At 36.3% G+C, this 57154-nt stretch overlaps 4 protein-coding genes across 5 annotated transcripts; 1 reads left to right on the forward strand and 3 right to left on the reverse strand.

Moving 5' to 3' along the window:
- Positions 1-1200: 1200 nt before the first annotated feature.
- Positions 1201-18923, reverse strand: rac2 (Rac family small GTPase 2). The gene is made up of 7 exons (XM_081377309.1): positions 18530-18923; positions 11810-11881; positions 11583-11700; positions 10898-10960; positions 5032-5191; positions 1883-2022; positions 1201-1611 (listed from the first exon to the last, which is right to left on the reverse strand). Exons 1-6 carry the CDS (start codon positions 18562-18564, stop codon positions 1892-1894), a joined length of 579 nt encoding a protein of 192 aa, XP_081233435.1. The 5' UTR covers positions 18565-18923; the 3' UTR covers positions 1201-1611; positions 1883-1891.
- A 401-nt stretch (positions 18924-19324) lies between these two features.
- cyth4a (cytohesin 4a) lies at positions 19325-28101 on the forward strand. Its single transcript, XM_081348963.1, has 14 exons — positions 19325-19545; positions 19993-20053; positions 20659-20732; positions 20914-20978; positions 21765-21831; positions 22568-22686; positions 22771-22851; positions 22956-23068; positions 23402-23550; positions 24745-24856; positions 25106-25182; positions 25311-25382; positions 25696-25850; positions 26608-28101. Exons 1-14 carry the CDS (start codon positions 19540-19542, stop codon positions 26690-26692), a joined length of 1236 nt encoding a protein of 411 aa, XP_081205089.1. The 5' UTR covers positions 19325-19539; the 3' UTR covers positions 26693-28101.
- Positions 27676-38795, reverse strand: fam83fa (family with sequence similarity 83 member Fa). Its single transcript, XM_081348838.1, has 5 exons — positions 38088-38795; positions 34482-34649; positions 30969-31090; positions 30016-30878; positions 27676-29394 (listed from the first exon to the last, which is right to left on the reverse strand). Exons 1-5 carry the CDS (start codon positions 38547-38549, stop codon positions 29345-29347), a joined length of 1665 nt encoding a protein of 554 aa, XP_081204964.1. The 5' UTR covers positions 38550-38795; the 3' UTR covers positions 27676-29344.
- grap2a (GRB2 related adaptor protein 2a) lies at positions 38789-48788 on the reverse strand. Of its 2 annotated transcripts, none has more exons than XM_081349087.1 (9): positions 48617-48788; positions 44220-44298; positions 43734-43850; positions 41959-42050; positions 41728-41847; positions 40847-41030; positions 40390-40494; positions 40045-40143; positions 38789-39796 (listed from the first exon to the last, which is right to left on the reverse strand). In XM_081349087.1, the coding sequence occupies exons 2-9, from the start codon at positions 44274-44276 to the stop codon at positions 39620-39622; spliced, it is 951 nt and encodes a 316-aa protein (XP_081205213.1). In that variant the 5' UTR covers positions 44277-44298; positions 48617-48788; the 3' UTR covers positions 38789-39619. The 2 variants fall into 2 exon arrangements, with proteins under 2 accessions (XP_081205213.1, XP_081205214.1); XM_081349088.1 differs by having other exon boundaries at positions 38975-39796; positions 43734-43820; positions 48617-48752.
- Between the last annotated feature and the right edge of the window lie 8366 nt (positions 48789-57154).

The raw sequence follows: 57154 nt of genomic DNA on the forward strand, positions 1-57154 counted from the left end.
GTGACTCTGTACAGAAGAGAAAGTTATTTCTGGATTGCTACATTGAGTATTTCTTTTTATAACTAGCCAAACATTATAAAATGGCTATAAGGAGTAGGCCTTTGGTAACTATTACAAACCTCAGCATGGTTAAATCTAATTTACATGAGAAAGGGGACCACAGTTACATTTAAATGGCAATTAATCCACATGAAACTCCAAAATGTAGCTATAAATGACTTTATCATCTGGTCATGTTTAACTTCCAGTTATTTTAGCTGTACAAAAACATTATCTGTTATGCTCAAACTTATTTGTTATCATATAACTTTAATTTATTATCATAATCATAAACACTGATTGTAGCGCAACTAGTTTTACAGATTACTGCACTTTGTTATTCCTCTAGTCTATTACCTATGGCAGATAATGAATCCAAAGTCTCGTAGATTCACAGGAAATAGCTTACTTACGTTTTGAAAGGTGGCTAGAGTCACAATTTGAGATATAAAGTTTCAATTTGCTTTTTATTTATTTATTTTCACTCTGAGGAGACAACAGGCTTTCATCGGGACTTGAATCAAGAAAGGTGTTTCTTTTTTCAAACAGTAGGTATATATTTCACTCAATTTTTTATTCTTTTTTGCTTCATAAAAGCCTAAATTTCAAAATATTGTTAAATAATGTTGTTAAAGAGGTTTACTGTGCAATTCCTCCCAATTTTGTGCTGAATTTAACATGCTGCACATGGAAAAAATAGGCTCAACACCAAAACCTGTTTTACATTTTACTGCTAAAGCTACGAGATGAAGAATGTACCACATCTAGACTTGCTGTAAATGGCAACACTTTGATGTGAGCTCATGACAGTCGCATTGAAGTCAATGTTGGCGTGTTGTCATGTCACAAAGTCCACATGGCTAATAGAAGAGGAAGGGCTGATAAAGTGAGAGAGTGCCATCATATCATATAGATACTGCAAGTTCACATTTCTGCTGTTACAATTTCAGCAATGAAAGAAGCAATGAGAAGCTCAAGTTCTGCTCTCAATGGGGAAATCATGCTGATCTGTATCACATTCTCGGCATTAGGCACTATAATTGGCACCTAAGAGCACTTCAATCAAAGAATTCCAAATTCACTGAAAACGATGTGTACTAATTATATACCTGTTATGAGTGAGCTCTTTAGAAGAGGTAGAATGGAGAAAAAAGACAGCTGTTTGGAAACTGAGTTGTACAGTTTATTTTTGCCCAAAATAACTATACAAGTATTATGTGGAAGTGATTCATGTCTAAAAAGTCCCTCTGAGTTCAGCTTTGTGTAACAAGTACTTGTGCTTTTTTTGGTAAAGAAATGAAGATCACCTGTTTTATATTGCCTTGAGAAAACAATACACAACTGTGTACCGAACAAAAACCATTCATACACAATATAGCATAATACATCAGTTACAATATGATTAAATATTTTGTCAACAACAATATTATTTCATTGGCATCAATGTGGTATATTCAGGAGTTGTATTCAGCTAAAAAGAGAAGAAAGGCTTTCATAATGCAATTGCATCCCTTGTTGGTTTGTGGGAGAAAACCAGTGGATTTCTCTGGTACCTGTTTTACAGTGACGAATCTGGAGGCAGAAGGAAGAAAAGGTCAGTGGATGTTCTACTTTTTGCATCTCTTCACATCCTCTTTTTTAAAGAATAGCCTTTGAAATAAAGCAGAATTACTGTCTTTAACTTACACCAGGAAGCGCGTTTGTAAGTCAGGACAACTGTAAAGCAGTAATAGAACAAAAGCTGTTCGCTATAATTGAGGTCACATCTGAAATTTTATGCATGCCCTTCTCCCTCTCTGACTTCTTCTGTCTCAACAGAACAATAACACACATGAAAACATACCGTGTATCCTTAGAGCAGCACACAGCCCTTCTTCTTGACCTTGGTGGGCTGTGGGCAGAGCACAGCACGGATGGCCTCATCAAACACCGTTTTTAGACCTCTCTGAGTGAGAGCAGAACACTCCAGGTATTTTACTGCATCTGTTCGTTCGCACACAAACACATGCACACATATCAGGTTTGTTACTAGCACCGCCTTTCTAACAATCTAGATCATTTCCGTCCCATCTCAAATCTTCCATTTACTTCAAAAATTCTTGAAAAAGCAGTGGCAGCACAGGTTCATGCTCACCTTAGTAATAGTGTTTTCAGTCAGGGTTTCGTTCTAAGCATAACATTGTGAGAATAACTAATGATGTGTTAATGGCTACTGATGCCGGGTTCTTTTCTATTCTTGTTTTACTTGACTTGAGTGCAGCTTTTGAAACAATTTCACACAATAGTCTCTTAAACCGTTTATCCGATATTGGTATCACTGGTATTCCTTATGCCTGGTTCACTTCATACCTTTCAAACCGTACAGTTTGTACAACTAAAAAAATTTAATTCCCGACCTTTCTTCTTTATCCAACCTTAAATTCCTGAACCACAGCTAACCACAGCTGAACCCCAAGGTTCTGTCCTAGGTCCCCTATTGTTCCTAATCTACCTTCTCCCACTCGGTAATATCTTTTCCAAATTCGGTATTAAATTCCACTGTTACGCTGATGATACACAGCTTTATGTATCTACAAACCCTGATTCCATTCTGAACTGCCTTCACAAAATAAATGTCTGGTTTTCTGCCAACTTCCTCAAACTTAATGGCAGTAAGACTAAGTACTCTTTATTGGCACTAATTCTACTCTCTCTAGGTCCTGCAGTTTTACTTTATCCATTGACGGTTCTCCGTTTCTCCTTCCCGCCAGGTTAGGAACTTGGGGGTCATCTTCTACAGCACCCTTTCATTTGAAGCTCACATTAATAACATAGCCAGGTCTTGTTATTTTCATCTCTGCAATATTGCTTGCCTCCATCCATTTCTCTTTCCGCGTAGTTCCGCTATTCTTGTTCATTAGCTTGTGCATCCTCCCGCATTGATTACTGTAATTCTCTTTTATCTGGTTTACCACACAAATCTCTCTTCATAAACTCCAGCTGATTCAGAATTCTGCAGCCCGTATCATAGCCCGGACTCCATCTATTCAACATATCACCCCATCACTCCAAAAGCTACATTGGCTTCCTATCAAATTCTGGATTGAATTTAAAATTCTCCTCCTCACTTACACATCTCTTCATAACCTCGCTCCACCTTACCTTTCAGATCTCTTACAGCCCTACACCCCTTCTCAAACTCTCCGTTCCTCTTCATTGGGTCTCCTCCATACACATTCTGCTCGCCTAACCACCATTGGCCATAGGGCCTTTAGCCGTGCTTCTCCTCGTCTTTGGAATTCTCTCCCAGTCAACATCCGTAATTCAGACTCGTTAGCTCAATTTAAAGTCAAACTTAAAACCCATCTATTCAGAATTGCTTATCTTCCATGATTACTTTGTGCACTCAAGTCTAGTACTTTTTTATTGCTATTTTTGATTGCCATTGTTATTTTCTGTTATTTTCTGTTTTAATATTGGTATTGCTGCTACTTGTTGTATGGTGACCTTGAGTGGTTTGAAAGGCGCCTTAAATAAAATGCATTATTATTATTATTATTATTATTATTATTATTCTCACTCTATATATTTTAAGCATAGTACTGAATCATCTCTGATTCGTTCTGAGTGGGAAACTTAGCAGCAGATGTCTGGGTGTATTAGGTGTGCACAAATCTGTCATATCTTGAACGTGTAGGAGGACTAGCCCATGTGTTCTCCCAAATGCTAGTTTAAATTACACTGAGAACAAATTGCATTTAGCATCTAAATCTGTAGTGCTTTGTAAAAAAAATTTGCATTGCAAATTTGAGACTATGTGGTAATTATATGTTACAAAGAAACCAGACAATAAACAGTGTTTGCATTTGTCTTGTATCTTAAGCCTTATTTTTATTAAATTTTTTCTATGAACAGATTTTCAGTACAATTGTTTCAACTATAAACTATTTAAGTCTGGAGCTCAAATAGTGGAGGAGAAAAAAAGGTTGTGTATGCCTTATTGTCAGAAGTATATAACTCAAATAATCTCCCGTTAAAAAGTTTGGGGTCAGCAAGATTTTTTGGTGACACTTTTATTGGTAACAGTTTATTTTACAGTGTCCTTGTTACATATGTTACATGTACTTACCATAGTGATAACAGTAAATTATGCATAATTACATGCAACTAACCCTCAACAAAATCTTGATCCTACCCTAACCCTATAGTAAGTACATGTAGTTGCTTAATATTACTGAGTACTTAAATATGTAATTACACTGTAATAATGACACCTTAAAATAAAGTGTAACCCTTATATTTTACAGTGTCGTTGTTACATGTTACATGTACCTACTGTTTTAATAACTGTAAATTATGTATAATTACATGCAATAACCCTGAACCAAACCCCATTCCTAATCCTGGCCCTATAGAAAGTACATGTTGTTACTTGATATTACTCAGTACTTAAATGTATATTGTAAGTTAACTGTACATGTAACCCATTTCTTAATGTTTTTGAAAAAAAGTATCTTCTGCTCACCAAGGCTACATTTATTTGATCAAAAACTACAGTGGAAGCAGTAATATTGTGAAATATTATTACATTTTAAAATAAATGGTTTCTATTTTAATATATAATTTAAAATGCAATTTATTCCTGTGATGTCAAAGCTGAATTTTCAGCATCATTATTCCAGTATTCAGTGTCATGTGATCCTTCAGAAATAATTCAAATATGCTGATTTGCTGCTCAATCTAATTTGCTGATTTCTTATCATCATCTGTGTTGAAAACAGTTGTGCTGCTTAATATTTTTGAGGAAACTGTGATGCATTTTTTTTAGGATTCTTTAGGAAAAAAAGCAGCTTTTATTTGAAATGGAATTTTTTGTAACATTATAAATGTACTTCTGTCACTTAAATGCGTCCTTGCTGAACAAAAGTATACATTTTTTTTATATATATTTTTTTTATCTTACTGACCCCAACTTTTGAACAGTGGTGTAATGCCATCCAGTGAATGCCTCACCTATTTCTTTGGCCAATGCAAGACCCTGTGGGTAAGTAATTGGTGCAAGTTTTTTCTCTTTCAGCTTCTCGATGGTCTCCTTCTCGTCTCTCAAATCGAGCTTGGTGCCAACCAGAATAATTGGAGTGGAAGGGCAGTGGTGCCTCACCTCTGGATACCACTAGAGGGAGCAGAGGAGCAGATCAGAACAATTAATTCACTCCTGATTATCAGTCCATCTCTACGCTCTATGGTATTTCTCTTTGCCTGTCTGTTGTCAAATACATGGACTATGAAGCTATTCATTTGCAAAGAGTTGAGATTTTTTCTACTTTTTGATGCTTCCACTGCTTGCTCCTATCTGCTACCAACGCCACAATCCCTGTGCAAGTCGTTCAGTTCCAATTCAGAATGAAGTGAAAATACAGGCTAACATGCAGTTTATTCCACTTGATGTCTGTCAAGTTGAGATGTGCTGAGGCCTTTTCACTGAAAAGATTTTCCTCAGAAAAGCACCAACTGAATACTTTGTTAAAGCTCAGAAAGCTCAAACAATGTCAGTAGTATCTCAGAAAGTGTGAAGAGTATGTGAAAAATGCTTCTAAATTGGTCACTGCAGAGCGGAGGAAAAAGATTTTTGAAAACCTATAGCACACAAGGACTGCTGCACTTTTCAAGGCCTGGCCTCTGAATGTTGTCTTTAATCTGACACTCATAAACACCATTGTTTCCATTCACAAAGCAACCCATGCAGTCACGTTGAGCAGACCTTGAACAATCAATGGGCACAAGAGCATTGCTACAGTAAGCCCACGGTGTCCTTGCCACCCCAGACTCAAGTTTTATATGGCAAAACACCATTTACAATGGCAAAGCAGTCCATTTATAAGCTAATACTGTAGAAGACGTTATTGCTGTTTCGAACTCTGAAGTAAACAATCTGAAGCGATTTCGTACTTTTATAAATGCAGAACTGACACTGTACTGCAAACTAAAGCAAAGACTTTATATATAGAAAGATGGTGCACTCATATTACTATGAATGGGAAGGCGAAATAAGTCCTGCCTTCTAAATAAAACAGTTGATCGCTGATTGGTAAAGTCACCACGTCACTGCAGAAGCTCCGGATGCTTTAGGAACAGTCAATGTTCTGACATGCAGGCTTACAGCTGCACATGCGCATTGGCTGGTCCAGCGTGAAAATTACAAACAATATTTTAACACAAGAAACCAGATTTATGAGACAATTGTTGTTAGATTTCATTGGTCATGTAATCGTAAGCTTGGTGAATAGCTATGATAATTTGATGTTTCCCCATTCAAAGAGATGGGAAATGCACTTGCATGCCTGAGAAGCATTTCTAAGATGGTCGCCGAGTGAAATGACTCTGAACTTAAATGCACATAAAGATGACTTTGAAAAGAGCAATAAACAAACATATTAATAAAAGACTTCAAAAGGGTTTAGAGACACAAAATGGTGGGCCTCGTTAGGGATCAGCATGTCTCCAGTGGTATCTGTGAGCATATATGATTGGCGGGTGGGTGGTGTGCTCTCTGAGCATCGCTTTCTGACTAAGTCAAAGCAAACCCTTATTGCAGCGCCACGTTTTCACATACTATCAGCCCCCGTCAGTAATGAGAAATGATCTCTTCGCACTTAACTTGTCCATGATTGCTGCCGAATGGGTGCGTAAGCACGGGTCACGTGACGTCTTGCAATGTGCATCTATGTGCTTTCCTCTCCCCTTTAAATAGATTTTAATTTGTCTCCTCAACCTTGCACAATCTATCAAGACTACATTTGCATTTGGTTAGTGTTACCATGGTTACTACTCAGGAATATACTGTTGAAATAATAAAGGGAAAGACTGGGAGGGTAGAAAAAGCAAAGAGTGAAAGAAGCTTCTGAAGGTATTTGACTGGGAGTGAAAGCATAAAGCATTAAGGAACCGGCGATATGAGATTGCTATTGTTTGAACTTAATAACAATTCAAAGGACTGTTTGCGGACTTGTTTATGCAAGCGCTGATTTTAAGCAATGTAAATTGGACCGGATTAAGCCTCTAGTGGTTCTAGAATTATTGATATCACAAACAATTTGCTTTCTGTTCCATCTCAGGCATCTTAAATGTGCTGCGGGGGTCGTGATAAGGTCTGACATAATAACAACAACAACAACTCAGCAGAAAGGAACTAGCTTCCTCTTTGCTTTCTCATTTTTGTCTGTATTATTGAAAGAAACCTAGGACGGTAGAATATTATAAAGCTATCTTTCTGTTTGAGTTTTATTATCACGATTCCTTTTGTTAATGTTAATCTCTTTTTTTCTCTTTGCATGTCTACTCAGTTGCTGTCTCACAAATGCAGCTTTATATTACCATGCTCATTTTGGCTAATATGTGAGACTGGACGACAAAACCAGTCACATGGGTAATTTTTTTGAAATTGAGATTTATACATCATCTGAAAGCTGAATAAATAATTATGATAGGACAATATTTGGCTGAGATACAACTATTTGAAAATCTGGAATCTGAGGATGCAAAAAAATCGAAATATTGGAAAAAAAAAACGCCTTTAAAGTTTTCCATTTATGTTTGTGATTGTGCTGCATTCACTCACAAAAATAAATATTTTATATATTTACAGTAGGAAATTAAAAAAATATCTTCATGGAACATGATCTTTACTTAATATCCTACTGATTTTTGGCATAAAAGAAAAATCGATAATTTTGACCCATACAATGTATTGTTGGCTATTGCCACAAATATTCCTGTGTGACTTGTGACTGGTTTTGTGATCCAGGGTCATATATTTGCAATGCAAAGTTTTGCTATCATAAGTCACAGTTAATCTGATAGCTGATGGCAAAGTTAACACTTAGCACTGCATAGTTAACACTTTACAATAGAGCTGTTAAAATTAGTTGATGAAATAGCAACAATGCCAATTAACTTTTACAGCATTTAAAAGTATGTGACGAGGCTTCCAAACCGGATGCAGGAAAGGGTCCAAAGATTTCAGCATTTTGCTGTGTGACGGAGGAGTTGTGTGTGTCTGGACACACAAATATTATTTGATCACTTGCAATTAATAGTGCAGACAGTCTGCCTGAAAAGATCTGATTTGAGAAAAAATCTAATTTGCCTGCAGTCCGAACATAGCCATAATCTATTGTTTGTTATAAAGAAACATGATTTAAACTGGACATGAACCAAACATGAATCAAACTTTAAAAATACATTAAAAACGGTTTGTTAGTTCATGATAATGCGTTAACAAATGTTTAGTTCACCCAAAAATGACATTTCTGTCATTAATTACTCACCCTCATGTCATTCCAAACCTGTAAGACCTTTGTTCATCTTCCGAACACAAACTAAGGCATTTTTAAAGAAATCTGAGAGCTCTCTAACCCCTCCATAAACAGCAACGTTATTACCACTTTCAAGGAGTCAGAAAGCTTTCAGATTTCATCAAAAATTAATCTTAATTTGTGTTCTGAAGATGAACGAAGGTCTTACAGTTTGGAACGACATGAGGGTAAGAAATTAATGACATACATTTCCTTTTTGGGTGAACTAACCCTTTAAGAAATTGAGCATTATTGTATTGTTTCACGGCTGCAAATCTGTACGACTTTCTTTTTCCTGTGGAACACAAAGATATTTTGAAGAACACTGGTTCTAAACAACATTCTAAACATTTTTGGGTGAACTATCCCTTTAAAGCATCAGATTTTCTCCAATCAAACTGCACTTTGTTGTGAAAACAGATCCTGCGATCAATAATCTTTTCAAACAATGATTCATTGAGCGGAAAGAACATGATGTAAAAAACACCAAACTTAGTTTTCTAAACAGAACATATCCCTGACAAAATAAAAAACGCATGTTCTGTTTATGCTTAAGTATATGCTGGTTGCCCATTGCTGACCAGGTAAGATCCGTGTAGAATCACAAACCAGAGTCAAAGGTAACCTATCAAGCCTACCTGAACCGTTCTACATCGCCTGAACGCTAGCAGGCAGTACGACACCATCTCTTTTTTGCCCCTAGGACTCTAGATTATTTTCTGATTGCACTAGACACTCAGCAGAGAACCGCCATTTTGACTTATAAAACAGCATTCTCTTTTAGGATCACTCTGTCAGGGTGAAACAGAAGCAATTTAAACATGGTACCTTTAGCAGGACACTAAGCGGTGTGTATCTGTCAGGCATCTACAGTTGCATTAATGGAGAAATCGTCAAGGTCAGCTGCGCTGCTGGCACTGTTTTTATACTCCCTTAGGGGGTTTTGTGAGTGTGAGGTAGATAAATAAGTTATTAAGTAGAGTCAGTATTGAATGAACCTTTTGACTGGCTGGAAAACATACAGGTAAAGATGATGTGTGTGGCCACAGCTCCTTAAAAACTCTTAAAATGTCTTAAAGTTTTCATAATAAAAGGCCTTGTCTTAAATTCAGATTTGATGAGTCTTAAATATTTTGATTACATTACCACAAAAATGTCTCCAGTCTATCATTGGACAGACGGAAGAAGTTTATTTTCCCGCGGTAGTTACTGCGTCATAAGAGAGAACTGAGGTACAGACTGAACGTATCTCACCACTGTGATGCGCAATACGTTTCTCGCCAGGATAAAGCAAACCTGCGTCTCGCTAGTAAAGTTCTGATGGATGAGGATTGCAATCAAGGTAAAGACGATTGCGGTGACCTACAGGAATTGTAAAGTAAGCACGCATGAGTCTGTTTTATTGATGCACAAACAAACCCTGTATGTGCGCTTTCGACGCACTGATCGCACATTGTACTTATGCACATTTACACATTTCAGTACATTCACATTTTTTCAACACACATACAGGGTAGGGTATTTATCTGTCGTGTATGTTGCTGTGTTTAGTAATTCTGAATGGATCCATTTACTGTAGTAGGTATATGCAGTCAGGTCAAGGCGGCTGGTTTAGGGGCATCTCCATGTGGTCCTGTTCAGTATCACAACTTGACTTGTCTAAAATGTAAACAAGCTCTTTACTGGTGCACTTTACACACATTATACACTGAATTCTGAAAAGTTTTTTTATTTTTTTTTATCATTTGGTTATTTGGCGTCCTTTTGGAGCCTCCACGTGTACTTTTTTTGGAAAGACAACTAAATGTACCTTGAAAAAAGCTTACAGAACATACAGTTTTGTGATAATCACCCTTCAATATGAAGGTTTATATAGGAAATGATAACAAAATGACAATGCTAAACAAGACAAATGGTGTAAGATTAATTTCACAATAAGTGTGAGTGTGAATAATTGCAGTTACATTTTTTTTTCTATTGACAGCCCTAATACACGCACAGATGTGTGTTTTCCCCCTTTTATTAAATATATATATATATATATATATATATATATATATATATTGTATATGGAATGTGTATTTCCATTGGTATTAAAAAAGTCTTAAATTTAACTTGTTTATATCTGTAGACACCCTGTGCTTCCTGAGAACAAAACTTGAACAAAACACTTTCTCTTTCAAAACAGCTGAATGCCATTGATGGAACTCAGCCTTTAATTTGTGAATGTCTGAATACTCACAAGGCCACTCACATTTTTACAGCAGCTGATGTTGACATCATGTCCACTTTATAAGTTTGTGATTAAGGTCAGTAAATGCATATTGGATTAATGTGGCATCTAGTGTCCAGTGCAGTATCGAGCAAGTGTATAAGGGCAAGCATGAGGGTCCAGTATGTATATGTGGGAATGTGGCAAGAATGCACAGAATGGCAGTGGGGTATTGTGGGTTACAGCGGGATTGTGTCTATAGGCTCATGCTGGTGTGACAAATATCCAGACTAAACCACTTGTAAGGACTTACCTTGGCTCTGACGTTTTCAAATGATGCTGGGCTCACCAGAGAGAAACAGATGAGAAACACATCCTGCAAAAATATCATCAGAGGACATTTTTTGATGAATAAACTGAACAAATGCTACCGGTCACAAGTTTGGGGTCAGTTGGATTGTTTTTTTTCCTTTTTTTTTTTTTTTTTTTACACTAGTAGAACACTTTTTAGACTACTAGAAAGTGATCATTTAATTCAGCAAAGACACATTTAATTGATTAATTGATCAGATTTCTAATTATTTTCTATTCAATATTCTATTATAATGCTATAATGCTGTTCTTTTCAATTATTTTCATCAAAGAATTATGACTATTTCTATTTAATTAAAGACTAAACAAAAAAATCTATATTAAGCAAAAACTATTAAGTGTTTTCAACAATGATAATAATAAGAAATATTCCTTGATCAGCAAATCATCATATTTGAATGATTTCTGAAGGATCATGTGACATTGAAGACTGGAGTAATGATGCTGAAAATTCAGCTTTGCATCACAGGAATAAATTACATTTTAAAATTTATTCTAATAGACAACAGTTATTTTAAATTGTAAAAAAATATTAGTTAAAATCTATCACGAAAAAAACATTGATTGATCACAATTATGGGTATTAAAGGGAACGTGTTCCACTAAATGTTTATGGTGATGCGTACCGTCTGAGGGTAGGACAGTGGCCGCAGTCTGTCGTAGTCTTCCTGTCCGGCTGTATCCCAGAGGCCCAGGTTGACTGGTTTGCTATCCACCATTACATTTGCTGAGTAGTTATCAAACCTGAGTGAAAATAGCCAACCCACAGAATCTCTCAACATTTCACCATGACTGTCAAGTTCAACATAAAAATATAAACAATTCAATCCTCCACTATTGTTGTGGTACTCACACTGTGGGAATGTACTCCCCAGGGAAAGCATTGGTAGTGTAGCTGATGAGAAGACAGGTCTTTCCCACAGCTCTGAAGAACACAAACAACAACACAAAAAAGAAATCTGTCAGATTGCTGGAAAACAAACAATATAATGCACTTTTAGTACTTTCAGTAAAACACATGCTGCTAAAATTACTTCAAAGTACACTAGATATCTGATGTAACCATCATTTAATAAGAGGAACAGGTGTACTGTATTTCCATAGTGAATTCACACATTTGTTTTCAAATACAAAGAACATTGTATGCGGTCCTTTTTCAAGAACTAGGCATTGAATGTTTAAATCCCAACCGCATACAGCAATGCCATACATGAAAGGAGAGATTCTGTATCCACTTTGTCTGTACTATTGCTTTTCATTGCTCAAAGCTAAACTATCACACAGAACAAGTTTTTATTGCATGCACTGCTTTTTAATTGGTTTTCTATGTAAACAGACGAATTTTACCACTATGCAGTGGCCGCTTGTTCAGCGTCTCCCTCATGAAGCAAGTGTTATTAAAGAACTTCAGCTTTTAAAGTCACCATGAAATCAAAGTTGACAAATCTTGTTTTTTATGGAATATTGCAGTATTATTATAAATAATTTATCCATGCACAAAATTCATGTGCCCTTGATCTTTTAATCAAAATAATGGTGAACGTGATTTAACCAAGTACATGTTCCTGGATCAACATGTTTGACCTGGAACAACATTCGATTCAACCAGTCAGATTTGAGGGACAAGTTTACAGTTTATGTCTAATTTAGCAGTGTATATTTTGTCAGCAACATCATTGAAGCCTCTTATGTCACCCACACTATATATGATTTTAGCCCTAATTCATGCTCACTGACAGTATGTGGGAATGTGGAGATAAAAGCTCAAAATCGGAGGCAAATTGGTGTTCGTTCACATGAGTGATGATTGCTATATTTCAATTATCAAAGATGCATTCTGAGAGAAGCGCTGATTAAAGGGGTGGTTGATTATGATTTCAGAATCATAATATGCTAATCATTGACTAGAAGATAATGACTTATAAGCTACATAAATTCATCAACAAACCATTCAGAAATGTTGTCTACATGTTGTCACTTCTTCTTGAGTCTCTCCATCTATGTCTGACTCCGGTTTGAACATAAAAGGCTAAAAGTTTTTAAAATGTTTAGTGTGTGTGTGTGTGTGTGTGTGTGTGTGTGTGTGTGTGTGTGTGTGTGTGAGAGAGATAATCGGAGCTGCCAACACACAAGCTCTTGAAGCCCTCTGTGCCGGGAGCAGCAGCTCATTTGAATTTAAAGGGACAGACACAAAAAAACTGTGCGTTTGCTCAACCTTTAAAAAGTGACAACTTTAACATGCTATATAAAAATATCTGTGGGGAATTAATTTTTCATACACACTCTGGCGACATCATAGATTTATTTTACATCTTGTGAAAAGGGCATTACACCACCCCTTTAATGATATTTCACACTACTTGAACCGAAAACAGGTCTAGATACCTGCTAAATAACTCTCGGTCATCAGCGACACATCGGCTCTCTCCTCATTGATAATTAAAACATGAGCGATAGTCACTGATGTGACGTAAATATCCAGACCTATCTGCAATCCAAGTCGTGTAGTGTGAAATGTTTTGACTGGAACTGACATCGGCAACGACAGACAGTTGTGTAGTGTGAAAAGAACTGCAATGCGACGACTTTCAAAGTGGTGTAGTCTGTAGTGTAGGCCTATGGCATACGTTAGCTATGCCTATTTAATAAAAGCCTTTTACCTTCCCTCATTTTTTAAACAGCCCTTTACCAATGTATTTCACTCCTGTGAAGTGCAAAAAAGTTTTTTTTTTTTTTGTGTGTGTATGTGTTATTATATTACCAACAACAGAAGATTACCTTGAAAATAATTTGTATACTCAGAAATCCTTTCATACACCTAGAAAAGAAACTGCTTTCACAGTCAGATCAGGGGATAGTTATGCCACATGCAGAGCTGTGACAGCAGACCGCAGAGCAAATCAAAATACCTCCAAACAATTGTGCATGCTTGCATAAAAAAGTTAGATGATGACATTCTGTATGAAACCTGGTCACCTGAAGCTGCAAAATACATACAGGGGCTGAAATAAGAGTGTACGAGACACAAATTCCAGTGGAGCGCATGTTGCTGCATGCAGGCAGTGAAAGTGAGGAATGCTGGGATTCAGGAGCTTGTGGCTACATCTAGAATCACTGGAGCTACTCAAGGGCAAGGCCAAAATCACACGCCTCAGGCTAAACATGTTCAGTCACATCACAACTATTTGCTATCTTTATTACACACACTTGCTTGATTTCTATCTCTTGCTCTCTCTAATAGAGTATACAGTGCTGGTCAGAATTATTTGCCCCCTTGGTAAATATGATCAAAGATGGCTGTAAAAAATAAATCTGCATTGTTAATCCTATTGATATATATATATATATATATATATATATATATATATATATATATATATATATATATATATATTTTTTTTTTTTTTTTTAAATTAGCAAAAATCCAACCTTTCATTGAATTAAAAGAATTGAAAGTGGGGGGAAAATCACATTATGAAATAAATGTTTCTGTTTCTGTTGGTTAATTATACCGCTGCATCGTTAATGTTGTGGGCCTATTTCTTCCTGGAGGTCCTGGACATCTTGTTCAGATACATGGCATCACGGATTCAATCAAATACCAACAGATAAAAAATCTAAACCTGACAACCTTTGCTAGAAATCTTATAACGGGCCATGTTTGGATCTTCCAACAGGACAGTGATCCAAAAACAAACATCAAAATCAAAACAAAAATGGGTGACTGAGCACAAAACCAAGTAACTGCAATGGCCATCCCAGTCACCAGGCCTGAACCCTATAGAAAATGAGTGGGCTGAACTGAAGAGAAGAAGTGCCAACATGGATCTGGGAATCTGAAGGATCTGGAGAGATTCTGTATGGAGGATTGGTCTCTGATCTCTTGTCAGGTGTTCTCCAAACTCATCAGGCATTATAGGAGAAGACTCAGAGCTGTTATCTTGGAAAATGGAGGTTGCAAAAAGTATTTAATAAAAGGGGGAAAATAATTGTTCCCAACGTGTTTTGAAGAAAAACATTTATTTCATAATGTGATTTTCCCCCCACTTCCAATTCTTTTCCTTCAATGAAAGGTTAGATTTTTGCAAATTTTTTAACAATTATCAATGCAGATTATTTTTTTTACAGCCATCTTTACTAATACAAGGGGCACATAATTCTAACCAGCACTGTAGATATTTAAAAAAAGCACATGGAAAAACACATACGTACATGTGGCAACAACCATACACCATTTGAGTTATCCAGACTTGTGTGCACTTGACTGAAGGGCTAGGCTCTGGTGTATTGTGTATGCACTGTAAGGCATGATTCAACATCACAAACGGAAAAAATCATGACGAAATAATGTAATATTAACAGAACTGAGTCTGTGAGTGCAGGCACTGGGGAAATCAAACATGCCTCACATCACTGAGCATACTCGAATAAATTTTAATCTACACAAATTCCAGTGAACACTGGAGACAGTGCGCTGAAAACAGAAAACATTCTGAGGCTCTTTGAAGTTGTGAATCTAGATAGATACAGAGAGAAAGAGAGCGAGAGCAAACTCATGGGGCCTGGCATTGTCGTGACAGGATGACAGGAAGTTGGGCGGTGTCATCCAGGAAGAGAGACAGCGAGCCTCTTTTTGAAGTGTGTCTTCACAAATGTGCCCCTAGTCGCTTTAACTTGTTTATTCTGTTTTTCTCTCCTTGATTGTAAAACACAAGCATTTTCTGCATTTCCTACAACTGTAGAACAACGTGATCACTATTAGTGTGTACATGTAGGCCTGCTTGTGTGCTACAGATTTTGAGTGCAGGGCCTCGTGCTTTAGCAGAGCCGGTGTACTGACGAAACATGCTACCTATCAGATTGTGCTACAATATATTTGCATTGTTTTAAGGGAAGGTGTAGGTATGGACGGGTAGGTTTAGGGTAACGGTAGGTAGGTTGTCAGAAAAAGTAGAAAATGTCCACCCGGATGTCATGACAGTTTAAAGCACGGAGCAGACAGCATGTGATAGCATCAGAGTTATCACAAAAAAAGGGGGGGAAAAATCATGTGCTACAGGATTTGTGTTCACACATGCTCGAGTTCATCCACAATATGAACAACAAAAAATGGGGGTCACATTCTGTTTAATTTAATTCGAAAATAAATTGTTGAATTATTTCCCTGACATACCGTGATCGGTCTCTGTATATCTGAATTTTTTTTAGTTGTAAAGTTCGAGTCTTGTGAAGGTTTTTTTTACATAATCAGACTGACTGCACTTTAAGCATGCAAAACTTTTATGGACACTTCAAATGCAGTAATATAGCGTCACACTCAGCTTTTTTTTAAAACATACATTCCACATATACCAAATCATTGTAAATGCATGACAAAATATTAAATCTACTCACCATTACGGCAATGCTACAATTTGCAGCTTTAACGTTTGTGTTCTTTTAATTCAGCTAAGAGATCACAATGTGACATGGTCACGTCTTATTATGAATAAATAAATAAATCCTTTGATTGAAGTAATCTCTGATAATATTCACCTCTGCTGCAGCTCTCAAATCAAATATAACATTGTGTGTCATTGGTTCTGCAGTCTCACAAACAAATGTAATGTGGGCAAATGTAGCACAGTCCAAAGTAAAAAAAAAAGAAAAAAAAAAGAAAAAAAAAAGCACCATTTAACACAACAAATTATTACTTTGGACTTATCAGTGGTTCTAAATGGTGCTTTTTTCGTCCATGTTGCAGCTGAACAGCCTGTGGTAACTTCAAGCTGTCACTGTATGAAAAAGATCTACTGTAAATGAAGATTCTTCAAAATATGTATTGAGTAAAAAGTGACAATTCTCCTTTTTAGACAAAGTGTCCCCCCTTAAGCTGTAAAATGAGGAATGCTCAGCCAGTTCATCTTCAAGCAATACGAGGAACTTAAGCAGCTGGGTCACAGCATCAAATGCAAGAGGAAGTTAACAGCTTCAAAATGGAGAACCGTGCATAGAGTTTAAACAGGATATCCTCAAAGCGAAAGCACCTCTCCCCGCTGCCATTTGCCATGTTAGATGTTCCACTGAACCTGGCCAGAAAGCAATGCACTAACAGTTCCTTTTGATACTGTCCTTCATGAATTACAACATTTCAACACTTCAAACCTCCATCATACATCCCTAATAACTGTTGCATCAGCAGCTTTCTGCTCTGCTTCCAGATCTGTACATCAGCATTGATCTGTCTCACTGCATTATATACAGCAGATGAGATAAAGTGATGTGGCAGATCAAAACCTCATATATATGTTCCTATGCAAATTTCTCCTCCTCCTTTTGAAAAGCAGCTTCAGTCTCACATGGTTCGAAATCAGAGCCATCTCATCCTCCATCTTGAATCATGGCTGTCTGTAGGTCAGCATATGTTCTAGAAATACCTAACATGTTAGTCGGTGTTTAACAGAAAGCAAACAACAAGCTTGACATGTTTAGGTCAAAAGGAATAAAGGAGAATGTCCTTATCTGTCATTGTCAGTCATCTAAAAGATGCCAGTTTGACTGCACTACTTTGTATGACCGCACTCAGAACAGATACTTGTGTTCCTTGCACTGTTATGATGCATGCTTCATGGAAAACATGCTTGGTCCACTAGAAACAGCCCAAATATTTACAGCCTGATGAAGTGCCCAATTGTGTACGCAAACGTTTCCCAATGTTTTTTGGCTTCTGTACCACAACAGACCCATCATTAAGGTTCAAATATGGCTTCAACAACATTAGACCAAGAAATTGGTTCATTTTTAACTCCAATGTTAATTATAATTATTTATTTTATTAATGCCCTCCCAAATTTATTTTAATCGATTAAAGAAAAAGCAAAATCTAAATCTTACCCTGGACCCTTCTTAAGTATCCCTTAACCACTGGTTTTAGACCATATGATTTCATAACATTCTTGTCATCGTGATCTTGTCACTCACATAATAAAGTATAAAAACCTCCAGAGGAACGTGACTCAAGTGCAAATGCTGTTTTCCTTTTTTTTAATCAGGTATTATGTGTGCCATAACTTCCTGCACCACATTGTATTAACTTTGTTGTGCATGTTCAAAGATTTAAATATCTCTGCTACCCCCAATCTGACTGTCAGCCCAATATTGCTCATCTCAGTGATTATATCTTTTAGCCAAACACAACTGTAGTAGCCTACATAACTCATGAAACCTGTAAGTACAGTAGGTTATTTTATATCCTTATTTGGGAATACATTTGAGAAATATGAATTGTGTATTCAAGCATGAACTATAGGTTCAGCAACTAACCTAAGCCTGAGGCTATATAAACTAAAATACAAAGTGTCTCACGTGACAAATGAGGAAATTAAATCTAACCAACAGACGAAGCAGATAAAATAAGTGCTTTATAAGACATCAACAGCCAACGGTCATAAACGCTATCAAGCCAGTTTCATATTAATAAACATTAATAAATAAGAAATTATAAACCATTTTAATGTTTACAAACAACTTTTCAATGTAAACGGTGAAAATCAGATTTGGCTAATAAATCCATGTAAGAGCTTTCTTCACTCACCCATCTCCGACCACCACACACTTTATTGCTTGCATTTTCCGATACTTTTGAGAAAATTTTGGCGCCTGCCGCTGTAAAACAACGGTTAAGGAACTAAGTTGTAATACAGGAAACTGATTTGCTTCTTCAGTGTGTCAGTTGTCTCTCTCTCTCTCTCTCTCTCTCTCTCTCTCTCTCTCTCTCTCTCTCTCTCTCTCTCTCTCTCTCTCTCTCTCTCTCTCTCTCTCTCTAATCTGCGCTCTCGCTCATGTGGTTGTGACAGTTTTGGACGTGTCTGTATAGTGTCGAACTATACGAGGAAGTATTTAACTTTAAAGTGAAAGACATGAACGCGCTGTAAATCAGTGCGACGTGATACGCATTACAGTCCACACGAGGGCAATGTCGAATCATCATTGAAACGTGCCTTTAAAGGTACACTTATAAAAAAAAAGTTTTAGCTCTAGGTCAAAGTATATTATTAAATAATGTTCACACGTGATGTAATTTCCAGTCATATCCGTAGCCTAACCTGTGACAAAATATGTAGCCTACATTTTACACGGAGCCGGACATCGTAACCGACCGAATCGTTTTAGGACATTCATTTATAGATAAATAGGTAGGCTAGTATGAAATATAGTATAGAGAAAAAAAAAACAATTTGACTATTTATTATAATTATTATTAATTATAGGCTAATTAATATTTATTATTATTTATCATTTAAAATGTTCACCTCTTTTGTAGGGTTTTCAAAAAAACTTTGAGGGGAAGGATTTTGAAAATGGTTGTAGCAATTGCGAAGTCACACGTGTCTGTCAGTGAATTCTAAATCCTATTCACATTTTTGAAGAAAGAAAAATTATGACATGCTGAGGAAATAAGTTCTCAGAACTCAGCTGTCATTCATGGTCGTGAGACGTCACCCTCCTCCCGCAGGAACTCAGCGCTTGTTCATCAATTAAAGCGCATTTCACGTTTACATTCGTACTGTAGGACAGCGATTACTTGCACACTGAGTTGCACATATGAAGGTATGCGTTTTCACTACTTTTTTTTGTTTGTTTGTTTTGTTTTTTTTTGTTGCTTTTGACAAAACTTTGTTTTACATCCATTTTATAGTATAGCCTACTTTGTAATTGATTTCCTTAGCTATAGTGTAAGAAAGAAGTTTTACATCTACTTTTAGCTCACATATTTTACTATCTTTACTAAATGTTATTTATGTGTTTTCACATTGATTTTTTTTTTGGTAGTTAGGTTGTTGCTGGGATGAATATTATTGTATTATCAACTGATTATTATTTTATAAATGTGTATGCTGAAGAACTGACATCATCAAGATATTACCATAATACTTCTCGTTATTAATACAGTCTGTTATCTAATATAGTAAGAGCAGCACACAGACATTTTTTGTTATATGCAATGATGTGTGTCTGTGCACTGACTCGGAGACTGATCTTCCTGTTTTACTTCAGTCCCCCTGCAGCACAGCCGGCATGGGAACCCAAAGAAAGGACAGCTTCCTCTGGGGGAAAGGTATGTTCTTCTTTAATCATTTTCTTAAGACTGATGTTTTCTGAGACTGCAGTACAAGTTCTGTGAATTAGGGGATTTTCAGGCAAAATGTTCCAGTGCACCTTTAGTGGGATACCTGTGATATCCCCTTCATCTAAACTTGATCACTGAACATTTTGTAAAGGCATACAGTATGTGTGTGATATTAAAGTACCAGCAGTGTTTTTAGTGTTAAAATTAAGGATATAACATTGAATGATCTAAGGAGTCTCAATAGCAACCTGTGTGTGTGTTACTTGAAGAGAGCTTAAAAAATGACTTAATGATTCAATACTGTCCCAAATGGCACAGTCAGTAAGTATGTATTATACATATTGTGTGATATCATCCACAGAAATTTCAGTGTTGTGTTAATGCAACCAGTAACAGACCAAAATACATCCTATTTGGGGCAGTTCTCCAAAACAGAAGTAGCAGTGTTATATTTAGCTGATACATTTGGGCTGTGTTTGCACTTCAGGGTTTTCTTTCTGTACTATTCCTCTTCTCCGTGAGTGTGAGATCCAGGATCTGATGTGAGACTGTTGCTAACTGTTGATCTATTTGTGCTCCCATGTCATCTTCAGCACCTTTAGCTTTCAATACAAATGACAAGAAGCAATCTGACGTCCATAAGCATGTGATTCTAGATGATATTCAGGTATTTGGCTTTATAGTGTCTTTCTGCATATCATGATGATTAAGAGTGTCATATATAACAAAGGCTTTTAAGCAAACAAATACAAGTAGCGTATGTGCTAAAGAAAAATGTCATGCAAAACATTGTGAAGAAAATGATGGGAGTTAGGTATTTGTGTTGACAAATGTCTTCACTCTTGCAGAAACTCAGGCTGGAGATTGAAAGCATGATGTCAGAAATTCAAACGATGGAGGCCGATGATGAGAAGTGAGTATTCACCGCTATCACTCAGCTCTGAGGTACCATAGCAACTAAAACAATAAAATCAATCCAATGTATTTGGACGCTTGCTACATCATTTTTTCGCTGTAGTTTATTTCTGTATTGCACCGTTCTTCATGACAGCATTGAATCATTGTGGTCATTTTCACATCCACTTTTATAGTGTTCACATATATCACTTGGGTTAATGGTATTGTTGTTTAGATTAAAGTTATAATGTCTAATAAAATAAAGCCACATCTTTCCTCATAGCAGCATGAATACATGTGCATCAAAATTTCTCCTATGTAAACTCCTAGAGCCAAGCATGTAACTCATACTATCAATTCGGGCCTCAAACTTAACCTTGCAATGGCCATTCCACAGTCAGGAAAAGGCGATTTGAGTCTTTTAGTTTGAGAATACACGCAAGACACTTTGCATGTGCACTAGAAGCTGCAGAATTGAATTATACCATGAATGTTAACATTTGCAGGTTTAGTCTTTCGCACATCACGAAACACCATCGATGAGCGTGGGTATACTTGTTTCCTGTTTCTTGGTATCAATTTTACGAGAAGTGCTTTGGCTCTAGGCATTGCTAACTTTATATCTGGACATGCTAAGCTAAGCCACAGAAAATGTTAGACAGGTTATATTCCACAACCATTACACACTTTCATCATGATTTAACTGAATCAACACTCTATTGTCATAAACAGGCTCGAAACATTTTATGGAAAAGAGAATGATTTTTGTCACAATAATGACATTTTTTTTATTCTCCTCTAGTAAAAATGTTATGAAGAACAAGAGAATCCAGTGTGGAAAAAAGAAGTTTAACATGGACCCAAAGAAGGTATGAAGAATGAATCATTTGAGCTGCATGCAGTGAAACAGCGTGATCCATGTAGGGTAACAGCTTCAAAACTACAAGCAGATTTAGCTAAACTAGGTTAGAGGAAGAGGGGGTGGAGAGAGACAGAGAAAGAAAGATAGAACCACATCCTGTGTTTTCTGTAGAACAAGTGAGCTGAAGCCACACTGCATTTTCCGAGCAGCTTCGTATGTATGGTCAGTATGTTAAAAAACGACGACCAGTTTTGATCTTTTCACCAAACCAATTTCCCCCCAATCATGTGAAACCTACATGTAAAAGATCTCACCAATAAAAGGTTGTGTGATGCAATTGATATACCTATAGACCTTATTCAGAGCAGTTTTCATCCGCTGTAAAAAGCTCCTAGATCACTTAGAATTTCCCACAGCTCATGTTGTCTGGAGTTATTTGTCTGCTAAATTTATTGGAAAGATATTTTTTGCTGTGTTTCGTCAGCAGAACAATCCAAAAACACATTAAATAAAAGTACAACCCACTGAAGAAGAGATGCATGTTTATCCCTCACAGTCTCACTATCATTCTCGTTAAAAATCAAAGATGGCTGTGAATAAGGTCTTGCCATAGCCAATCATGCGTCAAGATCTGTATCTTATACTGTATCCTGTTTCTCAATGAATGTTTGATAACAGTGGTGCCAGTGGTCTGAGGTATAAAATCTGCATTATTTCATTGATCTTAACTGTGCCATTTTCAGGGTATCCAATACCTGGTGGATAATGACCTGTTGGAGTGGATACCAGAGGCTGTGGCTGAGTTCCTTTACAAAGAGGAAGGCCTCAATAAAACAGCTATTGGTGATTTCTTAGGAGAAAGGTATGATGATGGTTATATTTTTGTGGCGAATACTGCTTGTGGCTCTTATATAGAGAAAAAGATATTTCCTTCTTGTATCCACAGGGAGGAGATCCACCTTCAGATCTTGCAGGCTTTTGTTCACCTTCATGAGTTTTCAAACCTTAATCTAGTTCAGGCTTTGAGGTGAGAGGAGATCATCAACTTGCTGTTTAATTTCTTTGTATCGTTGTAACATTTACAAATACTGATTTTGTCAATTTGGGGGGAATCTGTGATTGTGGACATAGGCAGTTCTTGTGGAGTTTCCGTCTACCTGGTGAGGCTCAGAAGATCGACCGCATGATGGAGGCCTTCGCTCTGCGCTACTGCACCTGTAACGCTGGGGTTTTTCAGTCCACAGGTAGTTTGCCTCTGCGTTTAGAGGATAGGTTTCATGTTTCAAGAAATTCAAGAGACATTTAGAAACCAAAATGTGCTTTTTTCCTTATTGTTAATAATTCAGCATATTGCTGGGCCTATACAGTTCATGGTAATATTAATACATGTCAGCGTTTGACTATAGCCTTTTAACTGGTAGTGTCCTTCTAGGGGGACACTTGCTTTTCTTTATTTTTTCCTATAACATATTTTTGTAATCATCAAAAATTAGGTTTCATTCGAATGCTTAAACACTCAAAATTCATCCTGTAAAAAAAATCTGAAGTGTGTGTGTGTGTGTGTGTGTGTGTTGCAGACACCTGTTACATCCTTTCCTTCGCTATCATCATGCTCAACACAAGTTTGCACAACCCCAGTGTGAAAGACAAGACCACACTAGAACGTTTCATCAACATGAACAGAGGAATCAACAATGGAGGAGATCTTCCCAATGAACTACTCGAGGTGAGAGAGGTCACAGGGTCAATTTTCCCTCAAATCACAGCTAGACCAAACACTCACATCTACTGTATTTTATAATCCACGGGTTTTTCATTCAGATACACTACTATTTATTCAGCAAGGATGCATTAAAAAATCTAAACAAGAGACAGTAAAGACATTTGTGACCCTGGACCACAAAACCAGTCACATGGGTACATTTTTTTTAAATTGAGAGTTATACATCACCTAAAAGCTGAATAAATAAGCTTTCCATTGATTTATTCCATTTCTATTCCATTGATAAATTGACAATATTTGGTCGAGATACAATTATTTGGATATCTGGAATCTGAGGGTGCAAAAAAATCGAAACAATGAGAAAATCGCCTTTAAAGTTGTCCATTTATGTTCGCAATTGTGCTGCATTCACTCACAAAAATAAATGTTTTATATTTACGGTAGGAAATTTGCAAAATATCTTCATGTAACATGATCTTTACTTAATATCCTAATGATTTTTGGCATAAAAGAAAAATCAATAATTTTGACCCATACAATGTATTGTTGGCTGTTGCCACAAATATACCCGTGCTACTTGTGACTGGTTTTGTGATCCAGGGTCACATTTATAATGTTACAAAATATTTCTATTTCAAATGCAGTTTTTTTTTTTAGCTGTTTTGTAAATTAATAATAATAAGAAATGTTTTTTGAGCAGCAAATCATAATATTATAATGATTTCTGAAGGATCATGTGACACTGAAGACTGGAGTAATGATGCTGAAAATTCAGCTTTGCATCACAGGAACAAATTACATTTTGTTAGCAGATGCTAAATGATTTTTTTTTAATCATTTTTAATAAATGCAGATTTGATGAAGACACTTCTGACAAAAACATAAAAAATCTTGTCGACCCTGAACAATAATACTGTTCTTTTGTAGGTTTTGTATATGTACATTTCTGAAATACATTTTCTGTAAAGCTGCTTTGTATTGTGAAAAGCGCAATACAAATAAATGTGAATTGAATGTGAATAAAAGCATCTGCTAAATGCATAAATGTAAATGTAGTTAGAAATGTAATTTCTAAGGAATTTAATTTATTTCAAAGGAAAATTAGTTTTGTATTTCTTTTTTAATAATCCACTGTTGATGTCATGAATTTGTAATAATCAAGAATTGATCATTTCTCTTTATGGAAACATTCTGTAGAAACTTTATGAGAGCATTAAGAATGAACCCTTTAAGATCCCAGAAGATGACGGCAATGATCTCACGCACACCTTCTTCAATCCTGATCGAGAGGGCTGGCTTCTAAAAGAAGGTTTGTTACTCTATAGCTAATACTTATATAATATAGTTAATAAAATTATGACATGGCAGCTTCATCCCTATTATAATAGACCCCTGTTTGCATTGCAATTGAGCATTTTACATCATTAGTTCCATTCCTATCATTTGTTTGATTAAGCAGCATTACAAGCTGTGAAACAGCCCAATCAGATTAGAGGACTGTTCTTTCTGATCATCTTGATATTTCTGAATGTTAGTAACAATTCTGGTTAATCCATAGGTGGCAGAATAAAGACCTGGAAGAGGAGGTGGTTTATTTTGACTGATGGCTGCCTCTACTATTTCCAGTACACCACTGTAAGTACCCTACCTTTACAAAAATGTCAAGTTCGCTGATATAAAACACATTAAATTCGTTTTTTTTTTCAAGCTGAATAAGAATATTCATAATTATATAATTAAAAGGCCATTTTTTCTCTCCCTAGGACCAAGAACCAAAAGGCATCATTCCCCTAGAGAACTTAAGTGTGAACGAGGTGGAGTCCGGACACAAACAGGTACTTTTCCATTCCACCTAATCTATTATCACTGATCCAGTAGATAGCGTGTTGCTCTATAGGCCCCTATTAATGCTTGATGGTTATTTTTAGTCACTGAGTGATAACTGTCTCTCTGCGAGCACAGTCTAGATTTGCTTTATCAATCAAACTCTGCCCAGATCCTGGTTTCTGTTTTTCTTTCTGAGTCAGCATCTCGTAATACCAAGCGGCATTTAAATGTTTGTGATGTAACATCCTCTTGTAACCATGGAATGTAACCTTTTGAAAATGACGGCATATGCATTTTCTCTTTTAAAATGTGTGCGTTCAGTTCTGTTTGGAGTTGTTCAGCCCTCACCGCAAAGGAGAGACGATAAAGGCATGTAAAACCGAGACAGATGGGAGAGTTGTGATGGGCAAACATCACTCCTACAGACTCAGTGCTGCTTCTGAAGAAGAACGTGCAGACTGGATCCAGGCCATCAGGTACCAGAAAGCTCAGTATGAGTGAACAATTAAAAATAAGCAGATACTATAAACATGAACAATTTCTGAATGGCACCCAACCCTAGTTTGCAGAGTTACATTTTTAAGTAGGATTCCAAGGATTTTCTCATCATTTGGGACAGTACTCATTTAACATCAAACAAAATGCAGTACTTTCTTAAGGTGGTGTCTCTTTCCTCGTATAACACACTATGTGACTTTCACTAAGTAGTGAATATTGAATGAGTGAACGAGTCAATGGTTTTAGACCTCTTTGAAAAGAGCAGAGGCAAAATTTCCAGTTTTCTGTCCTGTTTTTCACCTGCTTACATCATTATTATAGCAACCGATGTAACTAACGCAAGTGTATTTATATAGCACATTTCATACACAGTGGTAATTCAAGTCCTTTATATAAAATAACAATAGTAAAAAATAAAGATAGGAGGAAGGTATATGAGAGACGAATATGATGTAGACAGAAGATATTTACAACACTCTAAACAAGTGGATCACATTTTATCAGCTGTCAGTCCTTGTAAAAAATTGTGTGAACAAATGTCTTTTTATGACTAAAGCAATGAGTTGTTGTAAGTCATGGGAAAGAGGAAGTTAAGTATTAGGTGTTTAGAAATGTTCACACACTTAGACATACAGTAACAATAAAATAATTGAAAAAGCATTTAGATTAGCTTTGACAGAGGAACTGAGAAAGAAAAGTGTATCTGAGTCTAACCGTTTCCTCTCTTGTTCTTAGAGCTTGTATCACAAAAGACCCTTTCTATGACCTGGTATCTGCACGCAAGAAGAAGATCATCAGCCACACCGAACAACACGATTAAACAGCTGACAGATTAATGAACTAAGGAGATCTGATCTTTCTAAACAGTTGCACACAGACTGAAGTACCAACAGTAGCCAATGGGACGTTCATGGGTACACCGGACTGACGGAAAAGATGAATGAGGTTCTCAGGGTGCTGATTGTCAGGCCTCCCTCTCACCACACAGAGGTCACCGCTGCTACATGTGCAGCCTCAGGGTTCACTCACACAGCAGCGTCGTGCTCAGGAGTTACGCCAACAAATATTTTGCTATTTATTTAAAGCTTAAGTGAAATCTTGGAAAGATCGCAGTTTCTTTTATTTGTAAAATATTGTAAAAAAAATTGTAAAATATTGTAGTGTCACCTGGTAACTGTAGGATTTTTTCTAGTCATGTTTAAATTTGAATTTTCAATGAAAACATTTAAGCTACATTTAATAGGCTAATTACGTTTTCAATCACTATTTTGGCTATTTTTTTTCCCTGTGTATTTTCCATTTGACTAAAACACATTTATAATACTATAATTATAGGTTTTAAAAAATATATTATCAACATGTCCATCTTGTAAGTATTGCATTGCTGGTTAGCATTAATGTTTATTAGATTGAAATTGTTCATATTCTGTACATAATAAATGATTTATTTAATGCACATATTATTATTTGATTTTAAGCTTATGTAATTACAGATAACTAATTCATAAACTAGTGAATACATTACAACCATGTTATTAAAATATAATGACTGCACTAGGCTGATCTACTGATGATCTGTAATTAAATGTATTTGCAGAACAAGCCTCGTTTGTCCAGAAGAGGGCACTGTTGATCAATGTAGAGAGAGCGAGAGAGAGAGAGCGAGAGTGTGTGTGTGTGGGTGTTTATATATGAAAAAATGGCGAGCGATTTTTACAATACACACTCATGTATACATTTACTGTGTATACATATTCAATCCCAAGCTGTTTTCCCCCTTGACTCTGCTTTTTCTGTAAAGCTGATTTGAAACGTTATTTATTGTGAAAAGGCTATACAAATAAACGTGCATTGAACTGTGTAGCCTATATATACAAACTATAAGTACAGTACTCATAAATATACATGCGTATATTTACATAGAACATGAGAGACCGTATCTAAAGCATTTAAAATCTAGTCTACTGAAGAAAGATATCTGAACTGTATTGGTTAACACAGTTGCTTCCTTTGCAACATTTATATTGCACTTGTGGTCTACAAGAGAACACTCCCCTCTTCCTGTGTATCATTTCCTTCATCTCGGTGTCATTCGCTCACCATCGTTTCAGCCCTCTCTTTCCCTTGCAAGATTAGCAATTTACTCCTAACTTGTTATAGTTTACAAAAAGTGCCAACTCAGCAGTTGAGCACTACTATTTGATAACCTTTGTAGACTGAAGTCTTCTCAAAAAAGAAAAAGAAAAAGGCATGTCAGTTTTTATAGTTGTTATCCATTAAACATTTTAGCAGCGCACATCAAAACACTCTTAACAAACAAGCTAAGGCAAATGTCACACCCATGTTAGTCTAACTGATCTGTTGACGTATCTCTGACAATGTCAGCTCAAGTAATGTGGATGTCACCATATGCACACTGACACAGTCTTATAAAGCAATTGTCTTATAAAGCAATTCAACGCAAAATTGTATTGTCCGTCAATATCAGCAGTTTTGAATTTAGGTGACTTGGGTCACTTTTTGACACATAACTGTCAAAAAGATGACCAATTTACCATAATTCACTATCTATATCACTCCAAGGACTCAAACAAAATACTTTGCTCATAACTCATAATTTTCATAAAGTAATTGTTAGCCACTTCTCAATTAAATCTGATTAAACTCACATTTGGAAAATAAAGCTTATTGTGTTTTCTTCCAGGGAGTTTTCCACAGTTACGAAGTTAGATGAAAAAGAAATACAAAGAATCAATTTATTTAAGGCCATTTATTGGCTCTCATGATGGAAAAATCAGTTGTCTCAAATCTATTCTGTCCGAGCGGCATACTTTACAGAGAACGCGGTCACATTCGTTTTTCTCCCTCATGCAAAACTCCCAAACAAACAGATTCCTATTTAAATGGCTGGATTTTGTCTGCGAAAGTTCTCTGAGCAACAGTAAATGTCACCACACCTTTAATGGTAACTGATCAGGCATGTTTTCAATGGGCATCTGTCAACTTCGCTACTGACCTTTCCCTTTTTCCTCTATGACTCTGAGGGAGCCACAGGCTAAAGGATTGGGCAAGTAGAACGGATTGGGACAGAGATAATATGTAGGGCAGAGATCTGCCAAACAGAAAAATTGTAACATTCTACATTTTTAGACACTTCCAATGAGCTCTGTAACCGGCAGGAGATCACATGATCCCAGGCTGCACATATATTTCAGTCATTTTTTTTCCACAGTGTCAGCAGCATTTTGGAAGCTGTTCAAACAACTTCTCAACCCTCTAAAAATACAGCACCAATTCTTAAAGTTTAAGCTAACATCTGACTCAATATAATTGTAGGGATAATCACTATCCACATCTTGTCCAAAATCCTCATAATGAAGAAAATGTCCTCTTTTTTTACAGCATATACAGCAGTAATCAAGGTTCTGATCTGGAAGCGCACATTTTTGTTGATTTCTCTCACAGGGATACCTCAGGACTGAATACAGGCCTTCTTCTGGCTACGCCTCCGCCCCCTCAGGCCTGAAAAGAAAACAGAAAATAGGGCTGCGCGTTAATTGAAATAAAACCATAATCGCCATATGGCTTTGTGTGGTTATCAAGTTGTAAAGGCTCCTATTGAATTAAATATTTGCGCTGTGTGTTTCAGAGTGAAGGGCAGCACTTTGTTCTTACAAATGAGCAGCTCATTAGCTCAGAGTAAATGTTGCTCCACACAAACTCCATCTCAGCATCTGTCTGAGTTTGGGTTGCTTTAACATGCATACTCAAAAATTTTCAAAAGAAAAGCTTTAAGGGCTCCGCGCAGTTTTCCGTCAAAATATGATCAAATGGTTTAACGCTTGAAGAATACAATTATTATTAATAATTATTATTATTATTTTTCTTAAATATGCATTTTATAATTTTACAGTGAAATATTTCAATAGTAATTTATTATTTGTAATATTAGTATTATTTTTATTGTCATACTGCTATATAAATCAAAAAGTTGTTGCCAAATTTTAAAAAATGCATTTTAAAACAACAATCACAATTTTAATCAGAAAATTCACAATTAGATTTTTCCCCAAATCATGCAGCCCTTCATGAAATACTGCACCATTTGAAAATATTGTACATGACTGTAGTCAGGATACATACCATCCTCGCCATCTGTGGCAATAGTCTGAAGAGAAACACTCCTTGGACCCATTTTGCTCTTTTTGAGCTTAAACTTCACTTGTGGTGGATTTATGATCTCAAATGTATCCTCAATTTCATCAGTGCTTTCAGTCTCTGAGATCTTGCGAGAAACGGGAGAAATGTTTTTGGATGCATCTTCTTGCACCTTAATATGATTGGCCAACCGAGATGCTTCCTTGGAACTGTTGGTAAGCTTGGTGTCTTTATGATTGATCTGTTTTGTGTCTGTGTTTTGATGGGTTGTTTTAGAGACAGTATCTGGACTCTGGTTGTTTGCTCTGCCTTTCAAGAAATGCCGGAAGGAAGAGCGCTGCTTTTTGGAACCAAACAGAGAGGGCTTCTTCCCATCGCCCTTACCGTCCTCTGTCCCATCCGGGGATGTAGGGGACTGTGAACATACACTGTCCCCATTGGGGTAGATTATTTTTTCCATGTTACTCACAGAGGCCTGGTCAACATAGTCCCTCAGCTTAGAAAGATCCTGCAGAGAGCCTGTTACACCTAGACTGTTGCCCACGACTAAAGAGTACTTAGGGTTGTGGTATTTATGTGCAGGCACCTTTAGGTTCGCCTGTTTGTTGTCCTCTACAGAGATCTGGAAGCGCGACGTGGATACGGGAACTGTGAGTTTGCTGGGTTCTGCTGGCGTTTTCAGCACAGGAACTGGCAGGGCCGGCTTGCTGATGTGAAACTCACAGTACAGGTCCACTTTATCAGACACTGCATATAGCTCTCTGAAGTCATTGTCGAAGAAGTCAACAACTTGTCCTGACATCACAGTGATTGTGTTCCGGTTCATCCTAGAGGAACTCCATGTAAAGCTATGAAGATAGGAAGAGTAAAGCACATGTAATGATGGAACACAGTGGTGGACAGAACAATAATTTGTACTGTTTGGTCTACATACTAACCTATAGGATCCAAACATTACTTTCTCTCCATCTACCAACATATATTTTGAGCAATGTGATCCTGGCAGACGACCAAAGGACAGCGGCATGCCAGAGCCCCGCACGGTTCGCACCCGCAGGTTCTGAAAGAGCAAAGGAGAAAATAATTCAAGCAGGATGAACAGTGAACACTGCATCAGTTTGCCCCGATTTTGCCATCCAAGACACAATTCTGGGACTGTAAATCATTTCTTTTGTCACAATGGAAAAATGACGAGAACAATCTTATGCTTCAGAAAAACCTAACCATATTTTTAAATTTGGGGTTCATTCAGTGAAATAATAATGAAAAACCAAAATGAGCACAGCGACGGGTGACATTGGTGCATGTGATAGAAACGTTTAGCTAAAAATATCTTTTTTATTTAGCATTCCAGTCAAGTTATGGTCAAAATTACCACAGGTTCAGTCTGAAGAATTAAGAAATGCCTCTTTTGTCCAGTAACCAGTCACAACTGCTGTTTTTGTTAATAGAAAAATATAGTCAACTTTAGCTCAAGAGCTAGCCGGTATCATTTCAATTATGTGTGTAAAAGAGGATGTCAAAACAGACATGGACTGGTTAAAATTGTGACCAGAGTCTTAGCTAAGATGTGTACGAGACACACAGTCCGCTTTAACTTTTGGTGTCACATTGTGACTTCATAAAAAAAACCTGGCTTCATACAAAAATATAAATGTACAAACATCAAAGATGACACCCTCCTAAACCTACAAGGTTTTAATAATTATTCTAAGTCTATGAGAATAGGGAAGTCCACACCACAGCTATAAAAATAATGACACAGAGGAACAATATTGTTGAAATTACTTTCAGAATGTGTTTTCTAGCTGATAGAATAATAAAATAAAAACAATAAAAAGAGCCAATCAGAATCCACCGACTTTTAAGAGCTTGAGAATTTAAAGCAGCAGACGACAAAACACGCAGCCCAAATATTAAATTAAATAGCAGCATTTAGAACTTGATAACCGCACAAAGCCATATGGTGATTACGATTTTATTTCAATTAACCACATAGCCCTATTTTCATTTTTACGAAAACAACTTTTACTTCTGTTTTCTTTTCAGGCCTGAGGGGGCGGAGGCGTAGCCAGAAGATGGCCTGTATTCAGTCCTGACAAAACAGAACGTAATCGCCTGTTGGTGTAGATGCCAATATAGTTATCCTTATAGTTATCGTTCTTGGTGTGAATGGACCTTTACTACTGGTATAAAGTGTGAAATCTGGCTTTCACAAAAGATGTGTCAGGTCAACACACCTGACATGGGCAGATATATCGCTAGTGTGAGGTTAATGAAAAAGAAATCCTTGCATACAGAGGTGTGGTGCTTTCATTTGCACACTGAGGACTCAAAGGAAAGGAATACTGTAGCTACAAAAGGACTCGAGTACAAGGCTGGCATGGACAGGGAAAAAGCAGAAGCGTGAGAGATGAGGGTGCTCCACAACTCTCCTAAATGAGATCAAGTTGCCCTTTTTTCTTAGCTCTGTTGAAATCTGCAGATCCTCTTTCAGGAAATAACAATGCTGAATTATCCAACTCTATTGCTCAATGTAAAAAGCCCCAGTGTCCTACATAAAACAATCCACATAGATAAGGCTTGTTGGCAGTGTATCTCAAGGAGATCAGTGATATTTGGGGCAGTCTTGCAGAAAGTCCTGGGTTTCATTCTACAGCGCTGTTATGCATGTGCACATCAGACCAGGAAGTCAGTTGAACCCTGTGGCAACGGCTGCAGAACCATCCAGAGTTTCAAGTTCACACAGATCCCTTAAAGTTCAACTGACAATCTGTTAACATGTGCATTTATGTGTGATCTTGCAAGTCATGTGTTCATGTTTGACTTCTTTTCCAGGAAAGCCTGATAAGGCAAGTCTGACTATTGTTAACATATAAACATTGTTGTTTTAATAACACGTGTCTTCTCTTTTAGTTAAGAATACAATGGGGCAAGGGATCATGTTGGTTTACTAATAGCTTGTATTAAAGGGTTAGTTCACCCAAAAATGAAAACTCTGTCATTAATTACTCACCCTCATGTCATACCAAACCCAGAAGACTTTCGTTAATCTTTGGAACACAAATGAAGATATTTTTGATTAAATCTGAGAGCTTTCGGTCCCTCCATAGACAGCTACGCAACTACCACTTTTAAGCTCCAGAAAGGTAGTAAAGACATCATTAAAGTAATGCATGTGACTCCAGTGGTTTAACCTCAATTTTATAAAGTGACGAGTGCTTTGCACAAAAACAAAACAAAAAAACAATTACAACTTTTTGGGGCCGATACATCTCATATTTTTTTTTTTCTATTTTTTATCATCTTTGTCTTAACAGCCCTTAAAACTTGTACATTGGCGGCCCACTCGTTTTGTTTTGTTTTGCTTAATTGTTGGTGCTGGGGTCTTTGTGCCGGTGTAACACATTCAAATGACGTTCATTGACAAAGTCAGCGTTCATTTTTTTTTGACAGACCGGCCCATTAAACACGTAGATCACTGAGTTAGTTGAGTATAGTTCAATTGTTCATTGTTTAAATGACAATTTTTTGGGTTATTTCATCTGTTAACTCTCACTTGTTCCTACTCACTCATTACATGGCATTAGTGGTTTAAAGGAATAGGAGTTGGTATACATATCAAGGGCGTGCAAAGATGGGTGGTGTTTATGATTATTTGTAGTGGGCCAGTCTGGGCCAAAATGCCCGGGCCGATTTTTTTGTCCCAGTCCAGCCCTGAACAACATGCATGCGTCATGATGCTCCCGTGAACGCACATAAAAAAAATACTTACGGGTTTGGACTGACATGAGGGTGAGTAATTAATTAATGGCAGCATTTTAAATTTTTAGGTGAACTAACCCTTTGAAAGAAACAAAACTTGAATGGGGCTGAAGAACAGACACTGATTAATCCACTGATAGCTGGTAGTTTACCAAGAATTGTTCAGTATAATTGTTCAGTATATTAATTGATTTAAACTCCATGGTCACAATAGTGCAGTTAAAATGGTAAATTATATAAAATAATATAAAATAAAATGATAATAATAAATATAAATAATATCAAAAACAAAGCCTGTAAAGGACCAAAATATTTTATATTTGCTTTAGTATAATGCATCCTGGTATTTTACTTTTACTATTCTCATTACAGTCATTTTAAAAACAATACCTTCATAAAAAATAATATATATATATATATATATATATATTTTTTTTTTTTTAATTAAAATCATGAATTAAAGCCAGTACACCGCATTTTTTCCACATTATGGTAATGAGAATAGAAGAAAGAGAATCTTTTTTTTGCATTACTGTAATGAACAGTTGGGGGAAATGATCTTACTTGTCAAAAAATGATTACCTAAAATTGGTTTCATTTTTGCTTTATGTAAAATACAATTTATTATTTTCCTTGTTTTGATGTATGGGGTAACGTTTGTGAATCAGTCAATAATTTTCACTCACCCTCAGATGCTGTGTAGAAATCTGCAACCTGCTGCTCATGTCCAGGAAGTGCGGCAAGCCGTTCTCCTCCAGCAGCAAGTACACAGCCACCCCTCTCTTACTCGCAGCATCTAAGAGATCCTGCAGGATCTGCAGGTCTGTCAACAGGTCCATGACCACTGCAACTAACTGAAAACCAAGCGAAACCAAACAGTGGTAAGAGCTTAACTTATTCACTGAGCTTATCATAGCATCTGCTTTGAGGTGTGTATGAAGCCACACTGGCCTTTTTTTTTTTTAATGACTCTAGTCTTCTTTTTACAGTGCTACCACTGTAGCTTGTCTCAGCTTGAGGTAACACGTGAAGTCTCATACAGGTGAAGGGAGAACAGGGAGCAGCTACACACACTCCAGCAGACGCATTAGAGGCGAGGTGATTGGGCTACTCAAAGGGTTTAGACCAAAAGTCCAAACTCAACATGAGTCTGCCACAAGCTATCCACAAAACAAAGCAGCCAGTCTGGGTCAAAGGGCATGTATGTGTTATATATAAACCACACACTTCAGCATTTAAACAAAATGTAAACTAGGTCAGCATAAAACTCAATGTCGTGGAAAAACAAGTTTGAAGCTAGTTAAAGCTAAAGGTTTTTAAGGTTAGGCCTCAAACCCTTCTTCATCATCACTGACTCGCACGTCAAAGCTCTATGTAAATAAGAATGAAGCAATTTGCATTAAAGAGAAAACAAACACAGGCGTGTCTTTTTACTTTTGATAACACAGATTCTCTTCTTCTGCTAAAAATTAAAAATGCATATGGAATTCTTTTTTTAGAAAAGTGACTTTTTTAGAAAAGTCAGGCCTATTATATTGTGAGTAAGCTATCCCTTTCAGACAAGGAACTAATAACCTTTTTAAGCATTCTTCACAAGTTAAAGTTCAAGGAAATGTTATTTTTAAGACGCATGTTTCTTATCAGTTCTTCAAGAGGAGGTGCCACATGCTTCAGATGAACATCAAAGACATTCAGATGACATGAAGATATGTGTGAGCATCACGATCAACCTGAATAATATGTAAATGGCATGTCCTGTAGACATAGTCTAATGCTAACATTGACACATTTCCTCAAACTAAAATGAAAAGCTAGTCGGCTCTGAAATTAAGGCACATCTCTGTTACAAAAGCTGCGCTTGAAGACTAATAGTAAAAACATAAATTCACAATTTAGTGACAAAGAAATCTCAGCTGCCGTTTATTTATGCATGAACGTAACTACAAAACTGCAGCACCTGCCAGAATGACATTAACTTCATTTGATAAGTGTATTTGAATAAGTTTCACCGCAAATAAGTCTCACTTGTCACAGCTCTTTGCACCATAAGTACACGATTGTAAACTAGAACAGACACAAGATATAGCCTATACACAATAGCTATACCCCAAAAACTCAACTAACCAGCTATACATTTCACACTGTATTAATTTTACTGTTACAAATAAAAATTACAAAGATTTTAATGATCTGTTAAGTATCATCTCATGCCATTTGGAATGTATGACAGATTTACAAGGTATTTGTGAGAGGAAAGGTATATAGCTAAAATATAAATTACATGAATTAAATGAAATGTAGTAGAACTCCAGTTTTTGAGCTTACATTTTCCATGAACGTTTATTTCAGCTTTTGTATTAATTGAGGGTTAGTGTACAGTACTTGGGGATGGACTGATGCCGCTGAAATGCTTTGTTCCCGAAGTGTGTCAATATAACTCACTGTTAAGGAAGTCACATCATGTGTGTGTGTGTGTGTGTGTGTGTGTGTGTGTGTGTGTGTGTGTGTGTGTGTGTGTGTGTGTGTGTGTGTGTGTGTGTAAACCCGGTAGCAAATAAGTAAGACTTGAGGCCTCGGGCAGTGTGATTGACAAGGCAGTTACAGACGAAACCCAAGGCTACACGAGAGAGATATCATCAATTTCCAAGAAATCTGACTTCTTCACTTCAGACGAAATCTGCTGAACTTAATTCTTAATATTTGTACTTAACTTTATTCCATTATTATTTATTCAGTTTCCCCAAAACTTTATGGCATGTTTTAAAACAGTTAGGTGAGAGTTAAATGGTAATTATTTTAAAAGATGACGTCATTCATGAGTCATAAGTATAAACCACATGACTGACAACTAACTTAGAATCATGTCATAAAGACAGCCCCATATAAACTTACAGTAAAGCTGGTTGAGGCCACATGCTTCATCATCATGTGCATGATATAGAAACCAATAAATCTATAACATCATAAATATGACTACATTTAAACAACAGGCTTAGTCAAGACACTAATTAACAATCACTTCTTTCCTTAATGTCCATTATTGTTACTACTTTATTGGTAAGTACTTTATTTTAAATAAAGTAATCCAATAGTTACTAGAATGTTTTTCACAAGTTAATTATTCATTAGATTTTAGTGTAAGGATCTGTGGTTCAAACATCTTATTTGAGACAGACAGATTAGTATTTATCCCAGTTGTTACCAGTAACATTTATTATGTCACTAGTTATATCACTAATTGCTTTTTATCCTATTTAACTGGATGGAATGGCTACTTCATAGTTTAAAAAATAAGTTTTAACAGTAAGTTTTACGAACAATGGGAATTCACAACAGAGGTCTAATTAAAAATGTAATGGTGACTATTCAGTTGGCACTAGGAAAACTAGACATGATCTCCTGGAGCTGAACTAGTAGGTACTAGTAATATGAGTTACTAGTAAAACACAGTTGAGCTGTGAACCACAGATTACCATAGAATTGAATGGCAAATAATTGCCAATAGTAGTAACAATGGAATCATTACTTGTTGTGATTTTAGTATAGTGAATATTACTTAAGGAATAAGTACTATTTTCTAATGCGTAAGTAGGCCATTGAATACTAATTTTGAACAATATTATTGATCTGACTGTACTGACACTATTGGATGAGAGCTGAACTGAGCTGGACGATGACATCACTGTTTTCTGAAGAACTGCTTTATAGATTAAATGAACTAATTTAATAATTGATATTTACAACAGAACTGAATCAACACTGAACTGACTTCAGCAATGACATTGTTTTCTTTTAGAGCTGCCGAAATGAACCCTGTTTGAATGAATAATTTTCCTGATCACTGTGCAACTGCTTTGAAACAATCTGTATTGTATAAAACGCTATATAAACATAGGTGACTTGATTTGACTAACTTAACAGATTACTACTGAATTGTGAAAATTAACTGCATTCTAGTTACTACACTGTAAAAAATGATATGATCAATAAGTTATGACAACATTTTCAAAAGAAGTTAAGCAATTTTCAGCTCTTTTTATAAGTTAGGCCTATACAAGATTCAACTAATTTCAACAGAAGTCAGATTTATGTAATTTAAGTTGAAATGACTTAAACATCCAAGTTGATTGTACTTAAAAATGTAATGCAGCAACTTTCTTTTTACAGTGTATTGGAACAAATAATACTAATATTTTTTTTAAAAGTAGCCTTGCCTACTAGTAGTAACAAAAATAGATTTATTAAAAAGTTTAGTTTTTAGGAACAAGTAGTAAACGGCCTTAGTCGCCTACCTTTGTAGATTCTTGAATGAGTCTGCGGACCACCTCTTTAATGTGCGGACTGTTAGTTTTGGGTGGGTGGGTGTAAACCGACACCCGAGTTACCCCTTTGTAATGGCCGTTGCTAGGCCAACCGATGTCCAGCGGAGGGATCTCCGTATCAGACATGGTCGGCCAGTAGGTAGAGTGAACACCTGAGTCTGCACTGGTATCATGGGGCGACCGTGAGCAGCAGGTGTCCGAGTCACTGTCATATTCCTGGAACGTGTCCCGCATCCATTTGATTTCCCTGGCGGAGAGAAAGTCTTTAACGTTATCCTCTTTGAGACGCATCTTAAACGCGCCATCCCCGTTCTTCAGGAGCTGCTCGAGCGCGGCCCGCTGCTCCTCGCTGTAATAAAACTCTGGTTTGGACTCCGGTATCTTCACGTTAACATGATCGTCGTCCATGCATACTAGCTGAGACTCAGCCATGGCAGCTGTGCACCCGGAAACAACGGTTCACCTGTGTGGCTCCAGACGGTACGCTCAGCCCACCTTTACCTGTTTGAGTGGTTGGTTGAGGTGATTTCAGAGCAAGATTAAAGAGAATGGGTGGGCGGGGTTTCTGTAAAGTTGTGGGCGGAGCATCGCCGAACTGTAAGAAGGTTATTGGGAACTGACATGACGACACTTGTTTAATACAAATATAAAAGACGGATGAAACTGTCACGGTAGTTTCCCTGACTGACGCAGCACTTTTCTCTTTATTTATTTTTTAAAACTGCCCAGAAATTGAATAATAAATACAACTACCACCAATAAAAATAAGTTATTTGTTATCATTTAGGCTACCTGTATAACTTTACTTATTGAAAGAAAGCCATGCAGGTTTGATGACAGATTTTTTTTTTTTTTTTGGATTGAACTATCCTTTAAAAAAAAATAACACAACTTATATCTGAAAACAGAAAGGTAAAGTTTATTCAAATCCATCATACTACCGCTGGTATCATCATATTTGCCATCTGTATTTTCCATCCTGCATAGTAAAAAAATAATCATAGCTAGCCTATTCTGCCTGTGCCATAGGCCTATTTTGACAAACGACAGATTTTTAGTACAAAAATTGGTACAGTAACATGAAAGCTTTGCTTGGTACTGTAACACCTTCTCTTGCGTTAGTGTGTTCTACTGAAAATAAACTGGACATGAAAGCGATAAAACGGTCATTGGATGGGCTACAGAATGTACTGTATAATTCAGTAATTCATGCTGTATAAGGAAAACCGTCTAGTCATTAGGAGAATTTGACATAAGGGAAATGATATAGTCCTTCCTTCGTACCTTATTTGTAAAAAAACTGTATAGTTATGTATAAAAAAGAGAAGCAAGAAAGACCTTCATGAGTAATGTCTTTTTCTCACTTCTCTTCAAATGTTCTGCAGCCAGCTTTATAAAAGTAATTTAAAAATAATCAACCATCCATACATTATAGGCAGGCATTTGGCGAGAGTACGATGGATTTAGTATGGTGATTCCACACCTCCAGGCAGTCGAAGATATCAGATCTGTTCTGTGTAATTGACAGGGAATAGTCCAGTCCTGCCGCGCAATCGACCTTTCCACCACGATGCATCAGAACGGTCCAGTACTTCAATGGTGTCACCAGCATTGAAGCCCAACTCGTCATCTTCCTCTGCAGTGAAGTCATATACAGCTCTCACCTGTATGGTTGACCTCTGACACACACACACAAACAATAAAGTGTCAGTAGTACCATAATATCTTTCTATATATTTATATAACTACCGGTAGCCATTTAAAGGTGAAGTGTGTCGTTTCTGTGCCACTAGCATCACGGACAGGAAAGTATTTTAACAAAATGTGACACAAATCACTTTAAAAACAAAAACGAAAGAAAAAAAGAAGGTGTTCACACTAGACAGTGTTTAAGCCTTGAGAGCAAGTGGGATTTCTGGTATCATACCGGAGAAGGCAAAGTATCAGAGGTTCGCCGAGGGGCTGGACTGTTCCTCCCTTGGTGACCCACAGTGTTAGCTTTCTCCTCAACACTTCCTCTCTTACTCTAAAAAAGAGCATAGTTTTATTTATTGAACTGTTATACAGTATATATAATACAATTAAAATGTAATACATATCTTATTTATACAATATTTAATATTTAAGCTTTTAATAATCTGTTTTCCAGGTTTCCTGTAGGTTACAGTTGGTTAGTTGGAGCATTTTGAATGGAAGCTTTTTAATAATTCAGCAAGGTTTTTCAGTTTTAAATGCATGCACAGCTGGGGTTTGACCGTTGACATGCTTGTACCTTCTGGTTGTGAGTTTGATCTGTTGTGTTGCGGTGTTGTGATGAGGTTTGTGGACCACCATAACCACCGCCTGGGGGAGGCCGAGCTTCTACTTGACTCTTTAACTGAAAATAAGGACCAATTATTGATCATTATTTATCTCCTGTACACAGACTCTCAGATTCATTCACATTTAAGCCATGTTTGACAGAATCTGCTCATATAGTGCATTGATAATATCTAAACTTAGAAATTAAAATCTGCCCCACAAAGCTTTACTTTTTGATGGTCTTACATCAGATATCTCTTGAGAAGCAAGAGTGAAATCAGCAAATGGGTTAGTTCAAAGAAGGTAAAACGAGAGTTTAATGATTAAGTTTGACTGGAGTTCTGTTATGAGATTCATTATAAACAGAAACCTAGAGGATTAACAGCAAACATACTATATTTATTGATTTAAATATAGAGTTTATTTACAGGCGGAGGTGCTCTTGGCTCATCTCCACTTCCGTCCCTTAGGAATATCTGCCTCTGCTTGGATATGGAGGTGATCTTGTAATGCTCCACAAGCTTGTTCAGAGATGTAAACTTATCCGTCCACAGGTAGTACTGGCCCGCTTTATCCTTCATAACTTTAAAATGCTGTACATCATGCTCGTGTCTGTAGAGCAGTGGAAAAAACAAAGTGATACAGTATATTAATTATTAATTAAAAAGTAAATGTGATCAAAATTAACCCGAAATGTTCACACTTATTTCAGTGTCTCGTTTGGTCATATGACAGACCTTTTTTTTTTTTTAACTACAGTTAACAAAAGCTGCACAACCCGCTCTCTGCACTAGAGGGAACCCTTGCTCATTCTCTCTCTCTCTCTCTCTCTCTCTCTCTCTCTCTCTCTCTCAGTCTTGCACAGTGCATTCAGTTAAGATCTACTGTATAGGTGATTTATGAGAGGATGGCTGAAACAAATGGACTGTCTGACCGCTGTAATAAGATGGATGTTATAGATGCATTATTGATGGAGTGTTTCCATAGGCCAGATTCAGTGTGTGTGGGCCTGAAATGGCTCAGGTGTGAGCCTCTAGTCAATGAGGATCTTTCAGCCTCATGGCTTAAGCACTGACATTACAATTTGTGGGATAACAGATTCACAGCACTTTAAGGGTGACCTTCATTGGCCAGCTGAAATATTAGTACTAGGATAACATTTTCAACATTCTTTTCTTTTCGTGTAATTTTACACTGATTACAGTGAACTTAAGGAAACACACAAGCAAAACAAAACGGATATGTGCTGATGCAAAAATTTAAATCTGACATTGTAATATTAATCCACTAATTCCACTAAATGTTTTACCTGACTGAGATGGAGAAGTCTCCAGGGGAACTCTGGCTGCCACGGATCAGAAAAGCACCCACCTCTTGGGACATTAGCGCATCCTCAGCCGAACCACGAGTGGCGCTCTCTTTGAACCAGCTGGAGAGGTAATCCAAATACACGTGTGTTTATTCAGGTCTCACTATTAACTACTACATGCTCACAGGTTATTTGCATGTGGTTGCAAAGATAAATATCACATGAGCTCACCTTGGCACTTGACTTTCAACATAGTTTTTTGGTATGAAGCCCTCGTGACCGTGTAGCTCTGCCTTGAACCAGTCGTCTTGAGATCCTAGGATCTGTTTAGAGTAGTATTTGTCAAAATTAATTTCTGTCACATAAAACAATCATGCTTTGGTAAATAGTTATGAGATAGATATTTTTATTTATATGACATTATAAGTCATAACTATGAGTTAAAAAAAATCAAAATTATGAGATAATTTGAGATAAAAACATAATTATGACATAAAAAGCTAAGTTTATGAAATACAAGGACATATTTTCGACATGAGTTGAAATTATGAGATAAAAAGTAATTTATGACTTAAAAAGCTGGAATATGATACAAAGAGTAAATCAACCTTTAATGTCATAATTATGAGATTAAAGAAACACTCCACCGGTTTTTCATATTAAAGTATGTTCTTCCCTTAACTAAGACGAGTTGATACATACCACTCTCGTCTCAGTGTGTGCACTCAATCGCTCTGGCGCGCAGCGACACTTTGATAGCACTTAGCTTAGCCCAGTTCATTCATTAGGATCCAAACAGAGATGAAGTTAGAAGCGACCAAACACCTCCACGTTTTCCCTATTTAAATACAGTTACACGAGTAGTTACACGACCAAGTATGGTGACACAAATTAATAGCACTTTGGAGCACTTCGACTCAGCGCAGTAATATCATCACTCCTGAAAAATCCTCTCCCCCTCTCCCTCTCACTTCTGTCATTAGAACCAACGTGACTTTTTACTGCGCCGAGTCGAAGTGCTCCCAAGTGCTGTTCCGCCATACATTATAGTTATCCTTTTTACCCACTTAGAAAAGCGCCACGTTTTATTTTGTGTCACCATACTTGGTCATGTAACTACTCGTGTAACTGTATTTAAATAGGGAAAACGTGGAGGTGTTTGGTCGCTTCTAACTTCATCTCTGTTTGGATCCTAATGAATGAACTGGGCTATAAGTGCTATCAAAGTGTGGCGGCGCGCTAGAGCGATTGAGTGCACGCACTGAGACGAGAGAGGTATGCATCAACTCGTCTTAGTTAAGGGAATAACATAGTTTAATATGAAAAAACGGTGGAGTGTTCCTTTAATGTCATAATTCTGATTTTTTTTATAATCATCATGATTACAGTTTTTTTATTTGTATTTTTTTTACATATTATTATATTTTATGCAATGCATAATTGTCTTTATTTAAAAACTAAAAACTACAGTCATCATATGACTCACATTATCTTTGCCCAATGCATTGGCACTAGCTATAGAGTAACTGCTGTAGTGAGGAGTGGTAGAGCAGTACTAAAAGATTGTTTGAACTTTATCCCCCATTGGCTGCTGATGCCAACAGTTATTTGAAAATCCACAACTCATCAAATGTGTGTAGGTCAAGATTCACACCTCCATTTGTGTTTAAAACCTCAACCATTTCGAAGAAATCTTGAATGCCTCATTTTCTGTGCAGTTTCATGAAGCATCCAGAGTTTTATGAGCCCATGTTCAGCGAGCCCATTTTTTTCTTTCTGCAATGTATCAAAACAATAGCTGGATTTGTCTTGTACTTGTTTTCTCTGTCTACACTGTTCACATTCCGTTTTTTTTACTAGCATCTGTAATGCTTTTCATGTGGCGGTCAATGTACAGAATGGCGCTTGCAGTGAGCGGTGTTTTAAAGCCCTGACTCAAGGGCCTCACAACTCTGAAACCAAAGTAAGAGCTTTTAGTTTGTGTGCTTGGGTCCTCTATCACTCACCTTCAGAATGTCTCCTTTCCGGAAGCTGAGCTCATCTTCTGCTGTGCCATTGAAGTCATACTTTCCCCTGGCCTCCATGATAAAATACTGAGATGAACAGAGAAGAGGGTCTATAAGCTGCCATTAAAGAGATAAAGGTAACAGGTTAGACAAGCCAGGCTGATGAAAGCACCAGAAAATGAAGAGTAAATGTGTTAACCTCAGGCTTGTGAGAGACCAGAGAGGTCAAACTCCTGCTGATGTTCTTGCTAAGCAAAAGCGTGCAGCTGTGGTTAGCTGGCTAGTCACAATTGTATGTAATGCAAAAGTGCATCTTTATTAAAAGGGAGCAAGTTGGTGAGAAAAAGGCTACTCAATGCTTATCATAGCTTAAGATTTGACCACACAGTCCTAAAGGTTTTAATGGGGGGAATAGGTAAAGAAATGACTGAAGCAGGTCAATTATTGTATTAACCCATAATTATGAATGAAGAGGTCAAGACTTACTATAATACACTGTCTGTGATCTGAGGGTCTCTGAGAATACACTTGTTTAACTGGCATCAGGAGGCCATCACAACTCCGCCTAAACAGACAGATGCCGGTGTAAATTAATGAAGTAAAATTAATTATGGCATCACAAAACATACACGTAGTCCATTCACACGTGTGCTACTGTATAATCCAGGTCGTCTAAACTTGTAAGGTAGTAGGAAACAAACATTTAAGTCATTATTACTTATAATGTTTTGAAGCTTTTAAAGCTTCTTTTTGGTGAACTAACCCTTTAAGCCAGTCCATTATAAATACATCAAAAACTTGGTTACCCTTTATTTTAAGGTGTCCGTGTTACAGCGTAATTATACATTTACGTACTGAGTAATAATAATTAGCTACATGTACTTACTATAAGATTAGTATAGTATAGTATAGTATAGTATAGTATAGTATAGTATAGAATAGTATAGTATAGTATAGTATAGTTTAGTATAGTATAGTTTAGAATTTGGTTTATGGTTAGTTGCGTGTAATTATGCTTATAGTTATTACTATAGGCCTAGTAACTACATGCAACGTGTAACAAGGACACTATAAATACAATTTTTATGAAAATCCTTCATATTTGCAGTGGGTGCATGGGAGTTTATCTTTAAGAGATTGTTTTTATTTTAACAAAGTTGGTTAATCTTCTTTTTAACCAGATTGGTTGAGAAGTTTAAAGGTCTTCTCTGTTCTCCTCTGAATAGAAAGAGAAAGAGTGTATAGAAAAGAAAGGGATGCTGGTTATCATGATCATTTGCATCAGTAGAAAGGAGAGATTCACAAACAGCTGAGGAGGAAATGCAGATTAAATTATATTTAATCACTACAATATTATAATGCATGTCCTTCCCCATCCACCATTTCAAGATGGTGACGGTACATGAGAAAACACGCGAGAGGGAAATAAAAGTGGCTTATATATATATATATATATATATATATATATATATAGGGCTCGTTCAGACCAAGAATGCTAACTATATAACTGTGTGTGCTTAAAAGTGTATGCTGCAGTTTTGTCGTCTGCCGCTTTAAAAGCTCAAGCTCCTCAAAGTCATGTGGATTCTGATGGGCTGTCAATGTTTTTATCGTCTATCAGCTGAAAAAAGTAGTTCTGAAAGTGATTCCAACGATATCGTTTCTTGGTGCCGTTATCATTATAGTTGTGGTGTGGACGCTATAATGTTTCTATTCTTTTATTTTTAGAAGAATTATATCTTCATTGTTATCGTTATAGTTATCGTCCTTGGTGTGAACAGGCCTATAGACAGCGATATACAACGTATACAACACACTGCTCTTTTTGATGTTATGACAAAAAGTTTTTCAAGTTACATTTTTAGGCCGGTCCTCCTCAGTGGTCTAACAGCGCTCATCAATGTCAATGAGATGGCCAAAATAGGCTACCATATCTGTGTATGTGAATGTGTGCATATTTTATAATAAAATATTATTTGTAAATAGTTTTAATTGATTACTTCACAACTACAATTATACATACAACTTCTTTTACCATTCTTTTTTCTTTTTCTTATTGTTTCTTTATTTCCTTAAATCGCTTTTAATTATTCAATTCATTTAAATTTAAAGACCATATTACACCCCCACAAAAAAAACAAAACTTTGGTCCCACCCTCAATGTTCAAGAAATGGTTTACGGCCTTGCAAAACACACTACTCCAACATGGATCTCTGTGAACACAAGGGTACCTTTGATCTCATATTTCAAGGTGTCATATCATACATTTATTATTATTATTATTATTATTATCCCAGAGGTCTTATAAATTAGTGCAAGGTCATTGCACTAAATGTAGTAATTAGTAGAAGTACCTTTTACTTCTGCACTTTTAAGAAACACCCATTTCACGAGCATAATCAACAACCCAATAGGTGTCATAGTAAATAAGGACAGGCATGTGTTGATCTGTTAATCTCTCTGGCGTCACAATGCTGTAGAAGTCATTTTTGCTAAATATTATTTTCTTAGTGCATCAGGCTCTTCTCCTTTAAAATAAAATCAAGGACATTTTGATTCCTCGTAATATAACAGGTTACTTTCTAACAGAGCTGTTAATGAATAATGCTGCAGCTGCAACAGATGTGATATTGTCTCATAGTTGAAATTACGTTTTATCCCTGCAATCGCACCAGTAATATTAGGGCTGATGTATATTCTCTTCATAAAATACTGTGCATTTGTTCAAAGAAATGCATGTGCATCTAATCATGCCTCTTGGATTAGACTATCGATGATCTAAAAAGAAAAAAAAGAAACTTCTGTCCATATTTTGTCCCAATAATAATGATAGCAATTAAATCTCATGTGATCTTTTTGGTCTTATACTGTACATGCTATTTTTACTGTACTGGTTTGCAGAGTCCTACTCTGGCATAGTTTTCGATGTCATCTATTTCAATTTTTCACCTCCTGATTACACTGAGCCACATGGATTTGGAGTCGTCTGTCCCTCATTCTCCCCTCTGCCCTTGTGAAAAACCATTTCTCAGATGAGCAGCGATTAGATGCAAGAGCTGATCTGTCAGTCATGTTAATGTGCTTTGTCAGTTCCACGGTGCTCAGTTATCTTTGCCTAAACTGAGTCTGAGCTCCTGCCGCAACGCAGACAGCGACAGAGGGGGCCAAATGACGACACGTGTTCAAAAAGCAACAATTTCACATTAAATGGAGTGCAAAGTGTGCCATCCATGATGATTAGAAACCTGACTGCAAATGTTACAGAAACACTGTCTGTTCTCTGTTCAATGATACACAATTAGGAAGCTTGTGAGGAGGATAAACGGGCTGTTATGGTTTTGTGGATTAATCTCACTTAATCTGGCTATGAATGAGAAATCAGAGAGATGATAGAATACGCCAATTATATCCATTCTTTGCATAAAGATACTTTAAGGTGGGTTAATATTTCAAAGTTGATCAAAAATTCAAACCAAAACTTTCTCATACAGGGTTTAAAATTCCACACTAAAACAAATTCAATATTCTTCACTATCCCTAGGTCATTATTTAAATAAGTAGATTTGTGACATCGATCATTTGTCAGATGTTCTCCAAAAAAAGATGCTCTTTGGATCATATCAAATCATGCAGGAGAACATGATCATTCGTTTATTTAGTTTATTCTGCTGTCATTAAAGCAAAAGAGAGATGAACCAAATATGAAGATGTTCAATAAAATTGTGAAATTCAAATTTTACTCAATTGTGACATTCAATTTTTGCTGATAATATAATTTGTTATTAAACTGATTAAATAATTCTGTACACTGTCAGAACTGCTGTTGAACCTGTCACACTTCCTTTACAGATCTGCACTATTTCACGTTATAGTCTGTCAATCTGGAATATCAAGATAACAGGCTAAAACAATGTGAAAATATGAATAAATGTGAATTCAAATGAAAACTGCGTTTGGCATTTTTTAAATCATATTTCTATCTCCCATTTATCTCTTAACCTTGATATACAGGCCTCAGGGTTCATGCAAACGTCACCAGATCAATACAGACTCTAAAATAAAGAGAGAGAATAACAAAAAAGCCATATAAAGACTGAAAGCTGATTTGACTGCTGTTACAGGGAAGTTGTTTCATGAATAAACACTTAGCTTAAGTCTCATTCCCTCGATAGATGATATCTTTGTGTAACTGTATGTGCTCTTTCGCAGAGGCTCAGAGCATAAACTTGCACACTACGTAGCCTACTGTAGCCTATGTACAAGTAAAACAAAGCGAAACAATTTGCATAGTTTGTAATTTTACAGTTGATATTAAGATAACTTTTAATTGCTAGAAAAGGGGAAATTGGAAACTGAAGTGGAAAAGGCGACCAAAAGAAATTATATTAGGCTATTATATATATATTATATATATATATATATATATATATATATATATATATATATATATATATATATATATATATATATATATATATATATTATAGGCTAGTTGACATATTTTAGCTTCTTCAAAGTAGCAACGCTTCCTAATATTTTAGCTAGATTGCATAGGCTACTCTGGATTTCTCTCAACCACTTTCATGGTTTTCCTTCACTATCCTGACCAACATTATATTTAATGTTAAGTTTACGGAACATTTGTCTACAAAACAAATTTCACGCATTTAAGCACGTCTTTAAATCAACAGTTTTTAATATGACAAATATTAATGCAGAAGCGAACAGTTCAAACGAGCATCTCAGTGTGTCAGCGCGCACGCAGTGTTGTAAGTGTTAATGTCAAACAGCTAATTCACATGCGCGAATTCACGCTTCTATTTCTGGTAGTGGCAACTTTCAGTATTTTGTATGAAACTAGAGACAAACCAAATTAGTTTACCGTTGTCTCGCTGTTTTACTGTCCGGCAACGAAGAAAAGATAAACCTCCCGCAGAAGAACTGTCACCTTAGCGTCTCACAAATCACCCTGTATTCAGCCGCTACCTGTCTTGCATGCGCGTACGCGCGGGGCTGCGTCTCAAAGCACTGCACAGTACAGCACCCACAAAAGCGAGCGGAACCTTTGACTCCGCCCTACATAGTGCACTATATATCCGTGTGAGAAGTGTTCAATTGACTTTCAATGGGGTCGATTCAAGGAACTGTTGCCATGATTGAAACTTCTGTTCGCGATCGAGCGTCTATATCGATCTTGTAGCCTGATGTAGCCTAACTTTTGTGATTAACAAAAGACACTTTGAAAACCTTGTTGAAATATGTCGCCTACATAGCCTAGTTGTATATAAAAGGAATACAAAATCCCCAAAGCTATAGTTTGATATAGCCTGTTACTGTGTAACATCTTTAAACATTTGGTTGATGTGTTGGTAGCCTAATATGTAATGTCGTTTGTTTCTGGTAGTGTTAAAATAAACTATATGCACTTGAGTCTGCTTATCTGTGTGAGTAAGGTTTGCAGAGAAGGAACACACAACTTCTGCAGTTCTGCTAGAGTGGCAAAGCATGCGACAGGAAACACAGCTTGAGAACAACTCACTGGAAGTGTGTGGTTTCTCTCTCTTTCTCTCCCTAACACACCATGTAAGAAACCTTGTGTCTTTTTATGCATTTTACAACACCCAGACAAAGTTATACACATTCTACATTCTAAGCACATACTGATGAAGCTGATTCTGGCTCAAGTTCATGGTTTCTATAGAGCAGAGGTCTGGACAAAATGTATGTTTGGTAGTTGGTTGGGGGTCCCCCTGTGCAACCCTTTTATGCACCTGCAGGAATCAGGCCAACACCTCAAGCCACATATACGGTTTGACTTTTCATCATGTTTTTGCATGTTTTGAGCAACGTTGTTATGCTCGACAATATGTTATCATAGTTAACTGCATATATAGCAACTTACAATTGTAACATGGAAACAGTAATGTAAAATGTGACCCCTATATTTCCAAGAACTCTCTGAAATGGCTGTTTTATGTCCAGGCGGATCTGAGCTGTGGTAACTCTGGGTTAAATCCTTTTCTAATTCTCCTTTCTGACAAATATCCTTCCCTGTCTGTCAATAATTAAGTTAAGCTTCCTGACAGAACACAGAACATGACCTCAGACAGGTCAGAATGCAAAAGTGAATGGGATTCCGCTGCTGTATCCTGACCAACTGTTATATAACTACTGTTGGTCACTCAAGCAGACCTATCTCAGTCATGCTTGGCTTGATGTGAAGGAAAATGGAATACATAAAATACTAAAGACACTCCTTTAAAATGGAGTTTGTATAGGTTTGAGTGTGCAGTTTATCACCTCTATCAGCACATGATGCACTTCTTGATTCTTTGATAACACTAGTCAGAAAAATGTATTTTTTTTTGCACTAAATGAGAACGGGGGGGGGGGGGGGGGGTTAAGGTACTTGACTCATACATTTGTCATTTATAACCAGGATGACAGTGATTAGAATTATGTCATTAGTTTTCGAATGAATATACATATATTAATATCAACAGCAGGATTGAAAGCATTTATAATAATTTATATTACAGACCTTGTTTTGTCAGAGAAAGGTGATTATTTCCATTTTATGCATCCTGAAATTAATGTTTTACAGTAACCTATAATTAGCAGTGTGTGCAGGGCCGTACTTAACTCATATTGTGACATACATAGGCAAAATAAATAATTCATCTTTGAATGAATCTGCATTTTGAACGAATCAGTTTAAATAATGATTCAATGACCCATTCAATAAAGACGGTCAATTACTTTGTTCCTGAATAAATCAGCCGTTTGAATAAATCAGTTGAATGAACTCATTAAGACAGTGACTTGCCGCAATTTTTTGTCGGTTTTAGATTCATATTTAAAATACCTTTTCATTAATAAGTTAAAATTAGAAATCATTTCATATTTAAATATTGAATTCAAAAACAATCTTGTAGCATTATTTATGCAATTGTAAATTTATTTAATGCCACTTCTGATGCTGCTTCTGTGTCACCTCTGCACTGCAAAGATGGATTTTGTTGATAATGATTTCAATTGATTGGTAACAGCCCTGTATACTGTTTTCTCTAATTGAATTGAATTTGAATGTCAGAATTTGACATAAAAGGTGATGCATATACATCTAATAAGTTTAGAAAAAAATGCCCTTTGAAAAACTGACCGTTGTCCCCCGGTTTCACAGACAAGGCTTAAGACTAGTCTCTTTTTAACTCTTTAATAATCAAAAATCCTGAAAAAAAGTATCACAGGTTATAAAATAAATATTAAGCACCATTTCTAACATTTGATAATAAAGAATGATCACGTGGCACTAAATTCAGCTTTGCATCACAGAAATATAAAGTATAGTAAAATAGAAAACCATTATTTTAAATTTTAATAATATTTCACTATATTATTTTTCTGTATTTTTGATCAAATAAATCCAGGCTTGATGAGCATAAGAGACTTCTTTCAAAAACATTAAAAATAGTAATGTGTCCAAACTTATGTACTGTGTAAGTAAAAATATACTGCTTTTAAAATTAAATGTTGTATAAATAAAAAGGTTAGGAATCATATTTGTTTCAAGTGTTTTTTTATTGGGGGTGGGGGGCCTCCAACATGAATTTTGCCTAGGGCCTCCTAATGTCTAGAACCGGCTCTGCATGCGAGCATAGGCATGCGCCTAGAATGCCTATGCATAATTCCGGTCCTGATCATGTGAGATGTAGTTTTGATACCTGATTGAGATGTTATCTAATTCACAGCTCTGCCGAATACCTGCCTCAGATGCAGGCAGATAGATTCGGCAGAGCTGTGAAATAGATAACATCTCAATCAGGTATCAAAACTACTTTTCAATGGCAACCTGTTTCCTTTCTTCAGTAGGAACCCTGAGAACCCAGCTCACACCTGAAAGAGAGAGAGCAAACATTAATACAAATCTGTATCAGTAACATTGGTTTAGGGGTAACATTTTATGCATGGGACATAGAAAAAATGATTTAAAAATGTTGCCACATCACAGATGTCCAGGCCACCAAAACACACACACACACACACACACACACACACACACACACACACACACACACACACACACACACACACACACACACACACACACACACACACACACACACACACACACACACACACACACACACACACACACACACACACACACACACACACACACACACATACACACACACACACACACACACATGTTGTGTTTCCATGTCTTATGGGGACTTTCCATAGACATAATGTTTTTTTTTTAAATATATATATACTGCACAAACTGTATATTCTATCCTCTAACTCTACCCCTTAAACACTACCCATAGAAAACTTTCTGCATTTTTACATTTTCAAAAAACATCACTTATGATTTTTAAGCTAATTTCCACGGGGACCGGAAAAAAGCTTATAATTGGATAATCGAATATTGCCATCTTTGTCATGGGGTTTACAAGCACCACACACTAAGTTTAAGTTTTGGCCACAAACAGTGTTTCTTGTCTTATTACAGTTTTTCTCAGTTGTTTACACACAAATACTGGTACTTGAGACACAATAACCACAACATGTAACTCATTCACCAACCCCCTGAACCAATTCTGCTAAACTAAAGGCACAACTCCTGATTTACACTCAAATTGCAGTTCTAAAACACACTTTTTTCAAAGCACTACACACAATTCTCTGCTTTTGGCACAATTTTCATGCAGAAAATCTCTTGTTTTCACAAGGAACACACTGCCATTCAGATATGCACACTGACGCATCACATGGGCAAACACCTGTCACACAGTTTTACAATTAGAAATCAGAGCTTTAGCATAAAAGGGCAACAGGGCAGCTCTTCAGTGGAGCAATGGATGCCAACATTGGATTTTTTTTTTTTTTCTGTTGTTTTGTATGTAGACCACTGTATGTGCAGCTGTGTGTTGGTTGGGATTTATACTGTGTACATTGTTTTTGTGGGAAAAATAAAATATATTTGTTACCATGTATTTGTGTGTTCTGAGCATAAAAACAATATTCTCAAATATTTTACAACACACTTATATATGTACTGTCTGTATAAGTGCAACACTGAACAAAAAAGGCCTTAGTCATTATGATGAATGGAGAAGAAGTGTTTTCCTTTCATCATAGTGTTTTACAACACTGTTCAACTGGTTCTTATAAATGTCTATTCATATGATGGTTTGTGTGTGTCATTTGAAAACAAAATACCATTTTGAGAAGAAATAACATTGTTTTGAATTTAAAGTTTCATTTTGCAGGAGAATTGAGGGGTTTTGCCCATTGTGTGTGTTTTTTGATTTGTGTGTAGAGTTCTGAGAATATGAGGCATGCTTTCAGAAAATGTGTGTGAACAATCGAGAAAAACTGGTAATAGTTTAATGTCATTTCAGAACTCTCAGTTTTTCGAAAAGGCCTGACAAGCAAGTAATACAAGAGAGCCATCTCAAACTGTTTACCTTTCATTAGAAAAGGTGATAATATGGATTTGTAGACTAGGTGTCTAAAACTGTACAGCATGTACCAGACTACTTTTTATGACTGTCCTTCTAGAATCACTTCATACTATTTTATCCTAAATAAATCGAAATGATTTAAAACATTTAATGTTTATGTAATGTATTTGCAGTGCTGTTCAGAGAAAGGCAACGTTATATCTGACATATTACTTATGCACATCCAAATGGTTTCCAAGTGACTGAACTGACAAGATACACATTACTGTTCAAATGTTTGGTGTCAGTATATTTTAAACACATGCTGTTCTTGTGAGCTTTCTATTCATTAAATAATTAAAAAAATATAAGCAGCACAACTGTTTTTAACATTGATAATAAGAAATGTTTCTTGAGCACAAAATCAGTATATTAGAATGATTTCTGAGGGATCAGCTTTGCCATCACATGAACCAAATTTTAAAATATACTAAAATAGAAAACAGTTATTTTACGGAAACTGTAATAATATTACACAATATTACATCATAATATAAATCCATGGTGAGACTTCTTTCAAAAACATAAACATATCTTAATGATCCCAAACTTATACAAATGTAAATTATTTTGCTCACCATAAACTTAAACAGAACGTAAGCTGTTTCCTGGTTGCATATGCAGTACAGAGCCTGGTGTGCAATGTTTTATGGCAAAGTGAGTGATACATGTATTTTTCTCTCCTTCAGATCATGTCATCTTTTGGCATTTTTTGTTCTTGAGTCTCTGTCTAGTGTCATTTCCTCTTTTTCCTCTCAGCAAGGAAGAGCATATTCTCTGGAGTCACACTCCATGAAACTGTGTGAAATCCAGCTGAGGCTTTCCTCTCTTACTGTTATACGATAACTCACATTATCTCTCTCTCTCTCTCTCTCTCTCTCTCTCTCTCTCTCTCTCTCTCTCTCTCTCTCTCTCTCTCTCTCTCTCTCTCTCTCTCTCTCTCTCTCTCTGTGTGTGTGTGTGTGTGTGTTGTTCTGGGAAAACTTTATTGCTGACAGTGGTGTTTTGTTTCCATGGCAACTGCTCGGACCCGCTCCCTTTGCCACTGAGGAGATGAGGTGAGTAGCCCGCATGCAGCAGATGGTCAGGAAGAGGAAACTGCTAAAGAGGCCAAAATACTGGATAGTAACAGAGAGAACAATTATAATGGATTTGCTGATGCCATGAATGAATGAGAGACAGTGTTTATCATCTTCAAGGAGAAAGCGTTACTTAAACTAAAAGTAACTGTACTGTAACGTTACCTGACTGACATAAACGAATATTAGACCACTGAAGAGGATACGTTCTCCCCAGTATTCTGATTAGCAGTCGACTAGTATTGGTTTTTCAGTGGTTGATTCTTAACCCTCATGTTCTGTTGTGAACCGCCCTAAGGCGGAAGGTATTTACATTTTATGTAAATATCACCTACGTATGTTCTCACCTCTACAGTTTGAGCTACTGGAAAGCTATCTCAGACAACATGTTTTTTTTTTCCAGAAATATGCCTTATAGCACTTTCTTCTTACTGTCAGTTGGTCATGGTGTAAAATGAGAGATCGGCTCTGATATGGTGATCATTAAACCATCAGATTCATCTATATAGAATCGAAGTGACGTAAATGACCTTAAAACCCTTTGATGCACAACATGGGTCTAAAAAGACCCGACTGAGTTTTCATTTTCTATATCTTTGCAAGAAATTTATTTAATCATTCAGTATTCCAGGTATTCCTCAATTAACTTGTTTTAGATCATTACAAATCAATATTTAAATTTTTCCTTTCTTACTTTTCGAAAAAAAATTGTTTTTGTGTCACTACCCCTCTAATGCGCAACATGGGTCTAAAAAGACCCGTATTCATGTTTCTTTGCTGAATCTTTGAAATAAATTTATTTTATCATTTATTAATCCAGGTATTCATTAAATATCTTGTTTTTGATTTTCAAAAATCATTATGTTTATTTTTCCTTTCTTACTTTATAAACAAACACGTTTTTTGTATTTCTACATCCATTTTACACACATGGGTCAAAAATGACCCGTATAGGAACCTTTGATATGTATAAATATATTTACTGCAGAAAACTATTCACCTGCCACACATTTCACAATTCAACACGGCTGCTTTTGTATTTTTCATGCATGTAAGTTTTATTTAAAACATTTTTTTGTTACAGAAAAATATAGATATAGCCTCGTAGGCTAAGGTTACCTTGACCTTGAAAACCATTACTAGTGTGAAAGAGAAACATGTCCAATACCATTAGCTAGCTTGCGTCGACATTCTATTTTATCTAATGTTAGCTAGGTCAATAAAATTAAATTTGCAATAGAAAGTTATATATACAAGTGTATATATTGTCGCTGTTGGGCAGAAACCTTGTACCGTTATTCATTTTTATTTGTGGTCATAAATCAATGCTATCGGTCACATAAGCCGGTGTGTGGTGGCGTTCTGGTGCACTATGGCTGCTGTCGCATCATCCAGGTGGATACTGCACATTGGTGGTGGTTGAGGAGATCCCCCTACAGTTGCACTACACTACAGTTCAATTTCAGTGTTATCGGTTAGGCATATATGCGTGTTATGTGTGACAAAGTGGCCAATAAACATATTTCAAGTGTTACAGTAAATGTGTGGATCTAAACAACTGTGACATTGGTTATTTTGACAAAAAGTTTTCTTTATTCTTTTGTTTTATCACGCTTGCATAGATGGGTCATTTTAGACCCATGTGTGTAAACTTGATGTTTTAACACAAAACTTATAAAAAAATATTAAAATATGAATTTGTGATCATAAAAAAAAATTATATTCATAAATCATGAAATTAATAGATCATGAAATAGTAAATGCTCAAATAAAGTGATTTCAAAAGGTGAAACAAAAAAAAAAGCCAAGCCATGCATGAAATAACATAGGAAATGAATACGGGTCTTTTTAGACCCATGTTGTGCATTAGAAGGGGTATCCATAGTGTGCGCATCAAAGGGTTAAAATGAAAAACTCCCCAGGAAACTTTCGATTTCATGTTTTCACCACAGATGGCAATAGAGAGGCCAAAGATCCATAGTAGTCTTTTAAGTAAAATATATATATTTTTAAACATTATTCATGGAAGATGGTTGAAGCATGTTGAAATGTTAATAACGAGTAGGCTATTAGGAAAAGTAAAAAAAAAACCCTCTGAATAAGTTACATCCTTTCTGAAAGGAAATGCAGTTGGTTAAGTTGCATGACACTTATTGCCGCATCTCTATCATAAGAAATAGAGTGTGCAATCAGAGCCGGTTCTAGACATTAGGAGGCCCTAGGCAAAATTCATGTTGGAGGCCCCCCACCCCCAATAAAAAAACACTTGAAACAAATATGATTCCTAACCTTTTTATTTATACAACATTTAATTTTAAAAGCAGTATATTTTTACTTACACAGTACATAAGTTTGGACACATTACTATTTTTAATGTTTTTGAAAGAAGTCTCTTATGCTCATCAAGCCTGGATTTATTTGATCAAAAATACAGAAAAATAATATAGTGAAATATTATTAAAATTTAAAATAATGGTTTTCTATTTTACTATACTTTATATTTCTGTGATGCAAAGCTGAATTTAGTGCCACGTGATCATTCTTTATTATCAAATGTTAGAAATGGTGCTTAATATTTATTTTATAACCTGTGATACTTTTTTTCAGGATTTTTGATTATTAAAGAGTTGTTTTAAAAAAGTCTTCACTATCACTTTTTATATATTTAACACATCCTTGCTGAATATTCCTGTTTTTTTTTTCTGTATTTTTGATCAAATAAATGCAGGCTTGTAGAGCATAATAATAAACTTCTTTCAAAAACATTAAAAATAGTAATGGGTCCAGACTTTTACCGGTACTGTACATATTAATCAAACTTTATCTACG

The sequence above is a fragment of the Scardinius erythrophthalmus genome (assembly GCF_964197995.2).
Source record: "Scardinius erythrophthalmus genome assembly, chromosome: 1".
In the NCBI taxonomy this organism is placed as follows: domain Eukaryota; kingdom Metazoa; phylum Chordata; class Actinopteri; order Cypriniformes; family Leuciscidae; genus Scardinius; species Scardinius erythrophthalmus.

What these genes read in the sequence shown, in the direction of transcription:
- rac2 (XM_081377309.1), bottom strand. Translation starts at nt 18,564, where the DNA reads ATGCAAGCAATAAAGTGTGTGGTGGTCGGAGATGG. An exon ending in TTGAAAACGTCAGAGCCAAG is followed by an intron (nt 5,192 to 10,897) that starts GTAAGTCCTTAC and finishes TGCTCCCTCTAG; the next exon opens with TGGTATCCAGAGGTGAGGCA. An exon ending in TGCATTGGCCAAAGAAATAG is followed by an intron (nt 2,023 to 5,031) that starts GTGAGGCATTCA and finishes GCGAACGAACAG; the next exon opens with ATGCAGTAAAATACCTGGAG.
- cyth4a (XM_081348963.1), top strand. An exon ending in ACTATTTCCAGTACACCACT is followed by an intron (nt 25,183 to 25,310) that starts GTAAGTACCCTA and finishes TTCTCTCCCTAG; the next exon opens with GACCAAGAACCAAAAGGCAT. An exon ending in GACTGGATCCAGGCCATCAG is followed by an intron (nt 25,851 to 26,607) that starts GTACCAGAAAGC and finishes TCTTGTTCTTAG; the next exon opens with AGCTTGTATCACAAAAGACC.
- fam83fa (XM_081348838.1), bottom strand. Translation starts at nt 38,549, where the DNA reads ATGGCTGAGTCTCAGCTAGTATGCATGGACGACGATCATGTTAACGTG. An exon ending in TTTCTACACAGCATCTGAGG is followed by an intron (nt 31,091 to 34,481) that starts GTGAGTGAAAAT and finishes TTGCTCTTTCAG; the next exon opens with AACCTGCGGGTGCGAACCGT. An exon ending in TGCCACAGATGGCGAGGATG is followed by an intron (nt 29,395 to 30,015) that starts GTATGTATCCTG and finishes TTTTCTTTTCAG; the next exon opens with GCCTGAGGGGGCGGAGGCGT.
- grap2a (XM_081349087.1), bottom strand. Translation starts at nt 44,276, where the DNA reads ATGCCAGTTAAACAAGTGTATTCTCAGAGACCCTCAGATCACAGACAG. An exon ending in ATCACAGACAGTGTATTATA is followed by an intron (nt 43,851 to 44,219) that starts GTAAGTCTTGAC and finishes CTTTAATGGCAG; the next exon opens with CTTATAGACCCTCTTCTCTG. An exon ending in GGAAAGGAGACATTCTGAAG is followed by an intron (nt 42,051 to 43,733) that starts GTGAGTGATAGA and finishes TACTCTAAACAG; the next exon opens with ATCCTAGGATCTCAAGACGA.